This window comes from Pagrus pagrus (genome assembly GCF_965226575.1).
Source record: "Pagrus pagrus genome assembly, chromosome: 21".
NCBI classification, from domain to species: Eukaryota; Metazoa; Chordata; class Actinopteri; order Spariformes; family Sparidae; genus Pagrus; species Pagrus pagrus.
In genome coordinates this window covers 1,935,748-1,998,456 of record NC_140208.1, presented here as the reverse complement: position 1 = coordinate 1,998,456, position 62,709 = coordinate 1,935,748, and the positions used below count along the sequence as shown (strand labels likewise).

General features: G+C 41.9%; 2 protein-coding genes across 2 annotated transcripts; one reads left to right on the top strand and one right to left on the bottom strand.

Moving 5' to 3' along the window:
• Positions 1–2,872: 2,872 nt before the first annotated feature.
• On the top strand, positions 2,873–40,575 carry LOC311250165 (neoverrucotoxin subunit alpha-like; the record flags this gene model as incomplete). The annotated part of the gene is made up of 6 exons (XM_084341740.1): positions 2,873–2,892; positions 3,009–3,135; positions 6,382–6,492; positions 37,974–38,073; positions 38,437–39,897; positions 40,019–40,575. The coding sequence occupies 6 exons, from the start codon at positions 2,873–2,875 to the stop codon at positions 40,573–40,575; spliced, it is 2,376 nt and encodes a 791-aa protein (XP_084197866.1).
• An 11,292-nt stretch (positions 40,576–51,867) lies between these two features.
• On the bottom strand, positions 51,868–59,070 carry LOC311250722 (stonustoxin subunit beta-like). The gene is made up of 4 exons (XM_084342696.1): positions 59,016–59,070; positions 58,696–58,798; positions 54,086–55,516; positions 51,868–53,964 (listed from the first exon to the last, which is right to left on the bottom strand). Exons 2-4 carry the CDS (start codon positions 58,787–58,789, stop codon positions 53,405–53,407), a joined length of 2,085 nt encoding a protein of 694 aa, XP_084198822.1. The 5' UTR covers positions 58,790–58,798; positions 59,016–59,070; the 3' UTR covers positions 51,868–53,404.
• Positions 59,071–62,709: the final 3,639 nt, after the last annotated feature.

Genomic DNA, 62,709 nt, shown 5'->3' with positions numbered 1-62,709 from the left:
GGTTAATAATACAGAAAGTATGAAGAATCAATACAAATGAAAATGGAGATCTGTCTTCGGTTTTGCTGAGGACGGTGGGAGTGTGTTTTGGGAGGATTCATGAGTTTAGTGTTTCTAAAATCCTCTCGACCGCCGTGCTGCTCTCATACTGTCACTGGTCTCTTGATCCACAGTCGTGCTGTGTTGGATCTCACTTTGTTTCTAATCTAAAGCCACATAATGAAGTTACAGTTCGGCCTCGAACACCATCTCCTCTACAGGTTGTAATGTTGTTGTGATATCTGCCTCATATTGAAGATTCCTGTTTCTAAGGTTAATTAAAAGCGTTGCGGCTCCCTGAGGGAAAACCCTGATGATGACTGACAGTAACTGGCAGCCTCGCATCCTCTGGACAGACTCTAATGGGATTTAGCAGCGTGTCCTGACTGCCGTGTGCCAGCACTCTGCCGGGCCGGGCCTTTACAAACGCCACAGCGTGGCACCGAGTCGGCACAGAGATGGCTGCGTGACACACAGGAGCATAATAGACTCCTTATGGCCCGGAGGACCCTCGCTGTCTGAGGTTGCCGCGCTGTTTCTTTTTACTGTCCAATCTGGAGCACGTGGGGAGGTTTGGCTTCACGGCTCGGATGACAGTTGTTGGCACACTCCGCTTTATCAAACCCAATGAAACGGCTCATTGCAGCCAGCGGACGGACACGGGTCGCAGATCAAACCCTCACGTCGCCATGACAGGCCCATACAGACGAGTCCTACAGAAGTGTTTACTCTGACCGTATCGGACCTTCTATTCTTCTGAGTTGTAAGTGTTGTAGACCTTTTTATTTATGTAGAGCAGATGTGTTTGGTTTCTTTCAGCCCGTTTGACAGAGTTTCATCACACTTTACATCACTGCTGACCACGTGCAAGTCTTCCTGCTTAAGATCTCCGTTCTTCTTTCCAGGTTTGTTGCGTACAAACATGAGTTTGACTGCTTGAACACAGCGTTGTGTGGCTGGTGTTCACATTTCTGTACTTTGGTGATGTGCATAAAGTTGTTGAGGCATTTTTCTGTATTTTGTTGTTGTCAGTAAATCTCATGAAAAGGCCAAATCAACCATGTGTTTGTCTCTCAGTACTTTGTCTCCTGTTACTGGCTCTCGATCCCACAACAGAAAACAGGTTTATATTGATCTGTGATTGGTTGAGGAACAAATAAAATTCAGATTTGAGAAGAGGCTCGTCGTTAGAAGAGGTTTGGCTTCAGTTGTTAACACGCTCTGCTTTGTTAAACCCAATGAAATGGCTCGTTGCATCCAGCGGACGGACACAGGCCACAGATCAAACCCCTTTAGTTTGTCAGTGAGGCAACACAGCGATGAGTTTTCAGCTCTCATCCGAGGTGGTTTTGCAAATTTAAGTCAACTTAATACTCATTTACATCCCAGGGGCCAAATCCAGAAACATCCTCAGTCTGAAATCCTATCGTTACTCAGTTTGAGATGAGACGCCGTCCATTTACGTACCTCGGGAGACATCGGGAGACAGGTTAGCCATTGTTAGTCGTGTTGTTAGATGTCCACAGATTGTTGAGTTGGACAGTACTGTGTATGAGTCTGATTCAATGAGTCACATAAAACTGTTGATAAGCGGAGCAGCCATCTGGGGTTTTGAGGTTTGGGTTTGGTGTATCCAACTGTCTAAGTTGGAAATCTGACTTCCAGTTGAAACTGCCCACTGGAAACTACAAAAATCTGACTTCCCAGTTCAAAAAGAAATGACGATTAGCTGGTTGGAGAAGCTAACACCGATGTTAACCTGTTGGAGAGGCTAACGCTGTTGTTAGCCTGTTTAAGAAGCTATCATCCAGCGAACACATCTGTCTTTTCTAGTGACAAGTGAAGTTAAGCTAGGACAAGGATTTCCTCTGTAATGGGACCTCATGCTATTTAATTCCATTCAGCCTCCAGTCCACTTAAAATCTCTGCCTTTAAGTGTAACAGACTCCCACCTGATGATCCGATAACTGTGACCAAAAAAAGGTAGTTAATTGCGCCTGAACGGAGCGGTGTGATACAATGCAGTGAGTCAGCAGGATCATTATCGTCGGTGAGTTTCAAACAACAACCTGCAGTAACAACATTAAACCTTAACAGCTTCACATCAGAGTCTCAGCGAGGCAGGTGAGCTGTCAGTGAGTCTGACTGCAGCGTCTCTGTGTGAAATTTCAGTTTTCACACAGTTTTCTTATTTCAGCGTGTTGCATCAGAGACCACCGAGCTGATAAATGCTTAAAATGTTTTTTTTTTCTGTTTTCTTTAAAGAAAATGAATCTGGTGTCGATCTGAGGATCATCAGCCAATATTTCATGTTTTATTACAAACGACTGTTTCATAAGGAAACAGAGTCCTCTGACAAAAGTTATCACTGCGTATAACAATCACCAAACAGTGACTCTTCATATTAAGGAACAAGACTTTCCACCCGGGCTGCATCAGTGATGAAATAACACTTCATTCATGATTCAGTGGCCCTGCGAGCAGTCATGAGCTCTGACAGCGGTCACACCTGAGCAAATCAAGTTTTCATCTTCCTCTCGTTTGATCTGATCGGTGGAATTAAGGAGATGAGAGGGGGAGATGTTTTTCTTTCTTTGGCCCTGCAAGCAAGAAAGTCAGCAAGACTTCTACCAACTTTGATCAGTTTTATGACTCGTGTGCTTACGGTCCGGTCAGGTTAATACACAACATCCACTTGGTTCGGGCACGTTTTGTCGCTGCAAAATAGCTGAAAAATGTCCCAAAGTCTCGTTCAAGATATCCAGTGGTTTCATGCTCACTAACGTTTAAAAGGCGGTCTCCAACAGCGACCCAATCGAATCAAATGTTAAGTATGTTCCTGCAAAACCACAGGTAAGTTAATACTGAACGTTTCATTATGATGCAACTGTTTGTTGCAACGTTCGAAGTGAGAAATGAAGAAAAATCAGGCTAAATGAATAAAACCACTTTCTCACCCGTCTGAACAGCCAATCAGAGCGCTCCCTCTGCAGAATCAGCCACTCGGAGAAACCGGAAAACAGACTGCAGGTGACAGTCGTCCAACACACGGCCCAGCGCCGGCTGACTGTCGGCTCGGTGCGCCCCGACTCCACAGTGACAAAAACTCTTTGATGCATCGAGAACAACACAACACACACACACACACACACACACACACACACACACATACACACACAGCAAACATACAGATCAATGGCCACACACTCAAACGGCCACACACCAGAATGAACACAGAAACACACACACACACACACACACACAAAGCCCCCGACACACTCATTTGTCTCATTTCACACCAGTGATCCTTCCTTCCTCCCTCATTGTGTCTCCTTTAGACACAAACACACACACACACTAATTTGTTTCACTATACATCACAGGACCCTCCTGCTCTCGCTCCCTGCAGGTCCAATTACTGTCATTGATTAGGCCAGCTGTGTGTGTGTGTGTGTGTGTGTGTGTGTGTGTGTGTGTGTGTGTGTGTGTGTGTGTGTGTGTGTGTGTGTGTGTGTGTGTGTGTGTGGCCATGAGGAGTTTAATCAGGCGTATTGCCGCACTAATGAAAGATCAGCCTCCTCTATCGGCCCCTCAGGACGTTCACCGTGTGTGTGTGTGTGTGTGTGTGTGTGTGTGTTATACTGAGTAAATGTGTGTTTGAGTGTTTTTTTATTGATGGTATGTTTCTCCAGTGTTTCTCCTGTACACACACACACACACACACACACACACACACACACTCACTGTTCTGTATTCAGACCATTTACTTAAAGGTTCAGTTTTAATTAGTGTATAATCACCTGGAAATAAGAGTCGTTGTGTTTTCATTACCTTAGAATAAGATGTTTATATCCACACAGGGAGCGGGTCCCTATTCACGGAGGTCTCCATGTTGCACCGCCATGTTTCTACAGTAGCCCAGAATGGACAAACCTGGGAGATCGGAACAGGCGCCGGCCTAAAACAAGAATAAACACTGAAGCTGTGATGACAGAGAAATGTTTGCAGACTGATGCTGGAGTGTCCTGCTGTCTGCTGGACAGGTCAGAACCAACAGAGACAGCAAAGTAATGACAGTGTGACAGATAACCTGAGAGGTCTGCTCACCACAGAGTTAATACATCCTGTCAGCATTTCTCACAGTTGCAACCTTTAGTTTTATAGACTAAATAACTAAATACCTCTTCACCTCATCACTTGAATAAGTAGAAATGTTCGACGCTGTTGTGAATGAGCCCATATTTAGAAAATGAGTTTCTTGTCCATGAGGGCCACCGTAGCTTCTGGAGCTTCTCTGACGTCTTCGGAAAGGGACGGGTGAGCGAGGGAGTCAATCTACGACCTCACTGCTGTACTCCATATATTACAGACTGTATGTGACGTAACAGAGCAGCTGAGAGGAGCTGAACATATACATGAGTCCATGTTGCTGCACTTTGTGTTGAAGCTGTTTCAGGAACAGCTCAGACTGTGTCGGCTCCGCTGAGGCGTCACATCACAGGCTGTAAATGTCGTTTATTAGTTTGACCTCTAGTGTCGGAAATTAATCTTTACTCCAGCTGCAGTGTGTGTGTGTGTGTGTGTGTGTGTGTGTGTGTGTACATATTATTGATGGTGGAGTAGAAAACAGTGCTGACTGACTCAAAATTAATACATTTTCTCAATAATAGTTTTTAATCTTTTTCTTTCTTTCTTACATTTTGTCTTTCAGTTTTTCTTTGTTTTGCTATTTCTTTTATTCATGCTTTCTTTCTTTCTTACACCTAACAATTTATCTGTCTGTCTGTCTTTTTTTCTGTCTATCTGTATTGATTTTTTTATGCTGTGTGTGTGTGTGTGTGTGTGTGTGTGTGTGTGTGTGTGTGTGTGTGTGTGTGTGTGTGTGTGTGTGTGTGTGTGTGTGTGTGTGAGAGTTCACTCCAGCAGGCCGATCACGTGTCAATGCACAAGCTCACGGCGATCAATAACATTATTAAACAATGTCTGCCCGCGGGCTGGAGAGACTGCAGGCTGTCTGAGTGTGTTTGTGTTTCCATGACGACCGAGCAGGACCCTCTGCACATCATGACCATGAGGTGTGTTTGAAAGCTCGTTAGTGGACTCCAGATTGAGATTGTCGAAGCTTGTCTATTGATTCTGACGCCTGCCGCCCAATCAGAAACGAGCCTCTTACTGTCCCGACGTGTCAGAGCTCACATCTCACCTGTACAACATCATCATGTTGCATCGTGTCGCACTCGGCTGCACATCCTACCTGCTGCATGTGATGTAGTTTTCTTTGCTCTCAGACCTCCTCCCTGCTGCCCTGAACTCTGCGTCGCTCCTGGTTTTCTCAGCTGTCTGCGGCTTTGACAGACGATCCGTTCGGGCATGTTTTTCTCACCGTGATAACTTGACCCTGCGACCTCTACCTGTTTCTCCCCCGCCTGACGCTGCTCCTGTAACCCCCACCAACTGATGATTAATTATAGATGCACGAGGAGGGAGGGAGAGGAGATGTCAGAGACGTCAGGTCGGATTATACATACTGCCTAGGAGGCGAGAGAGGAGGACAAACCAGAGGATGAGCTAAATTATATCTTACTACACTCACTTTTCTATTCATGTCTCTGGTTATGTGTTTCTGCTCTGAGTTCAGGCTTCGTAGTTTGTGTTTGCTGTGAACCTACAGCAGGAAAAAGGAGGGAGGATGGAGAGTCAGACAAATAAAACAAGATATGCATTCAGTGACAGAATTATGAGATACATGTACCATATCTTCTTTAATTTAAGTGGAGAGGGATGCAAGTACTACAACTTGCAATATTAGGAAGTCCTTTACATATCCAGATGAAAATATTCATTACTCTGACTTGTTTTTTAACAGGTGTCTACTGAAGTGAGCATGCTAACCAGCTAGCCTTGTCCTGTCCTGTCTTGTGACCACTTTGTACCTTTACAGGTGACAGTCTGAAACCCTGTGATATCTGGGAAATGTGTGCGAGCAGCGAGTGTGCTCCACGTCACAAGCTCTCTCAGTTTTCTGTGATAAATGATCAAATAAACACACAAAATGTCAAGAAAGGAAATATTTTTAGCCTTGTTTTCCTTTTTTAAACAGAAAACCTGAACTAAGACGCGCTCAAATGCCTTGTTAACTCATCGTAAAACACACTTCAGTTAAACTGGACAGAAACTGAATCACAGTCACCAGAACAGTGTTGGTTTGACTCCACAGTCACTTCTGGTTCGGTCCAAATAAAACCTCAGTTCACAGAGTAACATGAAAATGTTCCAGCTCTACACGCCTGTCCTGGTGAGAGCCGCTGTAAATCACCTCTGTAGTGTGTCCCCTGTCTTCAGACTGAGCTCCGTCGCTCTCAGAGTCCGTGTTCGGTCCAGTCTGCTGTCCAGACGTCTTCACTCTGTCGAGCTCGGCCCTGTTCCCAGGTAGACTCGTCACTGCAGCTGAAGGTAGAAACAGAAAAGAGTATAGTGAGCAGCAGCTAGCAGTCATGCTGCCCCCTGTAGTTTCATTACTCACCAAAGAGCTACATTCTGGAAAAAATAACTAATAATGATGTTTTGGAAATTGACATTTTCAAAAGCAGAAAAAAAGGAATCTGAGGACGATTTAAGAAAAATGACATCTTGGAGTATATCAAGATATTTTTTGGAAAGTGTAGAAAGGTGAAAAAAAAATCTAAAAGTGGGGACATTTTTGAAAAATAACAACAATTATGGAAATTGTCTGTATTTTTAAAAAGTGAAAACTTATTTTGGAAAATGATGATGTTTTTTTTGAAGTGAGGACATTTTGGATCATTTAGTCCAGTCCCTGCTGTGGATGTTTGGGGGTTAAACAATAGTTTTAGGCTTTTAGATTTTAAAATGCGGTTTAGATTAAGGTCAGGTTAAGAGTTGGACTTATTGACAAAGTAGTCAGTGTTTCATTCGGGTCCTCATGAGTCTGAGACACTGTGTTTAGTGCCGGAGCGTCAGTGATCCGATGGAGGGAGCTGTGGCTCTGAGAAACTGAAGACTGCAGAGAGAGAGGAGAGTCCTGAGGGCTGCTGAGACAAACATGTTGAGAGGATTCAGACAAGAAAAGAAGAGAAGCAGAAGATACTGCTGCTGCTTCATGCTGCTGTAATCAACATCCTCTGCCTTCTGTGTGCATCCATTTTGTAGTCAGACTCATTTATAGCTATATTGCTGTCCATTTCACCAAGTTGTACTGTCAGGTTTAGATTCATTTTGGGGTTTTTTTCTATAGAAATCAGCATGTAGAGACAGTTCTTCTATGATCTGCACATAGGTAATATATAATCGACACTCATTTATCATTTTTATTCCCCGTTTTTCGTCAAATCTACATGAACTTAATCTGTGTGAGTCAGGACCATTTTTAAAACATATTCACAAACTATCACTGCATGGGGAATTTAAACATTTCTTGCAGGAAACATTTTGCAGTTAGCAAAAAGGCGAGGACCCAAATGCAGACACAAAAAACACGCTGTATTTCCAAACAGGTATCCAAAAAATCAAAATGCAGGCATTAAACTGCTGCCGACAGAAAGGCAACAGAAAGAGAAACACAGGAATGAGACTAGGATGAAAACGACAAACTGACAAAGAGTAAGGGAAAAACACCAATGAATAATTGGTTAGGTGGAAAACAAGGTGGAAAAAGACAGAAAGGGAGAGTAAAGCGTGACACATGAGGAGAGAAATTACAAAACAAACAGAAAGTAACTGAACCAAAATGGTCAAAGACAAATCTGCTTGAATGCACCAGCAGGAGGAGTTTTCTGAAGACTTTTTAGCAGATGACCTTGTGATGGTGACGTCTCTCCTGAGCTGACTTTTATTAAAGTGAACTGTAATCACCAGCTGCTCGGAGGAAAGAAATCAATCTGAAAACTAAATAAAACATGAAAACTCTCTTCTCCTCCACCTCACAGCCGTTATAAATGATGGTTCTGAGCTGTAAGTTACTGTTGGATCCCTCAGTGTGGTACAGGAGCATCCATCCTCTTTAATTTACAGTGGGTCGATATGTGAAGACGAGATGCTGCGTTCAGGGTGCGCACAGAGATGTGTTCACAAAATGAGTTTGGGTTTTTAAGCACAGGAGGTGGAGCGGGTCGTCCACTAATCGTTGGGTCGGCGGTTCGATCCCTCGCTCCAGCTGCAGGTGGAAGTGTCCTTGGGCAAGATACTGAACACTGAATGTCTCCTGAAGGCTGCTTCCTCGGTGTGAGAGTGAACGTGTGAATGCTGAGCACAGAAACATCGTGAGGCACTTTGGATGGCTGAATGGCTCCGGATCAGGAGGCGGACACCTCGCCTGGCAGCCCCTGCCATCAGTGTGTGAATGTGTGTGTGTGCACGTGGTGCTGAGTGGTCGGTAGGCGAGAGGAGCGCTATAGAAATGCAAGTCCATTTACCACCAGGCTGCTTTTATCACATTAGAAGATATTTTGTTGGGTGGCGGGATGGGCTTTTGTTAACGACGACCAGCCATGTCTCTCTGAGGCCTGTTTCACTTGGTTGCCTAGCAACAGTAGCTGAATCAGGTTGCTGTTTGCAGAAATGTCCCGCAGAGTAACAGCAGTTCAGCACTGAAATGAAGAAGATGTTACACAATAACATTAAAGGTCCAGTTTGTACGAAAGTTGACTTTAGATTTTCACATGCTGGCGCTCCGGGATCGGACGCCATCACAAAGCATCAGTGTTTGACGAGTCGAGACCTCTAAGAAATGTGTTTTTAGACTGAAATGCAAAGTGATTTCTGCCACTAGGGGTCCCTCAATCACAACAATAAGACATCTGAAGACATGAAGAATCTCATGGGATCATGGGAGTTGTTGTCTTCTGTCTAAACAACCACCAGTTGTTGAAGATCTGTCCGTACCTTCTTCCTTCCTCAGTCTCTGACACATCGTCTCATGTTTTCACATAAACTTAAGCGACAGGCGACCAAATGAAACTCAGCGTTGCCTTGAGTACAATTTGGGATTTTCAGTGTTTGAATGTTTCTGGAAACATTTGGGATAATGTAACACATCAACCAAATGTATAACAGAGGTCTGGTTGTTTTTAGCATGATATATGTCCTCTCTTTAAGAGTGATGTATTTTTCTGCAAAAGCAAAGACATTTCAAAGAGACTGAGCTTTATTTCATCTTAAAAACGTCCAAAAATTCAAGGCTGCTCTGGTTTCCAGACCAGGGAAATTAAAGTAAAATGTATAAAATCTGGTTTAAGATCTCGTTTCGACAGTTTCTTGATCTCCACTGTGGTTTCATATCGATGTTTTGTAGCCAGACAAAGCCCTGAGTCTGACTGAACTGTCTGTGAAAGCTGCCTCAGAGGTCCTGATGAGGTTCAGGCTCGGTCCGTCTCAGCTGTCTGGTGAAGTGAAGACATGAAACACCACAGCAGAGGAGAGACTGAATATGAGACAGTGTGAGTAACTGAGAAACACACGTTAAAGAGACAGTTTAATATTTACTGTACCAATTAAATCTGTTCCTCACACACACACACACACACACACACACACACACACACACACACACACAGAGACAGACAGACAGACACACACACACACACACACCTCGAAGTCTCCAGTGTGGATTTAACAAACCGCAGTCATTGGTCAGTAGAGGGCGCTGTTTCCTGTGACGTGAGACACTTTTAACTCTTTGTGAGCTGCTGAGCTGAGTGACATCAGTTATTCTGATATTTGGTGAGTTATGATTCACGGATCCAAATTCATTATTTATTGAGTTTAAATTGTGTTTTTCATTCACTCTTAAGTCTGTAGAGACATGTAATGTCCTTTAAGTACAGAAATGTATTTGCATTTGTTCTCTGCATTTATTTAAAAAAGAAATATTTGTGTGCATGTGAAACACATGAACCTTCCTCATCTTATGTATTTTTCAGCATTTGTACACGGAGCGAGTCGTTATATATAAATCGCAAAATGTTTCATGAAACCTTCTGTGAGGAACCATTAACACTGAGATCCACCTGATTCTGTATCTTTGACCTTGAGTATAATCTTGGACACGGCCCAGATGATTTGAATTTAAATGTGTGTTTCAGGTTTTCAAACTAGATAATTATCCGTCGAAGCCTCCACTTGAATGCAAAAAAGGGTTATTATTATTACAAAAATGAATGACTCTTTATTCTGATTTTGCTAAAACTGTATCTAAAAATGGCTAATCACTGAAAATCAGCAGCCAACACCCTCAGTAGATCTCTGAGTGTGTGTGCAGCCTTGAAAAGGCACCCAGAGGCTCGTGTGGCTCATTCGCTCTGTGTTGTGTGTCTGATAAACAAATGACACAGCTCACACCGTGCCGACCAAGAGGTTTCTGGAGTTAACCTGCAGGTCGCACAACGACACTTCCTCTTCCTCTCTTTCCTTGTTCGGCTGCAAATGGTGGAGAAACACCACCAGTGCTGTGGGTTTGCCACATCTCTTCATGTGTGAATGCGTGCACGCAGCGTGCGCTCGGTTCTCACTACCCTGCCTTCCTGCTGAAGGTTAGTCAAAGACAGCGTGGCGGCTGAGAGCAGCGCTGCTGATGAGCCCGAAGCCGTGTGTGTGCGTCACCTGCTGCCAGACTCCTGCTGTGAACGAAATGCTGATTGTCTGGCAAAACTAAGTGTGTGTGCGTGTGTGTGTGTGTGCATTTGAAGAAAAGTGAAACAGGCAAAATATAGAGCTCGAATACTGAGTTTGTTTTGTGGTACAAGAGTCTCACAGATGTAAAGGACGTGGATCACTCTCTCCTCCTTCAGACCTCAAAGGTGGCTGTAATCATCCGCTCACACAGGTGTGTTCACGAGACCACCTGTGCTTTTCCTGCTTTCACAAGTCAAAATGAGAAAAGGGTGTGTTATGTCACCTGATTAGACCTCACGTACACACTGAGTACATCTCAACTCCCTTATTTGATACAAGGAACCTAAAAAGGAAGGAAGAGTCATTACGCCACTGAATCTCGCTTTGACTTTGGACTGTGGTAACGGCTGTACTGAAGTGTATGGGAGATGCATGGAGAAACACTAAAACCCAACATATCTTCTCCATAGTACAACTTCTGGCCACGCTGGCCAATCAGAAGCCAGCGAAAAAGGGAGACGAGCCAAAAAAACCCTGGTTTTCCTGTCGACACGTGAACACTGAAAACATCGTGTTGGATATCTATGACATGAAAGGTTTTGACGTTACGTGAACACGGAGGGTCAGAACACACAGACGAAGCTTTGTTTTGAGAAATACCTGTGTGTGTGTGTGTGTGTGTACAGGGTGAATACATGTAATGTGTTTGTCAGAGCTGAAGGAGGCTCACAAAGCATTTCAATGAATGTAAACACCACTTCTGCTTCTTCACAGTGAACCTCCACAAACATCACGACTGTGTAAACGGCTGTTAGAGACGCTGCAACGCGTTGAGTCTCTTTAATATTTGTCGAGGTTACAGGAGGTAACACCTGCACCGCTCACACATACACACACACCTGTGTGTGTGTGTGTGTGTGTGTGTGTGAGCACCTGTGGCTGTCTGCATCTGTGCACTTTATTTTATGTTTTTAACATTTTATGTTTGTGTGATTTATGCGTAATAGGCTTTTTGTTGACCTGTGTGTGTGTGTGTGTGTGTGTGTGTGTGTCTCGGCGAACAGGTAGACGAGCGAGAGAGATGTAATGATTGGCTGCCGCCCAACAACAGCAGGCTGCTGAGTGACCAATCAGGCTTTGGCTTGTCACGGCTGCGACCTCCTCACGAACATCTTGTCTTCAGACTGAACATGTCGTCTTTGAGTTTTTCATCTTAGAGCTGCAACAACAAACTTTATCTTTCAGTTCGCTGTGAACAGGAGCGGTGCGAGCAGAGACGTTATCTGGTGCAGCTGTACACCTGTGTTTCTTTGAGTCCCTGTGTATATCGGTCTGTCTTTCAAGTTTGTCTGTCTTCATCATGTCTCCTGCCGTCCTCCTGCTCTACATTTCCTCCCCACAGCTCTTCATCTTTTTCTGTGTTACTGTTCACTTTCCTGGATTTTTCATTGAACCATGATAAATTGAAACCTTGAGCATTTGTAGAAGAATAACGTGTGGAAACGGCATTTAAATCTTATTTTGGATCAAAGTCACAAAAGTGTTTTTTATCAGATTTCACTGGTTTGCTCTGAACATGCAGTTCATACGTCCAGGTGACCATTTATAAAGAAGTCCTGGCTCTTCCCCCGGTCGTGTGGATGAGGTTCTGGTCTTGTTTGCTTGAACTAACTGGATGTGGGTGTTTCCACGATGGCTTCAGAGCGGCAGCACTTGCCTGAAAGGACTCTTTATGGTTTAGTGGGCAGACAACAGAGCTGATTGTAATGGCTTGGGTTTTTGGTTCAGAGTGTTATTTCCTGTCTTCTCTTGTCCTGATTACCTTCACCTGTCTCTGATTAGCCTCCTGTGTAGTTGAGCTGATGTCTTTCACCTCTCTCTCTCTGTCAGTTCAGTTCCTGGTGTCTCTGCGTTGCTTGATGTTGGACTCCTGCCTGCGTCGCCTCGAGCTTCTGGTTCGTACTTCTTTTGCTTTTCTTTTTGTCTGTTTTGTTTCTTACAATTTAGAGTTTTAGGACAACAGCTTTGGGTTGTTGTTTTCCGCCTGCCTGCCTTTGTGTGTCTTGTGTTTGGCTCTTCATCATTTTAAAAACTCTAACACTGATATAATTTATTCATACAGCGATACTGGATAAACTTCCACCTTGCCTCTGTAGCCGTCTCTGTCTCGGCTCTGAGAGTTACCTGCTGCACTCCATCAAGTGTTTGCTTTTTAATGTCGCCTGGGTTTCTGAGAGATTTGGAAAAACTGCATTTTAATACTGTGCACCTTTGAGCATGGAGTAATGTGCAGAGATCCAGACACATTTAGATCCTTTTCTTGAGAGGTCTCTGACATTTTAAAATGTTGTGATTGAAGGAAAATACATGAACATCTTTACTGTATTCCTGCTGAACTGTGAGACATCAGTGAGTATTTAACATGACTTTAGGACTCTAGGTGATATTAACCCAGCTAAAGGAGAAATCTTAACTTCTTGCAGCAGATAACGAAGCATTGTGCAGTGAAGCCCTTGAGGTCACGTCTGCTGATGATGTAGCAGTTTGAGACAGCGGTCTCCGGTTCGTCTCCGTCTCGGCCTTGACTTCGTACCGTACAGGAGTTTTGATTGACAGCCGTTGCTCTGTCCCGGCTGGTTACATGTCTGTCAGGAGAGAAGGAAAGTGGAAGGAAACAGAGCTGGTGTGTTTCTTCAGCAGTCGAAGTCAAAGTTTGGGTGAATTCAGAATGACATGTTTTGACATCCTGTCAAAGCTTTCTCAAAGTCTACATTATTCATAGACGACAGATTTCTTACAGTCTCTCCTGCTGCTTTGTCATTTACATCTTCGATTTCAAAGATTGTATCTGTCACAGAGAGGTGACGCAGCTGCCGACGCTCCCTGACCTCCACATCTGGCTGTTAACATGTGGCGTGAGGTCACCGTGATGAGTTTTCTGTTCCTCAGCAGCAGTTTTTTGAGTTAGAAAGAGAAATCTGTTGTGCTGAATGTACATTTTTATAAATGCCTACTAATTGTTTAGTTTAACCTTTCATCACTTTGGGTTCTGAGGAACTGTGATGAGCATCTTTTCACAATTTTTTGCATTTCATTGCTCGCATTGATTATTGTTATTATTATATTGGTGGATATTGAATCACGTGCCTCGTCGTCAGTAGACGGTCACAGGAGACATCAATGGGGCGATAATGCTGCTGGCTGTGATGGTTAGCAGTTGTTTGCTAACACATTAGCCACATGCTAAAAGATCACTGCACAGAGTTTGTTTTGTTTTTTCTTCCTGCATCTGCCCCCTGGTGGTCAAAAAACACTTAATGCAGCTTTAATAATGTCATGATTCTCTCAATTAAAATACTGTCAGCAACATTATGAGTTTGTGTGATTTAAATGTATAAATCAGCGCTGAGAGCCGCAGCTTTAAACAGGTTTTACATATACTGAGGTCCCAAAAATGAGCCTGCCAGGGGGTTTATTTTCACTCAGCCTATTCATCTTTTATTTCTTTTCTTCTTAAAGCTGAGCTCTGATTGAGTTTTTCATATTCATCTGTGTCAGTGGAGAAGGTAATCACACCGTCATTTGTTATTTATATGTAAATGTTGTCGGCCTCCACTTGGATGATCTCACAATGAAAATAAAATGGTGGTACCCTTTTTTAAACACGAGTTTAAACGTTTCCACAAGCTGTTGATTTAGTCAGAGAACAACAAGACCATCCACTTGATGGTGATCAGCTGAGCATGTTGATAGTCTTGTCCTGGTGCAGCACCAAATGAAACTCATTTTTAGGTCCTGACCTCGATGGTTGGGTCAAGGCAATCCAGTTAACCTGCTCACATAAACCAGAGAAGAAGTGCTTTAATACCCAAAACCAACATAACCAGCAGAATAAATGTTCCTGCAAAAACCAAAAAGTTAAAGCTGAATGTTTCTTTGTTTGGTCAGGTTGAATTTTCTATTTCTCTCCCGTCACAGCGCTGTGATTATGACCTGGTTAGATTTAGGCACAAACACCAGTTGGTTAGGAAAACGTCTTGGTTTGGCTTAAAATACACAAACACCAGCTCTCCTCAAAAATATCCAGCAGTGTTATAAATGCCAAAATGCAGATCCCAAACTGCGGTCGCCCGTTGGGCAGCCGGGCTGTCTGCATCTCCTCCATCATCCCCTCCACCTCCTCACGGAAAAAGACAATGTGAACGTGATGTGGCACATTTTGTATAAATGTCAATATGGTACGTAGCCTGTGATGCACCAAACTTGTGGTGACTATGCTGCCCAGAACAAGTCTCATTATTTTAGTGTATTAGTTTTGTCTTTAAACCAGACATGGTTCAGCTCCTCCTCCTCTTCCTCTTCCTCTTCCTCTCAGATAAGCATGCAGCCCCCTGCTGAAGCTCTGCAGGCAGCCAGCACTAACAACACAGCCTCACCATCCTGATGAGTAATATATCATAGAAAGCATATTAATAGAGCTGCAGATATAAAAAGCATGATAGCAATCAGGATGTTTATTTTAATATGAGAGGAATTCTTCATAGTTCTTATTTGCAAAAGGAACCCGATGGCCCGATCAGCTGCCAGAGACTGATGAGCTTTAACAACGCTGTGACACCGTGTGGGAGGACGAGACGAGCCAATTAACTGCTGCACCTTCAATACACACAGACACACACACACACACACACACACACACACACAAACATGCAAACACACACACACACACACACACACACAAACACACACACCTGCAGTAGAGGGGAAGAAGTCCACTTTTACAATACAGTGAGACGGGTGTTTAAGTCGTCAGTAATGGCTTTATTCATATGATAGTGGAGGGTTGCCAGGTGGGGGGTTGCCAGGTTGTGAGCCCAGTTTGGTTCTTTAAAGGGAGATGCTCATGTACATTAAAACCTGACATACTTCCTGTAAACGTGGACTGAGCTAACTTTTTACTCTCCACCTCGAAATGAAGACCGACAGACTTCTGTTTTCTTTTAAATTTTTTATCAGACTCTGTACGATATGTGACAATAGTGTATAAAAAAGTGAGCAAGCTAACGTGTGTGTATGTGTGTGTGTCTGTGTGTGTGTGTGTGTGTGTGTGTGTGTGTGTTTGTGTGTGTGTGTGTTCTCTCCTGTGGCAGTAAACAGCACAGCAGTCAGCAGTGTGTTAGTCAGGCAGTGTTGTCTAATAACCTGGCTGACAGACTGAGACAGCGGCTCAAACCAGCTGCTGTTCCACTTTTAATACTCAGCAGGGACACACACACACACACACACACACACACACACACACACACACACACACACACACACACACAGTACTGTTGCAGTGCCACCATGTAATATTAATCCATTATCGGTAAAAGTCCGGCAAAGTTTTACTTCAGTGAGGGAAGAGGAAGATCATCACAAAATACATTTAAATCTCAACAATGGAATATTTTCTTATCATTGATGAATAAACATCTCAGCAGCATTTTAATGTTGCAGCTGGTTGAGGTCAGGATGAGTTAGTGGAGATGTGTAACCTCTCACACGATTCACAGATATTGAAGTGTTGTCGTGTGTGTGTGTGTGCATGGTTACAGACTAATATATCATTCTTTATTCAAAATTGCAATCCTGCTAGTAATCCCCCTTTTTTCACTGAATGTATCTGTAATCTAATTACATCTTTTTTTCCTGTAATTCTACAGGAATACAGTAGTTTTCTGTTGCTCCGCAGCCCGGTCTCAAATCATAAAAGTGCTTTCTATGTCTTTGTGGAAAACCTCAGTGTGATACTGGGTTATACAAACACACAAACTATTCTTATTCTCACAAACAGACGACACAGACAGGAACGTCACGTTAACTGTTAAAACATATTCAGCTCAGCGAATGTTCAGCTTTTCATTCCAATTAAAGATTTCTCCAGGTGACGTCTCGTTCCTTTTACTCTGCGGTTGAAGACGAACTAATTAGTACTTTTCTGTCACACTGAAGTAATAACAAGTTTGTGTTGATGAAGGTTTTTAATTGGAAGTGTGAAGAAAATGACGCCGTGTGCTCTGAAGCTGTCCAGGTGCCTTCAGCACCACGGACAGCGTCTCCACTCTCACGCAGAGAAACAGCTGCGAGTCAGAGCTCAGCACCGAGGACAGAGACCCGACACCAGCACAGCTTCACGTCCAATAAATAAAAAAGAAGCATAAGAAATAAATAATCAGATGTGGGTTTTAACTTGGACATGTGTCCCAAAACTGCAATACCTCTCCACAACCAGCAGGAGAATCACTTTCAAGATGGTTTTCTGCAGAAATAAATACGTTTTCAACTTCATCCCTGCTGACGTTTCCTCGGGGTGTTACTGTTGTTACAAAGATAGTGTGAGCAGCGTGACTACTGCTGTCAAAGCAAAAAACAACTAAGAATGTTTGAGCTATAAACCCTGATCTCAACGCCGTGACAAAGGCAGAGTAAAACAGCTGTTTGTTTTAATAAGTTTCTTACTGATCCAGCAGGAAGAAAGGTGGTTTTGAAGCGTCTAAAGTCCCGGTGCTGAGAGGAAACACATATCAACAGGGACAGAGTTTGACACAACACCAGAGCGCTCTCCATCCGTCCATTCACTCTTGTTTCACCCACTCTCCCTCTTCACCTTCTTTGCCTCCTCCATCAGTGGGTTTCTTCCTCTTTCCACGGTTTTCCAGTTGTTCCACCGTTACCCGGGGATGGTGACCGGGGAAAACAATGCCTCTTCCTTCGAAATCCGGCCTGGTGGCAAACGACTAGCATAGTGAAAGTGAGGTTTAAATGAACCAGTCTATATGTGGGTGGTCCAGTTTTCTTCAGCCATTACACTGACCAACCGGTTCTTACTTCAGGATGGTAAGCTGAAGCAAAAAGTCCCCTGTTGCAAGTTCAAGATCAAAATTGATCCCGAGTGTTTTATAAATGAGGCCCAGTTCGATCTGATTTAAAGTGCTAGAAAAGATGAATCAACCTTTTTGTCTCAGATCGATCAGTGAAACCGTTTTTCGAGGTCGGCACTGAAACTTAACGCTTAATGTTTCAGTCAATGTGAGCGAGAAGACTTTAAAGTGTTGTCAGCTCAGCAGCCGCCATGATTTCAACCACATCAGTGGATTCATCCTCATGAGCGAAACCTCTCGATTTATTTAACCTCTAAGATGAGGTGCAGTTAACTTTGCGGCCTCCAGGGGCCACTGTTGGGACATTAGACTACAACTGTCCACGTGTTTTCTCGTGTTTGTGTCAGTCAGTGTTTGCAGAGATTCAAATTGATTCTTGGAGATCATCTGATATGTTTGAGGTTTATCTCCTGCTCGACAGTTCATTCTGAGTGTTTGTGGGTGTATGTTGTTACTTAAGGGCCAGGTAAGCCTGTCTACACACCTGCAGCCACACTGTCTTGTGTTGAGATGCAGAGGGAGTCCGCAGAGATTTCTGTTTTCTCTCAGTGTCCCTCAGCACGAAGCCTCGGGGGAGAGAAGAGAAGAGGACGGGGACGCTTCATCAATAATTTAACATGCATTGCTGAAATCTGTCCCCCATGGAGTTTCGTGCGGGGAAAAGTAGGTTCCCGCCTGTCCATGGATTTGAAGAAGGAGAGCTGGTCAGAGTGACGGACTGACAGAAAGACGGACAAATAAGAAGACAGAAGTGGAGGACGAGGTGAGCTGAGGGATTTCTTCAACTTTCTGCACAACATTGGATGTTTGCAGCGCTGCACACAGAGAGGAAAGTTTGAGAGTGTTGGAAGAGGAATGAGGCGAGAAAACACACGAGGCTCTGTAGTTTCAGGCTTCAACAAGAGTGTTAGTGAGGTCCAGTTGTTCTGATATGAGGATGATGTTGCACATTTTTGGACACAGACAGGGAATACAGTACAGAGATGGTTTGGCTCTTAACACCCGGGGCTAAGTTAGCTGCACGGCAGCTACATTAGCAGCAGTTAGCTGTTACAAAGCTATCTATATCTGTCCATCAGGAAACTCTTCTAATCACCTCAGGACTGTAATGGCCTCATCATTGTCATGGTGCATTTTTTTTTTGCTTCCTGTGCTACCTGAGACTGACTGATGCCCAGTTCTCAGCTGACTTACCAGGTAGTCCGACTTCCTCGCTCACTTTCCTCCACGCCAGCTCCTTTTTGTTCCGTCTCTGTACGAGTAGATGTGTCACTCAAGCAACGCGCCTATTGAAGGCAGTTAGCAGGAAGAGCAGCAGGACGTCATCAGAAAATACTTTCTCCTAGAATATGACCCAGTTTCACCCAAACCACTCAAGTCATACAGTTGTGTTTTTGTACGGTGCTGCTTGAGGTTCTGTCCTCAGAAACTCTGAACAAGTCTAAAATACTGTAGAGTCAAGTTAAAAGACACTTACGACAACATAATGCAACATACACAACATTAAGACCAGTAACATTAACAGGATTACGCAAAAACGCCACAACAAAGCCGATTACATTTCAACCTGAGGTCCTCAGGCAGGCTGTTCCACAGTCTGGGTTAGCATCTATAGCAAAGGCCGGTTACCCTGGGTCACCAACCTGGACCTTGGGACCACCAGAACCACGTCAGAGGACCTCAGGTTGGCACATATGGGAGCAGCAGCTCAGTGATGCAGAGAGGAGCCAGACCAGGTAGAGCTTTAAAAATGAGCAACAAAATCCTCAAATCCATTTTAAATTTAACCGGGAGCCAGTGGAGGGCAGCTAAACCCGGAGTGATGTGATCGTATCTCCTCAAACCAGAAACAAGTCCAGCCGCTGCACTCTGAACCAGCTGCAGGCGGCGTAGTGAGGTTTGACTGATGCCAGAGTGAAGGGTGGTGCAGCAGTCGAGCTGCGATGAAAATTAGGATGAGTCATCAACATTTCCAGGAAATTACATTACAAACTGTCAAATAAAACTTTTTTTTACCAAATCTGTGCCTGATTCTTGTGTAGAGGTGAGATATGGAGCAAGACGTATGTGATAAAAACCCTCGAGCATCGATTCTGACCTCGTGGGAACAGAGCAGAGATGTAAGAAAGTGCTGAGATTTGATCTTTTCATGAGAAATGTTGAAAACAACAAAAATCTAGAACATTTCCAGCCTCATCTTTTAAATCTGCGCAATGTTTCCTCTGTAGCATACGTGCAGATGTGCATCCTCTGTTGCTGAGACATTTTCCAACACACACACACACACACACACACACACACACACACACACACACACACACTATATATGTATAAGAGCACACTCATACCCGCGAGCACTTTGTGTTGTTTCACTGTATCCAGGCTGCCGTCGGCGATAATAATCCTGGAGGGGAGACGTGATGAAGGCAACACACGCGCGCACACACACACACACACACACACACACACATGCACACGCACACACACACACCCTCCTCCTGTGAGATTGGTGTAAAGATAAATTAATCATTGAAAAGCCAAACTTGCTTGAGGCATGGCCTGCCGCCTTGAAATGAATTTTTTACTAGCGAGCAGATCTCTGTCTTCATCGCTCTCTCTCTTCCTCTTTCTGTCTCTCTGACACATTCTCACCTTTCCGTCATTCAATAACTACATTTATTTATGTTTTTGCTCCTCTGCCTCCCCTTCGCTCAGGTATCCACAGGCTGCAAGTTCACCCACACCTGCAAACACACACAGAAACACATCCTTTCTTTGTAGGCCACACATACACAGACACACACACACAGACACACACACACACACACACACACACACACACACACACACACACACACACACTTGCAGTATGAAGGAGAGGAGCAGAAGCATCTTACTGAGTTTGTTCAGCATGTGGTGTCGCTGTGACACCACCTGAGTCTCCTGCAGTCTCAGGTGTAGCAGATTGTTTGGGGGTTAAAGGTTAGAGACAGATTTTTTTTGCTTGCGTACCTTCATTTTCATAATACAAGTCCGTGTGTGTGTCTGTTTGTGTGTCTGTTTGTGTGTGTGGTTGTGCTGTGAGAATGTGTTTAGTATTCTGACTCTCTCTCGGCTGTTCTGTACTATTGACGAGCTATCAGTGTCCTGCTCAGCCAATCAGAGACGTTTGCTGACTGCTGAACACAAACCAACACCGCCTGAAGTTCAGTTTACACGTCTGTTTGTCTTTGTCACATCCAGCACGGACTCTCCAACATCACGAGCTTTAAAAACCTTTTACTTCAAGCTGCTCTGCTAATATTCACACATGTTCGTGTGCCGATGTTGTTCCCAGCTTTTGTTGCAGCATTTTGGTTGAAGACAGACAAATAATTTGATTTGACTGCTTCAATAACCACAATCAAATCTATTCAAGAAGAATTCCTGCTGTTGGAGAGCAGTGTGGGCAAAGAAACTCGAAAATAAATAAGAATTTAGAGAGAAAACTGCAGATAAAGAAACAAATGGAGATACAATCGGCAAATTATGAGTTTTCCTTTGTGAACTGTGCTGTTGAATTAAAAAAAAGCTGATTGAAAATGACAAAACTATTCTTCTGATAATGATTGTTCTGAAAAAGACTAAAGCCCCCCTAGAGGCTGCAATTATCATTACACGACACAAAAATATGAAAGTGCTGGAACAGAACAAACAGAACTGTGATGATTGAGCCTGGAGAGCCCGGTCAGAAATCAAATATGCTGTCAGAAGAAAAAGAAAACATAAAAACTAAGTTCTGTGAGTTCTTATCTTAAATGTGTTACTTTGACTTTATTTGAGCTGCGTTCCCACAAAGCTTTAACATTTAAACACACAAAGTTCTCAACCAAAGTCGTAAAGACGGGATCATAAACTCATCGTCCTCCGGTTCAAGACAAGGACTAATCGAGCGGTGTTACAGTTCACGGCCTAAAATGACAACAGAAATAAACGAATGTCTCAACTTCACGTAACTCCTCAATGCAAATCAACAGCCAGCTGTCCACTGGGAGGTCACCGCTGTTGTCAGCATGACGTCACAGTGACTTGGTCGATATTGAAACACAGACACGGATGATCTCGACCTGTGCATGAGTGTAATCAGGCTTCTTATTAAGAGAGTCTCAGGGGGAGCGGGCTTGTAAAGGTGAGGTACAGGTATCACTTATATAATGTGGGTTCTGGTATATTAGCCCGTATGCGAGGGTACGAGTTCTAGTCCAGAACTGAGACTGTCGGTGACCTCTGTGTTTTCATTAGGAGTGCAGGATGACGGGTTTTCAACATGTACGGGGGGCAGAGATGTTGTTGTCTTGCAGGTTTGATCAAAGATTGAAAATGCAGCACAACATCATCTGCAGCGTCGCTGTCACCGCTGACTGACTGCTCCTCCACATGAAACAAGTGTGAGACGTGAGCTGAGAGTCGGCGGGTCTGGACTGTAGCTCCGCTGTCGGTCTGAGCCTCGTGTTTGTTTCCATTACACTGTGAGGGTTTTATTAATGTGTGCTGGGGGTCCGCTGTGGATCCTGTGGTTTTTTGCTGAGTGTTTTTTAACGAGCTCGGGGTTTTCAACGCTGGCAGATTTTTTTCTTCGTTATAAAGCAACTGTTTAAGATGTTTTTGTTCCTTTTTAGCTTAAATTGCAAATGCAGTGGCAATTACTGACACACATTAACATATCTGCTGTCAGACAGTGTTGGTGGTTTTTTAAATTTGTACAATATCTGTAAATTCTGCCACATTTTGTAGCTTTTTGCACACTCATCTCTGGAAGTAATGAGAAATATATGCAATCCAACAACACAGAAGTGTACACGCAGCAAAAGCCTCCATTCTAATCCTGCAGCGGTTTGCTGAATCCTAAAATAATTTAGTTTTTTTAAATGAATACGGTAACATTTGTGGACCGTTTGCTTGTTCAAGGATTTTTGTTTTGGAAATAATGAATAGAGTTTGAATTAAAATGAGACGTACAAACGTACTTATGAATGGGAATGATGGACAGGACAGAAAAATAAGACCTTGGTTGTAATAAAAGTGGAGTTATCCTTGAAGATGAACGGCACAGTAACTGCTTTGTTTGTGTGTGTGTGTGTGTGTGTGTGTGTCAGTGTGTGTGTGTTGTATTTGCTTAATGTTTTAGCTGATAGATGATTGGCTGTCTGAGGGCGGCGGTGGTGCAGAGGTAAGGTTTTCTGTTCAGTGGTGTCATTATTATTTCAATGTAATGCACGCAAGTTTGTGTGTGTGTTTTTAATAGTGTGTCCTTCAGTGTGTGTGTGTGTGTGTGTGTCCCTGTGTAGTTCAGGTGTGTGTGTGTGTGTGTGTGTGTGTGTGTGTTTCAGCCCTGCAGCTATACTCACCTGTCAGTCAGCACAGCGCAGCTCCACTCATGTTGCTCGCTCTGATCCTCCTCGATGCCGCAGACGACTCAGAACTCAGTCGACTCACATCTATTCATTTTTTTTTTGGCCGGCAGCTTCCACACAAAGCACCTTCACCGAAGAAACAACACACATCAATGCACAGTTTGTTTATGTAAGCTTCATTATCACACTGTTGTTTTTCTTTTACAACTTCTGATGAAAGTAAAGTGAGAGCAGCTCCTCTCAGCGCTGCACGAAGGTTTCTGATCATTGCGCCAGTTTTAAACCCAGAAAATGTCTTAAGTCGTTTCACATATCACAGTGTATACTGGATATTTTCAACCGGACACTGGGACAGTTTCCTGCTCCTGTCTTTGTGGCTATAAAACCGGATACTTTTGATTCTTCAGCTCGGTGAAAAAGTCTTCAAACCATTGTTGAGACCGCTGTTTGAGATGATGTCTCAACGTTTGCAGAAACATACTTGATGTGGTGACTGGCCAGGTGTTTGGAGGCGTGAGAGGAAGTCCAACACTGTGAATGCCTTCGATGACAGGCTGTATTAAGTGTGCAGCGCTACCTTCCTCCCCCCCGTTTGCCTTTGAGACGTGTCAGATGACACCAGGGACGGTTCACAGATTCTCCACATCAATCTGTTCGCAGGACTGAATATATGAAAACAGCTATTGAACCTTCTGTCTCCAGAGGGAAATGTGCTAAATCCCCTGAGCTCGAGTAAGTCGTCAGAGTCGTTGGGTCTGAAGACTGCAAGAAAAATGAATAAATAAACAACCTGTTGAGATGGAGAGAAGAGCTGACCAGACTTCTGCAGCCGGCTCCTCACATCCTGCAGGCTGCAGAAGAGGAATGATTGCAAGAGAGAAGAAGATATCTGAGATCCTGCTGCATCAATTTTGACCATCATGAGTCCGACAGTGTTACAGGAGAGCGACACGGCTTCACTGACATGACTTGAAAAGGGAAGCTGAGCTTGTGGTGACGAACTGTGGAGCTTTATCGTATTATTCCTCTCACTGCTTTTGTTTTACAGCTCGCAGCTTCACCGTTAATCACCCTCGCTGCTTTGAACTGCAGCAGGCTTTCAACAAAGAAACTTCTCATCTGCTTAACATTAAATGGCTAACACGCAAAGTTAGCTACTAGCTGGTTAGCATAGCTGACATTTAGCAGCCGAGGTGACGGTGCTACTCCCAGGAACTGGTGGAGACGATACCAGAGCTAAACAGAGAGTGAATAATTAACAAACACACAAATTCATGCTAATGTTTCGGCTGGATGTGCAAAACATGTAACGTTTGCTGACAAGTTGACATTTCAGCTTCAAACATGATATTTCAGTGTTGCGTTCACAGTTTGCTTCAGCTGCCTCCAAGGCAAAAAAAAAAATCAGTTATTGCAGGTTAAAGGTCGAAGAAGTGGGCTTGAACATGACAGCATCAATCCCCTGACCGGAACCACGGCACAGACTGTACCACGTTACCAGCACTGAGATGCCCTTGAGCCAGACCCAAAGTCAAACACTCAGTGGTTCTGACTGTGGTTTAACTGGACCGCTTCCCCGAGTGTGAACACAAAAACAAGGATAATGTTCGCAGGGGCACCAAAAAGTACCGCAGAATAACAGAAAACAACTGCCTCATAAAGATACAGTGATCTCCCAAATGTGAAATACAGTTTTCTTTTACATGAGATCATGTTTATATTTTGCTTTTTAATTTTTACACATTATAAAACAGTGAAAATACATTTAAATATAATTGAGCATTGCTTTAACACAAATTATCAGACTTAAAAGTGCAAGTTTGATCAATACTTCATGTACTTCAGGTATTTTTATGTGGAAAAAAGTAACTTTTTCTGTGAGAAGATGGAAATGTTTCTTCATTAAAGGGGAAGTCTGATGTTTCCTCTCAGTGATGCATCTTATTTTATGAAATCTTAACTGTAACTGTTTGAGTGAACTCTCCTTCATTCTTCAACAACAAACATGGATTGAATCAGCAAAATCTTCATTTTCTAAACTTTAGAGCTCCAACAAGGAACCTTGTTGTTGATTTAAAAATAAAATATATATATATTAGTTTGAATTTTATGATTTATCCAACCCAGGTTAGTCAGACTCCGACCCAGTTACAGACGTTAAGAAAAACTATAGTAACTAGAAATAACTAATCTTTTGCTGGTGGTGTTGTTACCTTGTGTACTGCAGGTCACACAGAGGTGTGAGACTGAGACTGTTGAAAACTACCTGCAGCACATTAACATTTATTTATGTTAAAATGATTCTTTATAATTCATTAACAGTTCTCTGCATTCGAAGACGTCCTCAGTGATCACTTAGGTCTTCCTCTCTGCTAACAAAGCTCACCTCACCTGTGTGTGTGTGTGTGTGTGTGTGTGTGTGTGTGTGTGTCCTCTCCATCCCCACCTGTGCCTGAGGCCTACAGTGGGTCCAGGTTCCTGGTTAACTTCTCCTAATGAATAGTGAACGCTGTTGTCAGGCCCGATCAGGCGGCGCAGCAGGGAGACCGGTGGGTGAGGAGCGGGGAGTTTGGATCGGATGAGCAGGATGATGAAAAAGTACTTTGGTTCTCATTGATCCACTTCTTCAACTCTGAGCCTCAGAGTCCAAACAGGAAACATTAACACACACTGACGCAATCAGGTAACACTCCTAAAACTAGAGCAGAGCTGGAACTGGGCCACGACCCGGTACCAGCCATCAGTACCATAGCTGCCAGGCGGCAAAGTTGTTATGTTGCTTTTCTGATGGCTTAATTTTTTTATTTATTTATTTTTTTGCTGTTGTATTTGTTAGTTTTGGACTCCATTTACAGGCCAAAGTCAAATTTCACACTGAAAGAAAGACGACGAGCACGACTTCACGAAGAGAAACTGATTCTGAAACGCAAGGACGTGGAATTTAAACGACAGCAGAACCAGACGGTACAGGTCGGGTTCTGCTGCGGCTGCAATTCATTAAAACTGATTAAATAAAAACACCTCATTCAGTCCTGATGTGTGTTTTCATAGAGACGGAGCAGTGACCTGACTCTAAAGTCTTTTCAGTCCTTTTCTCCGTCTTTCACAAACATCACAACCTCCAGGACACACACACACGCATGCACGCACACACACACACAGACACCATCACACATGTACACAGACTTGTGCTGTCAGGCGCTGAATATTCACCACACACACTTCCAGGCAAATGCATTAATTCAGTATGACTTACAGACAAACACACACACACACACACACACACACACACACACACACACACACACACTGGGTCTAATCCTTCGTCACCGGGGCAACCAGACAGCACAAAGCCAAATAACTGGCCTGGCACATAAACAAACCCGACCAATAGGAGGCGACCTCGCTTCCAGGGGTGCCGGAGAGGGACTCCAACTGCACCCTTCCTCCCTCTATCAAAGTATTTCTCGCTCTTTTTAGCTTCTTCCTCTTCCTCCTTTCTTCCTCTTCTCCTCAGTCTGTTTGTGTTTTGTTGCTGCTGTCCACTTCGGGGACGGCTCAGTCACACTCGCTTTACAAAACAGCCGCAGCTTAAAAGACAGAAGCTCACAGCCGAGGGGCGGCTTCACTTTCAACAGAGCATCTTTTCCTTTTTAAAGTCTGGTTTGTATTTGAGTGGAGGGATGTGAGTGAGAGAGGAAGGGACGGGGAGAGAGACACGGTTTTTAAAGAAAACAGGAATTTTTGGTGATATAAGATGTAAGTGGAGAAATCTGGTAATGTCTGAACTCTTCAGGCATCATATTTACCAAAGGAATGAGACATCTTTGACTCTCACAGACTGAGGACAGCAAATCAGCTCAGCTTTGAACCCAGCTTGACTCTGGAGCTCAGAGTCTCTCTGTGGAGAATTATAAATGTCACCCCGGCTGAGACGAGACTTTTTAATGCCACTCTGACTTTGTTTCGTCTTCATTAACAATCAAGTGGGAGAGGGGTTGTATCATGTGGTCAGTGTCCATCAGCTCTGTTTACGCTACTTTGTTCATTTTTCTTCTTCTTTTGCTGCTTCAAGTCTTCACCACAGTCATGATGTAAGCATATTGAAACATGATCGATGTGAGAGCAGATACTTTGTGGTCACACTTCATCTCTCCCTGCAGTTTAAGGACCACACAGAGGCTTTTTGAGGTACGTACTACCCGTAGCATGCTAACATGCTCACAGTTACAACACTAACATGCTGAAGCTAAAAAGGTATAATGTTCATCGTGTTCACTTTTTAGTTTAGCATGTTAGCATGCTAACTGAAAGCCCGATTATGTAGAAATTGGATTTTTGTGCGATATGGCGCCCCCAACAGTGTCCGAGTGCAACACCACTCTCCTAAATACAAATCCCAGGTCGGTAACAGTTTGTCAGACGTGATGTAGCTGCTGACTGCAAACAAAACTCGTTACGTCTTATTGTTATATGTTAAACATGAATGTAACGCTGTGATCCTCCCCGCTCACTGACGTTACATAGAGCAGAAACAAGTGAAACGTCTTCAGGAACTGAAACAAGTCTAGTTGCCTACGATACAGCGCCACTAGATGTACCATGACCTGGATGACTGAGAGCCTTCATCAACATTGAAATAAAATAATTAGCAATAAGCACAAAGCCTCGGCTGATAGGAATGTATTCATCTTGCAGGTATTTGGTCATAAACCAAACTTTTGAACTGATGAAAGTTCATCCTGAAGGGAACGTGAGTGCGAATTACATTTCATGCCAATCTATTTAATAGTTATCGCGACACGTGACTCTATTCCACAAATGTTTACTTCACGGTGGCGCTAGAGGAGAGGTCAGGTGATGACCGCAGTGTGGATTCATCCTCTGGGGACCACGAGAGCCTGCACGGCTCATGAAGAAGCGTGTGTTTACTGCTGAACTGCTCTCCTCCCGGTGTGTTGTTGCACTGGGTTGGCCCTCATTGCACCAGCTCACTTTCTCCTCTCTGCCTGCCAGATTTCTTGGACGCTGAGAACCCACTTAAGTATGCTGTTTATATATATATATAGTATGTGTGTGTGTGTGTGTGTGTGTGTGTGTGTACTCCTGTGGGAAAGACAGTACACTGTAAATGATGTTTGGTCTGAACCACGGTTTGAAAACTACAAAGCTCCTGCTGTCTCTCCTCTCCCCCCTGCTCTCTCTTCAACCCTCCCCTGAGTTCTTCGGTGTTTGGGATTAAGAGATCCGACTGTGATCCGTGTCTTCAGAACCCTTTTGACTGTGTTTGCCCTGTTATCCCGCTGCGTTTCAAACGCAAGAACATCAAGCCATCATTGAAATTTCTTTGTTTTCTACTTAAATTTTGTGGCAAAACACGTCCAGATCCCATCGTTCATTCTGCTTGTTGTGCTGCAGAGAACAGTGATGATGGGCTTTGCCTCGACATTACACGCTGCTTAACTGATCAGAATGGATTCTGGATAAATGTAGTGGAGTAAAAAGTACAATGTTTGCCCAAAAAAAGTAGCAGAAAATGGAAAAACACAAGTACAACTGGCTAATTGCTAACATCTGCATGCTAACATGCTGACAGTAACAATGTAAAGGGCTACATGCTGATATTAAGTATCATGCTTACCATGTAGCATGCTAATGTTTTCACTAGTTATAAAGGCATCTGATCACCAAAGTTATTAATTTCATGCATGTTCACTCAAACCCTAAAAGTGTGACCCTCCTTGTAGCGCTAGCAGAAAAATCAGGGGCTCATCAAAATAAGATAAGGATTCATCCTGTGGGGATTATGAATGTCAGCACCAAATTTCGTGGCAATCCATCGAATAGTTGTTAAAATATTTCAGGTATTTCAGGACCAAAGTGGGAGACGGACTGACTGCTGTTGGCAGTATAATGGCTACAAACAAGTTTATAGTTTTGTTGTATTATCTGTCTCCACCTGAACCAGGATTGGATTCGTCCACCTGCAAAGTGTCGTTCTGAAAACATCCTGTTACTGTCGATGTTTGTAATCGAACTACTTAATGTACTACTGTAATGTGTTAACATGTCAACTGCTTTTAAGGGAAGACGGCTCAATTACTGTCTGTGCTCATGAAACCAAACCAACGAAACAGCTTATGATCGATGCTTTGTTGAAAAGTAAATAATGATATTTCCTGGTCTGATCACAGCTCTGCACGCCTGTACAGGAGATCATGTGAGCAGACAGCGATGCACATTCACAACCTGTTAAACTATCAGTGACGATGCATTAGCTGCGTCTGATGAGTTGTTGCCAGCAGGATTGAGTTGCTATTAATCACCTCCAGTTTTCCCGCAGGCACCCTCAACATTTCATCCAGTGCAATTACACTTTATAAAACGCTGATCAACACGCCTCCATAAACACGCCTGTATCTTCATGTATCACCGTTCATCCTGCAAATGAATAGCAACAGCTCCTTTCATCAGTTTGACAGCCCTCCAGTCTCATCTCCCCCCGCTGTGAAAATACTTTTATATTGATGTGAAACCTCAACAGTTTTTAATGACAATACCTTTTTAAAACTTATATTTTAATAGGTGCATGTCGCACACTTTCTTCTTGTCCTCATGCCGTCTTTTTTGATAGATGGACAGATCAATTCAGAATACTGTGGAGGAAACAAGGTAATGACAATACTGATTGAGTCCTTGAGTCCTGCTACATCTGACTCAGATGATGAAGTGTTGAGGATGATGGTGATTCCAAGGAACCTACAACTGTTGACCTGCTCCACCTCAGCTCCACAGATGTAGACAGGGAGTGTCTCAGCTGATGTTGAGCAGTAGATTGTTCTGTGCACCTCTCTGCAAGACTGTTGATTTCCTCCCGACGTGAACTCTCATCATGTTTATAATGTGGCTGATGATGGCGGTGAAACGGGCTTTCTGTAAGAACTCGAAACTGAATGAAAATGTAAAAAAATGATCAGCCCTCACCTCGTTTGATCCACTCTCGATTCACTTTCATAACACCGTGAACATCGTAGCTCTGTGGGCAGAGCACGGTGATGAACATGAACCAGAACTATTGTGTGCTAATGTTAATATTCATGAAGCCCGTAGCCTCATCTGCCTGCAGACATTTCACCGTGCTGTGGTACCAAGCTGATGGTTTGACCCATCACAGGCCTCCAGGGTCCTTTTATAATGAATATGATCGTGAAGAATATATAAAACACGTGACTACGCTATATTTCCTGTCCAACGTGAATGCAGCAGAACTTTGTGCTTCTTCTGAAGACCTTCATCAGGTGCCATTTTCATCCTGTTGTTCAGACACGGGCCCTTCTTTTTAAAGCAATGTCTCAACATCTCAGTATGTATTCAGGCCGCTGTGACTAATGCTGCACGTCCGCGAGGAGAGCTGTTGTTACAATGCAGACCTCCGTACACGCCAATACTGTCTGTGTTTGTGAGGAGCCACTGAGGCAGAAAATGGGCAGAATATAGAAAGAGAGGAGGCGACTAAACAGAAGCTCTGTGGGGTGAATGGGAATGAGGCAGAGATGGAGGGAGGGAGGAAGTCAGTGAGGAGTAGAAAGAGGAGAGCAGAGCTAGAGGGAGGCAGAGAGTCAGAAACAGAGAGGAGCTCACGGCCCGATGAGAAGTATCCTGTGGTTCCACCCGGTTCAAATCCTCACGGGTTCTTACACAGAGAGAAATGGAACCCATCAACAAACGTTCTTGTTCTGTATTAACCACAGATTTGTAGTTTAGGGATGAAGCCAACAGAAATCTCATTTCTTCCTTAACTGACACATAAATCAATCACATTTACACGAGCAGGTAACAATATTAGTGAAAGCAATTAGGTTCCCATGAAGCCTAAATCAATGTTTACGTGTTTTTATTACACGTCTTCTTCTGTATCTCTATATTTGGTTGAGCTTCAGGGATTACTGTAAAAAACAACAACTTTATGCCATGTACGAAAAAACTATTTCATTGCTTTATCCCCCGATTTGACTGAAACTGGATCAAGTTGATGGAGAAAGTATTTTCTGATGTCCTCGACTCTGGACCGATAGCTTTACCTGTTGCTAAAGTAACTGCTAGCTACTGCTAACCAACAGCCTGTCGGTGAACACCTCCAGACCGGAGCTGTACGCTTCCTCCGAGAAAGTCAGAGGCCAGTTGCAATACTAAGGTGATTTATGGAGTTTTCCTATGTACAGATACCGGTAGCTTTGTTGCTAGCCTGCTACGTAGTCGAATTTGGTGCAATTTGGACACACGTCATGTTCAGTGTTAATACATTTCTGTGCAGCAGAAGTGAGGCCTCATCACTCTGGGCTCACTTGTGATCTCTCTCACAGGATCTCGTGGGGAAGCAGACGTAAACAGAATGGAGATTAGCGTGGTGCAATGGCAAAAAACAAAAGCAAATGAGTCTGGATGAGTGGGCAGACGTGGTCAACACAGGTTTTCTATTCATTGGCCAGAACTGGAGGTGAGATTTTAAGTTTCTGTCATAAGTAGCATGCTAGCTAACGTCAGCTGCTCGAGGATTTCTCTCTTTTTGGTTGTTGTGGTCTGAGCTGAGCTTCTGCACAACCAGAGCTTCACACTTTAAACTACCTTCTGTTTGTAGTCATTTTCTCCACATAATCCTTCTCCTCCAGGGAAGCTCTCTGATATCTGCATTTTAAGACACAGCGCTCATGTTGTGTAATTGCATGAGACGAGTCTGAGTAAAAAAAAGAGAAACAAACGAGGTAGAAGAGGAGAGGAAGGTGTGTCGGAGAGGACGGTGTTAGCAGGAGAGGAAGAGCGAGGCGGTAAGTCGCTGCAGTGTTATCAATACCTGCCTGCCTCGCTGCCCGCTGCACGGAGCTGCTGTAATTTCTAAGATGATTCTCACTTTTATGTTTGTGCAAAGAGACTCTGAGGGTGATTCAGCGTGTGTGTGTGTGAGGGTGTGTGTGAGGGTGTGTGTTAATCTCTGAGGCTCTGCAGACAGTGTGTGTTTGCAGAATAACTCTTCCCTGAAATGTTTCACCCAGCATCCGTAAATCACCAGTTAGGAAGGAAAATGGAGCTCAGGACAGTAATTTGATCCGGTCCACGTTGCGTTAAAGGACAAAAGGAAGTGATCATTGCGGTTTGGGCTCTGCCGTTTGTATGCTTGAAAACACACAGCTGTTATTTCTCACTTGATTAAACCCTCTGGATCTCTGGTCGAACACAAACACTTTAAAAGAATTTGAATCAGGGTTTTGTTAAAAGTACCCAAACGTTGTCATGGTCCTGTCGGTTTACTTTATTGTACATGTTTTCTCTGGTTTTCTGGGGTCTTTTGCTCTTTTCCAGTCTTCTATTTTCTTGTGCTCCTCACCTGACTGCTTTCCCTCCACACCTGCGCTGCATCTCCTTCATTAGCTCTTTCCTCTTCCCAGTGTTTTCCATTGATTACTGTCACCTGTGTTTCTCCACCTGCTCCCCATTCCCTCGTTCATTCAGTTTGTATTTAAGTCCAGTCTTTTGTTCAGTCGTTTTCGGGTCGTCGGTTGTGTTTCCCTGATCCTCAGATGTTTCTGTAGTTTTACTCGTGTCACCTTGACGGTGGACCAACATGCACGAGACAGAAGGCAGGAATGTCAATGGAAGAAGTGATTAAGGATCCACGGCAGGATCAGGGAAACAACGACAACTATAAAATATCTGATATTAAATGTAATTAAAAGTCAAAAGTACAAGTAGAAGTAAAACATACAAATATTTATATCTACGTATCAGCTCGAGTGATTCAGACTCGTCCGTGTCCAGGTAACTGTGGACTGTCCTGCATGTGTTGGCCTGAAACTGATAACATTGCTGACGTTTGTATCCATCCAATCAACATGGACCGCGTCTCCATCGTTTAGGACCACACTCGTCTATATTCTCCGGCCATGTTGCACATGTTTGCTTCAGTAAACTTGATAATGAATTATATTGACCTGCTGTCTGCTCCTCATCGACTGAAGTCTGCAGCTGCAGATTCAGACCCGACCCTTACCTGAGGCTCTGAGCTCCACTGAACTTTAAAAAACTCCTTCCAGCCCCTCGTTTGGACAAGTTGTCCTCTGCCTCAGTGACTGAACAGAACAGAACAGAACCTTTTCATGGATTGTTGTGGCACAGAAATAGATTCTGTCTTTGCAGGGAAGGCTCTTAATTCATTAATATTTATTTAACCTTAAATTCACGCTGTGACAGAAACAATCACGACTCGGCTTCAGACCGTCCAGTTTCTACAGAGCTAAATGATCAGAAAACTCTGGAGAGACACCAGGATTGAAAAAAGGGGCTCATGGATCTCTTTCTTGCTCTAGTCGCATGCATTAAGTTTTGAGAGCGTTGCGGTGCTGTGATGTCCGATATGTGTTTGCAGCTAAACGAGCCGACCGCAGCAGAGTGGCTGTGCTGTGGCTGCGCGTGGCGCTCAGAGACGACATCATCCAGGTCAGAGGTAGTAGGGGAAGATTTAACTTGCGTTGGAAACAACAGCGTTAGCTCTGCTCTCGTACACAGACCGGGAATCTTCTCTAGCGGCTGTTTTCGGAAATTACATCATCAACAATCCCTTTCAGTTTCCTTCAAAATAAGACAATATTCAAAATGAAAGAAATAACAACATGAACACTTACAGCATTATATTTGATATCACCCACTACAGAAGCATTGACATAAGTGCTGCTCCATTGCTGCAGGTGGCAGGGATGAATCAAGTCTCAAGTCTTTGAGGTACAAACCAAGTCAAGTCAACTTAAACCTGGCGGAAACCCTGATATGCAATGCTAACCCTACTTTTAACTTTACTTGCTAGCTTTAAGAAGCTATTCCCGCAAGACTTAGCTAGGCTAGCTCCTCAGCCTAGGCTTAAACATGTTGTTAGAGTTTATATTTTTATACAAGCTCACTGTGAAATCTTTTATACTATTTGAGATAACATTATCATGCTCGCACACAGAGATTAATGCTTGCACAATTGAGGCATTGACCCGCAGATCATGCTGCTCTGTATGCAATAACAGGATGTCATAAATCATAGGTCGGCAATAGGCGGCCCGCGGGCCAGATGTGGCCCGCAAGCAAAAACATCTGGCCCGTGAGATTGTTTGAACTAGAGAATGAAAACAAAAATATAAAATATACTTTTTAAAAATCGGACTGCCAGTCTCAAAAATGCTCTTTTTTTGGAAACTTCATTTTCCAGAACAGAAAAATTTCCTCAATCTAAATGCTTATTTGTTTTATCTGGATGCGAGGGTGCATTTTTATCTGCATTTCAAGAGCGCCTATCATTTTCATTATCACCCCTCCTCCCCTATTAATTCATTAAATTAGCCATTGTTTTGTTTGTGGCCCGCCATGTACAGTAATGGCTTGGAAAATATCTGGCCCGAGGCCAAACTTAATTGCTGACCCCTGTCATGAATGCTGACATATAATAACATCCACACATAGGCTTTCTGTTTATCAGAAAGACTTGTTTCGGTCAGTTAAAACCAGATGTACATTGAAGAACCGATCCCTAACTGGGACATTCCACAACACACTTTTAAAAAAGTCATGACAGTTGAACATAAATAAGGAAGTGTGGAGAAAAGCGTGATAGAATAGGACTTCCTCCTCTTTAGGGCGATGTCTCCTGTGACTGGTGGATTCGTGTGCCAAGAGGCTGGGACTAGCCTGTGCACCAACGAAGGGAGGTTTTTTTTGATTCTCTAATGCTTAAATAAATACTTAAACTGGGAAATAGACCTGTCTTTGGATTCTCTTGAAGCAAATAAACGAATGCGCCGACAATGTGATAGGCATCTCTACCTAATAATAGCACTTCCAGGCTACATACACTAGTATTTAGTAATGCATAATTGGTAACTTCAGAGACAGCTTGCTATATTAGCTACCGACCTCACACAGCCGTGGGATGCAGGGTTGCACCTCAGTCAGCATTAAGCCCACACTGACATGTGACCATTTCAGAGAGAGTGTGTCTAAAACTGAATATTAAATGGATGGAATGGACTTATTTTAACAACGGGAATGTGTTCTTAAAACTTAAGTTACCATTTCTAGTATCTAGTATCTAGTTGCTATCAATTTATTCCATCATTTACTAAATACAATGAATCTAACTGACCTAGCCTAAAGTGTAAATTGAAAATAAAATCTAGAAAGTTTTTTAGCCCATTGGCCGTTTGCAAAAAATATTAAATAAATAAATAAATAAAAAACAGAAAATATGGGCTAATGTGCTAGTGTGTTTTTCAACTCAAGAGAGCAGTTGTGTTTTACCAAGCAGGAGGGCACTTTAGTGTGGTTTTCCACCCAAGAGGGCAATTATGTGGGTTTTTTTCACCCAAGAGGGCAGTTTAGTGTGTTTTGCCAACCAGGAGGGCACTTTGGCACTCTCCCGCTCAACTAGCTGCTAGCATTAGCTGTTAGCCTGCACACTGTCTGCCGCTAAAAGGAGTGGTGCCTCAAATTGTCAAGACTGCTCTGGACTATAACAGAACTTGCAAGCATCAGTGAGTAGCTTTCCAGCTGTCACATGAGTGTTTTGTGTATGCGCGCACTGATCTGAGTTCATGTGTACCTATAATGGGAGCGAAAGTAGTTCCGGCTCTAGTTGTAAGTTACCGCTGGTGTGTGACACGAGAGCGAGAAATAAAGAGCGTCAACGAGAAGCAACATTGCCCGTTATTCTTTGGAGATAACTTACACACCAGCCATATCTGTGTTTCCAACTGAGCTGTGCACTTTAACTGTAGTTTAAAAGGCATTTTAAAGAAAGCATTTTTAAAAATTAAAATAGAATAAAAAATCCCAGATGCTTAGCCCGGCGGGGGGTCAACTTAAACCTGGCGGAAACCCTGATATGCAATGCTAACCCCACTTTTAACTTTACTTGCTAGCTTTAAGAAGCTATTCCCGCAAGACTTAGCTAGGCTAGCTCCTCAGCCTAGACTTAAATATGTTGTTAGAGTTTATGTTTTTATACAAGCTCACTGTGAAATCTTTTATACTATTTGAGATAACATTATCACGCTCGCACACAGAGATTAATGCTTGCACAGTTGAGGCATTGACCTGCAATGCAATAACAGGATGTCATAAATGCTGACATATAATAACACCCACACATAGGCTTTCTGTTTATCACAAAGACTTGTTTCGGTCATTTAAAACCAGATGTACATTGAAGAACCGATCCCTAACTGGGACATTCCACAACACACTTTTAAAAAGGTCATGACAGTTGAACATAAAATAAGGAAGTGCCACCAGTGTCTGGAGAAAGCGTGAAAGAATAGGACTTCCTCCTCTTTAGGGCGATGTCTCCTGTGACTGGTGGATTCGTGTGCCAAGAGGTCGGGACTAGCCTGTGCACCTAAGCCAGCATGTAACCAGATTTATGAAGGGGTATGTGCATAAAGAATACAGCTAAAACACATACTGGGGTTAATGGGGTTAACGTCTCAATCCTGAAGTCAGTTATGTATTGAGATGTAATGATCAACGTTACCACTAGTTGGCACCAGTTGCTTAGCTGAAGTGTATGTAACAAGGAAGTGCAGTTGCCAGTAAACTTCGATGCTGAGCTACACGGTGTGAGTACGCCTCATCAATACAAGTTACATGAATAAATAATAGGTCAAGGTGTGTCATGGGAGGAGTCGGTGGAAAAGAGCATCTCACAGTATATAAGTAGCCCACCAGAACCAGAAATCATCAGACAAGCAACTCCAGTTGGAAGTCAAGAAGACTCAGACACGACTCAGCTGATCTGCACAACTTCACCAGGTGAGAACAAACTGGGCTGATGGGGGACAGAAACAGATGTGTGTTTAGACTTGGAGCGGATTCAACGTTTTATTAGACAAATAAAGAAATATATTCATGTAAAATATTTGCTGAATGAACAAGTAAGCCAAAATATATAAGAATGTGTTGCAGACAGCGTTTCACAAAGTTTATTCAGATCCTTTTAATGAACAAGTCTTAAAATTGAGTGTTTTTTAAGGGAGTCTGGTGACTTTCTCCACTTTCTTTTCCCCCAGAGAAGTAGCCTACTAGTTAATGTTTACTGGATTTGTATAGTTTGACATGTTTGCTGTCATGTGTTCATTCATTTGGTGTAAATGCTGAAACCAGTAAAAACAGTGTGTTCAAAGAGCTGCTGGGTGGTAAGACTCACCTCAGACACAGAAGCAGTCAGGATGCACTTTAAACACGAAAACCACACAGCTTTTACAGCAATGCTGCGAGAAACAGACACTTTTCACAAGGGAGGAACAATCTTAATGTGGTGCATTTAATGCCGAATTCACAAAAAGGGACCAACAATTTAAAATTTGCCATAGCTGTTTCACAACGTTTGTTAAGTTCCTCCTCATGATGCAACAACTCTTAAAATCACTGGATGGTTACTAGTGACTTCACTTGTATACGTGGTTAATGTCTATGACTTTCACACATACTCAGCAGCCCACTGCTTGCAACAAACGTGTCAAGTAGATCACAACAACAGTTAATTATTTTAAATCAGAAAAGGTGTGACAGTGCACACACCACGTTTCTTTTAAACCATTTATATCATTAATGTAAAAAATACTCATTACGTTGAAAAATTCATTATTTGTGATTAGAATAATGTTGATGGTCATGTATTAATGACCCACACATATGTGTAATGTTACTGTTTTAATGGGAGCTCAGCTCCTATTTGCTCCTGAGTAACTTGAACCCTGGGTCGCCTGGTTTTACATCAAGATAAGAGATAAGACTTTATTGATCCTCAGCGCGGAAATTCCTATAACACATAAGCAATAAGCCCTATAACAGTGATTATTGTTGGAATATAGAGCTATTTAACACTGATTTGAATAAAAACCATATCACAGCAGCTTTAAGCGTAAATGAAGTCCTGAAGGTTGTGGTGTCTCTTGAACAGATTGAAGAAATGACCTTAGACGTCATGGACATCGCTGCCCTGGGTCGACCTTTCACCCTAGGAATGCTCTATGATGCCTGCAAAGATGAACTGATCCCAGGTAAGTCTTGACATTGACATATAAACTAATATTATATTTAAAACAGTACTGTATATAGTATATCTGTGAATAGGTTCAGGAAATGTCCAAGCTGCTCTGGTCCCTGGCCCACAAATCTAGTTCTGCAGATGAACTCATTCATGTTTGTTTGGACCCCAACAAATGTCACATCATCCTGATTTTAATAGTTTGTTCAGTGAAAATTTTAATTCTGACCCAAAAACGATCGTTCTCTCTAACCTCTCTAATCATGTCATAATTGAAATATGATTCTTTGACCACATCATGAAGCCCGATCCAAGATCCAAGTCCACAGTGATTTCCTGCTTTATGACACAACTGATGTTTTCCCAATTTCTTTAGGTTTGACATTGTGGGATAAAAATACTCTAAAAGAGAAGACAAGTGAAACGTCTCAAAAAACCAGTAACTTTAAAGTTTCTACATCTGACTCTATTGAATCCAAGTCCTCTCTGTTGGATATTGAAGCTTCTCTGAAGGCCAGTTTCATGAGTGGACTGATTGAAGTTGGAGGATCTGCCAAGTATCTGAATGACACTAAGAAATTCAAGAATCAGAGCAGAGTGACGTGTCAGTACAAAGCTACCACACACTTCAATCAGTTATCAGTGATTCAACATGAAACCCTTAACGCCCAACAGATAGATGTCATCAAGGAGGGCACAGCAACACATGTAGTCACAGGAATCCTTTATGGGGCAGATGCTTTCTTTGTGTTTGACAGTGAGAAGTTAGAAGCCAGCAGCGTTCAGGACATCCAGGGCCACATGGAGGCTGTGATCAAGAAGATCCCCTCATTTTATCTTGAGGCTAAAGTTGACATCAAACTGACTGATGAAGAAAAAAACCTGACCAACAAATTCTCCTGCAAATTCTACGGAGACTTCATTCTTGAAAGAAACCCTACAACATTTGAAGAGGCAGTGAAGACCTACGCAGAACTTCCAAAGCTGCTGAGAGAAAATGGAACAGATACTGTTCCTCTGAAGGTCTGGCTGACGCCTCTGAAGGTCTTTGACACTGCTGCAGCTGAGCTGAAGAGAGAGATCAGTGTTGGATTAGTGGGGAAGATGCAGGACGCTCTCGAAGATTTAAGAAAAATACAAATGAGATGCAATGATTCTCTGGACGACACAGTGGTGGAGGATTTTCCACAGATCCAAGACGACTTAAACAAGTTCCAAAGCTATTGTGATCGTTACGTATCTAACCTCAAGACGACCATGGCGAAGAAACTTCCCTCCATCCGTGAAGATAAAGAAGACGAGAGCTCAGTAGAGAAACTCTTTGAAGACAGAAAGGAGTCGCCATTCAGTCGTGAAAAACTAGACAAGTGGCTGGAGCATAAAGAGAGAGAAATCAACGTCATCAGGTCCTGTGTGGAAATGATGGAGGGAACAAAGATCGCCCCAAATCAGTCAGAGCTGGACAGAGAGGTTCTTGCTGCAGGTGTCGATGATGCTCTGTGCTTCGTCTTCACCTCCCTGCAGAGTGCTGACCCCGGCCTGGATGAGATGGAGAAATACCTGGATTCACTTCAAGGAAGTACCAATGAAGACCCATGGTACTACTCAAATGAAGTTTTAACCAAAATGAGAGAAAAAGCCAAAAGTGTCCACCATCTTGCCAAAGCACTGAAGAACAGCCGTCGATTCCGTTTCGTCATCGCCGCCATTGATAATAAGAAATACACAGGAGCAACCATCTACCACTACAAGGACGGCAAACTGCTCACTGAGGATTTTTCAAAGCCTGCCCTCCCTCCTGTGAGGGAAATCACAGACAAAAGAGATTTGATCTGGTGTAAGTCATTTACTGTTCTTCTCTGAGTCATAAATACGCTGTATAAATTACTCTCCTTCAGAAACCTGTTGTTATCCATCAGAATGATTCATCACACATTTTGTTTTGGTCTCTCCATCAGACGCCTGTGATCTCACCCTGGACCCAAACACAGCAAACAGCTACCTCCATCTGTCAGAAGACAACAAGAAGGCGACATGTGATCGCTGGCTGAATTATCCTGATCACCCAGAGAGGTTTGACAGTCTTACTCAGGTGTTGTGCAAAGAGGGGTTGACTGGGCGCCATTACTGGGAGGTAGAGTTAAGTCCCGGTTTGAAGGATTCTGTTGCTATACTTGCTGCGTACAAGAGAGTTGCGCGAAAAGGAAGTAGTTGTGACGCTGAGCTTGGATGTAATTCAATATCATGGGCTTTCGGCAAAAGACCATATATGACGCTTATATTCACACTCCAGGCATTTCATAATGGTCCGGTGTGGGCTGATACTCTTCCCCCCGAAAGTGGGAAAATTGGGGTGTTTCTGGACCATGAAGGTGGCACTCTGTCCTTCTACAGAGTCTCCGTGAACACCCTGAGACACCTTTACACCTTTGACTCCAGCTTCACTGAGCCTGTGTACCCAGGCCTGTGGGCTTATGAATATTACAATTATGCGCACATCTGTCCAATTGAATAAGAGCAATGACAGACGTGTTAGATTCTCGGTCTGTTAAAGGTCTTATTGATAAGATTCAGACACTAAACGAGTCAATCCACCTCCCCCTTCACCGCACAACACTGCTGTTGTTCCAATCATCTGCCCCATAGATTTATATAATAACCAGAGACCAGATGCAAAGATGGCGCCTGTTCAAACCAATGAGAATTGCTCGCCTTGTACATACGACAGAAAAGTTTACCTCCTGGTTATGCAGACCACTGAATATGTGCAGATATATTGGGTGCACATATTTTTTAAATTATGACTTTCTACAATTCCTGACACTTAAAGCGACAGAGCTTATACTGAAACACAGCTGGTTAGTCATCGCAGTTTGTTAAGATAGAAGCTCATAGCTCATGTAAAATGTTTTTAATCCTGTCGATTACGTTAGAACATAAGATGGTTTAAGTGATGATTGTTTGATTAACATTTGTTTCTTTGTCTTTGTGCATTATTTTTTTAAAGAAGTGTCTTTTCAGAGTAAAAGAGGAATCTGACCTGACCTAAAGTTCAATGAATGTCTTATTAAGCACTCTAATTAATTACTTTTCTGATGAAAAGGAAACTACTGTTCAGCACAACACTGATGGTTATAGAGCTGAAATATGTAATTTTCTATGTATTAGTCCATGTTGACTTTATGCACGATCTTCTCATGCTGGTTTGGTTTAGACTTTCATTGATTGGTATATCAGATACTTGTTGATTATAACTTTATTTTCTAATTCCTGATACTTATAGAGCTTACATCAATATATGATTGTTATGTCAACACAAGTGTGTTAAGAGGTTTTGTTGAATTAATTTTTGTCATGTTGGGATACAAGGTAGCTAAAGTGCATATTGTTTCATTTAGCATGTTTCTTTTCTTCTTCATGATGCATTTAAAAGATAATCATCTTTATAGACAACAAATTTAATTGGAATCATGTGAAGTCAGATGGAAAAATATGTCCTGTGACCGACTGTCCTCTGCCCTGACACCTGGACAGCAGGAAGTCTAACGGACGTGTTGATGATGCCGCTGCCTTCACCAGCCGATAGATGAGTTTGTGGTTTGACTTGTTGATCTACGGCTGCTGCACCAACTGACACCGTCCTGTGGCCTGTCCACCCAAAATGAACAGGGCTGCTGAGACTCTCCTGATGTGTTCATATGCTAGATCCTGTTTTACAAACGATGTTGTCTGTTGAGAGGAATGAGCTGTGCTACGGTTGTTGTTGAGGTGTGAAGGTATAAAAGGTGCGAGCACGGTGATGTTGATGATTTTTGGATGTTCGTCCTTTTTGTTTCTTGACCTTTGATTTGTGCTGACCTTAGAAAGGAATCTTTTGTCATTTGAACTCATTTCTGTACATTTTCTGTGAACTGTTTGTGATTTAAACCGTAAAAATATAAAAGCTCAAATAAAACTGGAGTGTATTATGTACATTCCAACCAAAGCTGTTGACTCGGCTTCTTTTTGAGGTCGCCTGATCTGGTCGTCCAGAAGTAAAGAGATCCTCGACTGTGATAGGCTGACACATTCATTTAATACAAAAAGATGTCTTACATTTAAGGAAAGAAATTGCTCAAGCTAATATGATTCATCTTCTATTTGATAATGTTAAATCTGACTGGTTATTTCATTGGATATTTCTGCTGTTGTGATTGTGAAGGTGACACTTTATTAGAGATTATTTCATAGTTTATGCATTTGAGTAGAAGTTAATCCGACCTTTTAATTAATTGTTCAGGTTTTTCAGGGATCTTGAAGTTGCCTCATTGAAAAAAACAGACCTCACAGTTTATAGAGTGAGAGTTCCTCCAGTTTGACCTTTTAAAATGAGTCATTCTGAGAGTACGGTAAATCCCTCACCACCCATACTGCAGACTCTGTTGTTCACCGGACATACTAACATAAAAAAGTCCTGAAATATGTGTCACAACAACAGCTGGTGATTATAGAGGCCAGGCTGGTTTTGTCTCTCTAAGCAAGTCATTGGTTGCAGATTGTGACAAAGAGAATTTTCATCTTCAGAGAAGTCCTAAAAAAGTCCTTGGTTTTTTCCAACCCATTCTAGAGCCATAAATATGGCGTCCAGCTCAACAGTATATACACTTCTATCATTTGATGTCTGTCTGCAGATCCCACTTCCATGACTGGGAACCACAACTGCAGACCCTGTTTCTCCTGTTATTGGATTCTTTGATCCATCTGTAAGAAACCTGCACATAATCTTTGTACTTAACTTCCTTATGTTCATAAAACTCACTCACTGGATTTGCACTTCTATTTCTTGCTTTGATGTGAAGTATTTTCATATCTACCACCGAATGTTCTTGTATCCACGCGGGGTTTACAGATCATATAACGGCTGGACAAAACTCTTTTTCATGCACTCTCAAGTCTCCTGCCGCTGCATCTCCTATCCATCCAAAACTTAATTTTTGTTTTCTTTCCCTTTCCCAGCTGGCCTGTAACACTCTTTTAGTTGGATCATTATCTCCGTGCACCCTCAGATTCATCCAGGAGTTTACAATGAGCTGTTTCTGACGGAGACACAACGGCATTTCTCCTGCTTCAACTTGAAGTGCACATACTGGCGATGTGCTCACTGCCCCAAAACACACTCACACATTTTTATTCTTTACATGCTAATGTCTCAAATAATGAAGCCTTTTCTCACCTTTGGTACAGTCAACTTTAGGATACATAGTAGATAAAATATCACATGATAGTAGACTCGGGTCCTCATTTTATTGAAATGCGTTTTCTGCTCATGAAGAGAGTGAACATGTTCAACAGGTGTTTAAGTTTCACAGGAATCTGACATTCAACTCCATAAAAATCAACAAAGTGGTGTTACACAGTGAAGCTCTTCTCTGAACAGTCATTCAACAAGAAGTGATTGATTGAACCCGAGATCAGAGTAAAGGTTCAAACTTGAGAGAAACAAAATTATCCTGTTTGTTTTCTAATTATAATGTTGTTAATAACTGAATACTGAAACATTAAAGAAACATAACAAATGCTGAATTAAACAATATGCACTTAAGCAACCTTATATCCCAACATAATCAACATAAACATAATATAATAACCTCTTTGAGCCTTTCCAGTCTGGTTTCCGTCCCAATCACAGCACAGAAACAGCTCTCACTCAAATTACAAATGACCTTCTTTTAGCAGCGGACTCTGGCCTACTCACCATCCTCATACTCCTAGACCTCAGTGCCGCCTTTGACACAATATCTCACAGCATCCTCTTAGATCGTTTGGCCGGCACTGGGGTCTCTGGCATTCCTCTTCAGTGGTTCCATTCTTACCTGTCTGACCGTTCACAGTTTATCCAAGGAGAAAATACCAGATCATCACCCACACCACTCCCTCACGGTGTTCCACAAGGTTCTGTCCTCGGTCCCCTACTCTTGGCAATATCTTCCGTCATTTTGGTATCCACTTTCACTGTTATGCTGACGACACCCAAATCTACATCACCACCAAACCAGACACTACATCACCACCTACTGCCCTTATGGACTGCCTGCAAACCATCATAAACTGGATGTCAAACAACAAGCTCAAACTCAATGGCAATAAAAGTGAAATTCTTCTCATCGGATCCAAATCATCACTCTCCAAATCCCACCCCCTCAGTATTCTCATTGACGGCTGTTTGGTCCCCACTTCAACCAAAGTTAAAAGTCTTGGCGTTATTTTGGACAGTACCCTCTCATTCACATCCCACATCAATAACATCTCACGCACAGCCTTTTTCTATCTCCGCAATATCTCCAGACTCCGCCCCTCCCTCACCCAGCACTCCACCGAAATCCTCATAAATGCCCTGGTCACTTCCCGCCTGGATTATTGCAACTCCCTCCTCACCGGTCTACCACAGAAACTCATCCACCGTCTACAAAGCATCCAGAACACCGCCGCCGGAATCATCACCCATACAAAGTCCTCGGATCATATTACACCAGTCCTTATGCAACTCCACTGGCTCCCTGTCCATCAGCGTATACATTACAAGCTCCTTCTGCTAACATTCAAAGCTCTCCATAACCAGGCCCCCCTATATCTCTCTAATATGCTACACCCTTATATCCCACCCCGTTCACTCCATTCCTCATCTGCCGCCCTGCTTTCCACCCCTTCGTTTTCACTCTGCTCACCGGGCTTTTAGCTGTTCTGCACCCAGACTCTGGAACTCACTCCCACTACACATCCGCACTCTGGACTCCAACGACACCTTCAAATCCCACCTCAAAACACACCTTTTTAAGTTGTCCTACTCCCTATAATACTCTGTCCCCCAACCGTTTTTTATCCACCTTATCTGTTTATCTAGCCACATTGTATTTTCTTTGTATGTATTTATATTATGTGCTATTGTACTTCATATCTGTTTTTGTTTGTTTGTTTGTTTTCTGTTTCTTATATGTAAGGTGACCTTGGGTGTTAGAAAGGCGCCAACAAATAAAATGTATTATTATTATAATCAATTCATCTTTTTTTTAACATGTGCTGCGAGTTTCTATTTAAACATAATAATGTTGACATTATGTATTGATTTAAGCTCTCGTTTATACGTATCAGGAATTACATTAGAAAGTAACGAGCAATTACAGTTTAAACTGACAGTGAAGCAAGTGCAGAAGGCTGTGCAGAGAATCAACATGTACCAGTACAGACAACATTACATACGCAGTAACTTTACTGACATCAGGTATCCTGGTCCCTCTGGGTTTTAATGCATTTCATGAATTTGTGAAGCATGCTCGAGCTAAAGTGTTCTCTCAATGTGAACCCATATCCCTGTTAACAGACAAGGAATTTACCACATCATTGTCATTGCTTTTAGCTGACTGGACGCAAAGCCAGATAACTGCCACTTTGTCCAACCAAGAAGCATGGGTACACAGGCTCAGTGAATTTGGTTTCAAAGCGGTAGAGGGCAATCTTTTCTCTTCCTGAGACTTTGGAGAAGGACAGTGCCACTATGCCAGTCAAGAACCCCAACTCTCTTGCAGCCATCAGAGGGAAAAGTACCTTCCCACACTTTGCCATTGTGCCATGCACTAATTACGGGCTCTGACATAGAAGGTTAAGCATATTGGCCAAAAACCCATGACATGGAGTTATTTCCAAACTCACTACACTGACTGTCTGATTTTCTGTCAATTCCACAATATGCCACACCTACATAAACAGATTCATTAGGACTATCACTCCATTCTACCTCCCAGTAATGGATCCCTTGCAGAGCATCTTTGGCAAACACTTGAGGGTGTTTATCAAACCTCTCTGGGCGTGGAGCATATCTCTGCCATGCTCCATGTGTTGCCTTTTTGTTTCCCTCAGACAGCGTGAGCTGGTAGTTTACAGTTTCTGGGTCCAGGGTGACGTCACCACCAACTGATTGGCAGATCAAAACAAAATGTGTTATTATTCTGAATTAATTATCAGAATATCAGAATTATCATTCTGATGGTTGAAGGAGAGTTATTTAACGCTATTTTTTTTTTTACCATTACTGGTCCTGTTTTTTGGCTCGATAATGCTCTATGTGCATATAATAACAGAGAAAATGAGCTTTCCTGTCATAGCAGTTGCATTTCTATCCATCTGTAAAGAGATGCATCTCCTTGTGTTGAACAGTCGGGGCGTAGGCCACGTCTGTAATGACACACATCCAGAGCAAACAAGCACAGCAATGACTATATTTGTCATTATGAAGGATAGAGAACAATTTATTTAACACTTTCTACATGTAGCACCAAACCCACGTAGCAGTATAGTCATTAATACCATTTTTACACAGATCTTAGCATGAATACACAGGTTTTTTTAAACACAGGTGATAATGGGCAATTAACTCACATTCACATCAGCAGTTCGCCTTTCTTCTCTTGTGTCCCATTCTTCATCATCATCATCATCATCATCATCATCATCATCACCAACATACCTGGAAAAACAGGGAACGACAGAAAGTATCTCATCAGATAAAATCCAGGCGACGTTAAACTTGTTTTAAAAACTCTTATTTACATATATATATTACAGCATTTTGCTCGTTTAGCACAGATCTTCCAAAAGGTGATAAAACTCACTTCTGATATTGAACACAAGCTTCACTTGCTTCCACGCCAGACATTCATTTATTCAAGTTTCACGTCCAAATTTTTGATTTGCTTTGATGGGGGAAAGAAGATGAATGAAGTTATTCACTGGAAGAAATCATCTTTCCTTTTGTCGGTTGAACAGGAAGAGAAATTAATAAATGTAACTGTAAATGTGACGCACTCCCCTCCCCGCCCACTTCCAACCATCTAACACACTGTCGTGATCGTTGAATTCAGTTAAAGTCATCATTTATTTAGTCAATCAGATAAAGAAAGACCAGAAACACTGGAAGTCAGTCACATTTAGGTCTGCTGAGGGAGACTCACTCCACATACAGTATCTGTGGTGTTTTTTGTAGACTCCTGACATTACCAGTATAATTAACAGTATATCTCATGGTTCAACAACAGCTTACAACTATTTGAGAACAGCACTCTTAAACACAGAGTTTGTCAAATGTTAGAGTTTATATTTATACAAGCTAATTGTGAAACCTTTAATACTATTTGTGGTGATGGGGGTGTCTTTTCTTTCTTTCTTTTTTTTTTTTTTAGGGGGGAGATAGGCTTTTAAAAGATTTGTCGGAATGGCAACACGTTTAAAAACGAAAAAATACTGCCATTCCGACAATTGGCGGTTGCGGTTGGCGGTTCATTCCTGTCAACCATCCATTATAATTGTATACATTGTGATCTCGTTGATCTGCTCTGTACACGCGACATCTATTGCACATCTGTCCGTCCTGGGAGAGGGATCCCTCCTCTGTGGCTCTTCCTGAGGTTTCTTCCGCATTTTTTTTTCCCTGTTAAAAGGGCTTTTTTTTGGGGCAAGTTTTTCCTCACTCGAATCGAGGGTCGAAGGACAGAGGGTGTCGTCTCTGTACAGATTGTAAAGCCCTCTGAGGCAAACTGTGATTTGTGAATTTGGGCTAAACAAATAAAATTTGAATTTGAATTTGATTTACATAGAAACGATAAGATTATACAGTACATCCTTTTACGAATGTAAAAACACACAGACAGAGACAGTCAAAGACAGTCTCCTGAACGTTCCTCAACGTGTAACCCAGCTGTAGTGTAAGCCAGCCGAGTTTTCTGTTAACATTGCTTTGTGTAGTGCCCCTTTAAGGTTAAGTCAGGGTCATATTACCGCAGCGTGACGATAGCCACAATAGCATTGTTTGTTACTGAGGGCAGTGGCGGATTTAAGAAATTTGGGGCCCAAGGCAAAGGCAGGCATGGGGCCCTCTGAAATGAGAAGACAACACACAAAACAACAGGTCAATTATACAGACACATACGTTTTAACAGAATACACATGTATTATCTGTTTTACCTGTTGTCCCTCTCTTCCTGTCCCTTTTTCACGTTGTCTCTCTCCCTCATTCTGAAAACAAACACACAAAACACAGTATCAGGCTCTGACCCAGTGGTGAAGTGTAAGTATATTTACTCAAGTGCTGACGTAGACATTTTAGGATTTCATGCAACTTCAATTTTGTCTGCTCCGCTGTATCTCAGAGGCAAATACTGCACTTTCTACTCCACTACTGTGCATCATTTACATTGCTGGTTACATATTACAAACCCTTCCTGCCCAGTGAAAACCATGTACCCTCAAAATGATGATTTAATGCTAATATTTGTGATAAACTGAAAGAGTCTTCCTTTGTGGGGCGACTTCTTCAGCCAAAACTCTTTAAAAAATCGTCTTGGGCCCGCTGGAAAATACATCATGACAAGACTTCAGTGAAGTTAATTTTAAGTTGGATATTCGACATTCGCAGCCACTCACACATTTCAAGTGCACCCGTATTACAGACTTTACAGTAAGCACACGGAGAAGACGGCTACAGCGTGTACCGACTTCCTGTTTTCAAAATAAGAATGTGGGATATTTAAAGCAGAGATACTGTGTTTAAAGCTATTGAGAAGCTATTGAGCTAAGATGCTAATATTTACATATAGCCTAAAAATTTATAAAAAATATGAAAAGATGTAAAATGTAAAAACAAGAGGTGTATCTCATGCAGCCAGTGTAGTTACATAATCCCACACTGATTTTGAGTCGATTGGTCACATTACCTGGAAGCTATTGAGCTAAAATGCTAATATTTACATATAAAAATGAATAAAAATAATAAAAATTACAAAAAATTTTTTAGAGATGTAAAACGTAAAAACAAGAGGCGTATCTCATGCAGCCAGTGTAGTTACATGATCCCACAATGATTTTGAGTCAATTGGTCACATAACCTGGAAGCTATTGAGCTAAAATGCTAATATTTACATGTAAAAATTAATAAAAAATATATAAAAAATATTTAGAGATGTAAAACGTAAAAACAAGAGGCGTATCTCATGCAGCCAGTGTAGTTACGTGATCCCACACTGATTTCGAGTCAATTGATCACATGACCTGGGAGCTATTGAGCTAACATGCTAATATGTACATACAAAAAATAATAAAAATCAATAAAAATGAATAAAAATCATGAAAAGATGTAAAATGTAAAAACAAGAGGCGTATCTCATGCAGCCAGTGTAGTTACATGATCCCACACTGATTTTGAGTCAATTGATCACATGACCTGGGAGCTATTGAGCTAACATGCTAATATTTACATATAAAAATCAATAAAAAATAATAGAAATTAATAAAAAATATTTAGAGATGTAAAACGTAAAAACAAGAGGCGTATCTCATGCAGCCAGTGTAGTTACATGATCCCAACATGATTTTGAGTCAATTGGTCACATAACCTGGAAGCTATTGAGCTAAAATGCTAATATTTACATATAAAAATTAATAAAAAATAATAAAAAATATTTAGAGATGTAAAATGTAAAAAGAAAAGAGGTGTATCTCATGCAGCCAGTGTAGTTACATGATCCCACACTGATTTTGAGTCAATTGATCACATGACCTGGGAGCTATTGAGCTAACATGCTAATATGTACGTACAAAAAAATAATAAAAATTAATAAAAAATATGAAAAGATGTAAAATGTAAAAACAAGAGGCGTATCTCATGCAGCCAGTGTAGTTACGTGATCCCACAATGATTTTGAGTCAATTGGTCACATAACCTGCAGCTGCTGCTGCTACTGCCGCTGCCACTGCTACTACTGCTGCTGCTGCTGCTGCTGCTGCTACTACTGCTGCCACTGCTGCTGCTGCTGCTGCCGCTGCTACTGCTGCTGCTGCTGCTGCTGCTGCTGCCGCTGCTACTGCTGCTGCTGCTGCTGCCGCAGCTACTGCCGCTGTCGCAGCCGCAGTGAAGACAGTCGTCACTTTCTGTAACTTGGAGATCAGCTTTCTGTTTTCCTCCTTCTTTTTCCCCTTTTCAGCACGGCTGGGGCAGCTTCTTTTCATCTGCCTCTTTTCTTTACTTTTCTCTTCTATACTCTCCTCTTCTTCTCTCGCCACTTCGCGCCGTTTGTTTTTGTTTTGCTGCTGTCTTCCTGGATCCGTTCTGCACATGCGCAGTAAGATGGACTGATCCAATCAAACCAAAGTTTTTATTGTTTACAGAAGATGTATTGATCTGTTGTGATCAAAGCAAGGTTATTATTGTTTACAGAACATATGTGTTGATCATTTGTGATCAAGTTGTCATGGATTACAAAAGTAAGCCAAAGACATTGGATTTCTTGAGTTCACTTGCAGATCTTTGTATGAAGAGATTTTATTCTGACTGTTTACTTACTTGTGAAGTTATTAAAAGATATGTCTCCGGAAAAGATGCATTTTCTTGCATAGTCTTTTTAAAGTCCTAATACTTATGATGATATGATGCTGATGTGCCAAAAGATTAAGTATCTCCTTGTTCGTGAAACCTATCCTAAAGTACAACTCCACAAAATCCTCCACGGCCCTCATTTTACCAACTGTCTTCCTCTTAAACAACAGGTTAGAATATTATGACTTTATTCTCATAAATTACGACTTTATTCTCATAAATTACTACTTAATTCTCATAAATTACGACTTAATTCTCATAAATTACGACTTTATTCTCATAAATTACGACTTTATTCTGTGATTTTTTTTTTTCCTCAATGTGGCCCATATACTCCGTCGTAATAAAAAAATAGTAATAATAATAAAAAATAAAGTGTGTATATGTATGTATATATATATGTATATATGTATATGTGTATAAGTGTGTATGTATGTATGTATGTATATACAGTATATGTGTATGTATACATATATGTATATATGGGGATTTCACTGGTTGAAATCCAGATGCACTTGATAAATAGGAAAGCACTTTGAAATGGGTATTTAAAGTGGGTGACAGGGGGTAGAAGTTAATAAGTTTTACACTTCTTCCTACTCCTTTTTGGACATGTTATTTAATTTAATTTCAGCATTATTATTATTATTTGGGTATTAGAATATGTGTATCATGACTACCATAATGTCTAAACATTGGGATGATGAATGGGAATGGAGGAATAATGCTTTTCTTTTTTTTAATTTTCTTTTACATGATCGAAATAAAAAAAAAAACTTAAAAAAAAACTAAACTTCTCTGATGATGTTTCAGGTCATATTTATGCAGAAATATAGAAAATTCTCTGTCACAATCTGCAACCAATGACTTGCTTAGAGAGTCAAAACCAGCCTGGCCTCTATAATCACCAGCTGTTGTTGTGACACATATTTCAGGACTTTTTTATGTTAGTATGTCCGGTTAACAACAGAGTCTGCAGTATGGGTGGTGAGGGATTTACCGTACTCTCAGAATGACTCATTTTAAAAGGTCAAACTGGAGGAACACTCACTCTATAAACTGTGAGGTCTGTTTTTTTCAATGAGGCAACTTCAAGATCCCTGAAAAACCTGAACAATTAATTAAAAGGTCGGATTAACTTCTACTCAAATGCATAAACTATGAAATAATCTCTAATAAAGTGTCACCTTCACAATCACAACAGCAGAAATATCCAATGTAATAACCAGTCAGATTTAACATTATCAAATAGAAGATGAATCATATTAGCTTGAGCAATTTCTTTCCTTAAATGTAAGACATCTTTTTGTATTAAATGAATGTGTCAGCCTATCACAGAGAGTCGAGGATCTCTTTACTCCTGGACGACCAGATCAGGCGACCTCAAAAAGAAGCCGAGACAACAGCTTTGGTTGGAATGTACATAATACACTCCAGTTTTATTGGAGCTTTTATATATTTTTTTGGTTTAAATCACAAACAGTTCAAAGAAAAAGTACAGAAATGAGTTCAAATGACAAAAGATTCCTTTCTAAGGTCAGCACAAATCAAAGGTCAAGAAACAAAAAGGACGAACGTCCAAAAATCATCAACATCACCGTGCTCGCACCTTTTATACCTTCACACCTCAACAACAACCGTAGCACAGCTCATTCCTCTCAACAGACAACATCGTATGTAAAACAGGATCTAGCATATGAACACATCAGGAGAGTCTCAGCAGCCCTGTTCATTTTGGGTGGACAGGCCACAGGACGGTGTCAGTTGGTGCAGCAGCCGTAGATCAACAAGTCAAACCACAACTCATCTATCGGCTGGTGAAGGCAGCGGCATCATCAACACGTCCGTTAGACTTCCTGCTGTCCAGGTGTCAGGGCAGAGGACAGTCGGTCACAGGACATTTCCATCTGACTTCAAATGATTCATTTAAAAGACTCAATAAGAACAATGAGAAAGTTACACAGGAGGCAGGCCAGTGGCCATTAAAATCATTAATTGAACCTAAGATCAGAGTTAAGGTACAGATTTGAGAAAAACAAAGATTCCCCTCGTAGTCTATAAAGATGATTATCTTTAAAATGCATCATGAAGAAGAAAAGAAACATGCTAAATGAAAAAAATTATGCACTTTAGCTACCTTGTGTCCCAACTTAACATAAAAATAAATTCAACAAAAAAAGTATCAGGAATTAGAAAATGAAGTTATAATCAACAAGTATCTGATATACCAATCAATGAAAGTCCAAACCAAACCAGCATGAGAAGATCGTGCATAAACTCAACATGGACTAATACATAGAAAATGACATATTTCAGCTCTATAACCATCAGTGTTGCGCTTAAAGTCTGAACAGTAGTTTCTTTTTCATCAGAACAGTAGTTAATTAGTGCCTAATAAGACATTCATTGAACTTTAGGTCAGGTCAGATTCCTCTTTTACTCTGAAAAGACAATTCTTTAAAAAATAATGCACAAAGACAAAGAAACAAATGTTAATCAAACAATCATCACTTAAACCATCTTATGTTCTAACATAATCGACAGGATTAAACACATTTTACATGAGCTATGAGCTTCTATCTTAACAAACTACGATGACTAACCAGCTGTGTTTCAGTATAAGCTCTGTCTCTTTAAGTGTCAGGAATTATAGAAAGTCATAATTAAAAAATATTTGCACCCAATATATCTGCACATATTCAGTGGTCTGCATAACCAGGATGTAAACTTTTTTGTCGTATCTACAAGGCGAGCAATTCTCATTGGTTTGAATGGGCGCCATCTTTGCATCTGGTCTCTGGTTATTATATAAATCTATGGGGCAGATGATTGGAACAACAGCAGTGTTGTGCGGTGAAGGGGGAGGTGGATGACTCGTTTAGTGTCTGAATCTTATCAATAAGACCTTTAACAGGCCGAGAATCTAGCACGTCTGTCATCGCTCTTATTCAATTGGACAGATGTGCGCATAATTGCCATTTCTAGAAGCCCACAGGCCTGGGTACACAGGCTCAGTGAAGCTGGAGTCAAAGGTGTAAAGGTGTCTCAGGGTGTTCAAGGAGACTCTGTAGAAGGACAGAGTGCCACCTTCATGGTCCAGAAACACCCCAACTTTGTTGACACCTTCGTTGGGAAGAGTATCACTCCACACGTGACCATTATGCCATGCCTTGAGTGTGGATACACCTGTTTTATATGTGCTTTTGCCAAAAGACCATGATATTAAATTACATCCAATCTCAGCGTCATGACCTTTTCCTTTACGCCCAACTCCCTTGTACGCAGCAAGTACATAAACAGAATCATTCAAACCGTTACTCAACTCTACCTCCCAGTAATGGCGCCCAGTCAACTCCTCTTTGCACAACACCTGAGTAAGACTGTCAAACCTCTCTGGGTGATCAGGATAATCCAGCCAGCTATCACATGTCGCCTTCTTGTTGTCTTCTGATAGATGGAGGTAGCCATTTGCTGTGTTTGGGTCCAGGGTGAGATCACAGGCGTCTGATGGAGAGACCAAAACAAAATGTGTGATGAATCATTCTGATGGATAACAACAGGTTTCTTAAGGAGAGTAATTTATACAGCGTATTTATGACTCAGAGAAGAACAGTAAATGACTTACACCAGATCAAATCTCTCTTGTCTGTGATTTCCCTCACAGGAGGGAGGGCAAACTTTGAAAAGTCCTCAGTGACCAGTTTGGCATCCTTGTATTGGTAGATGGTTGCTCCTGCGTATTTCTTATTATCAATGGTGGCGACAAGGAAACGGATTCGGCGGCTGTTCTTCAGTGCTTTGGCAAGATGGTGGATGCATTCGGCTTTTTCTCTCATTCTGGCAAGAGCATCATCATCTTTATGGATACACTCTTTTTCAAGTGAATCCAGATATTTCTCCATCTCATCCAGGCCGGGGTCAGCATCCTGCAGGGAGGTGAAGACGTAGCACAGAGCATCATCGACACCTGCAGCAAGAACCTCTCTGGTCACCACTGACTCATTTGGGACGATCTTTGTTCCCTCCATCATTTCCACACAGGACCTGATGACGTTGATCTCTCTCTCTTTATGATCCAGCCACTTCTCTAGTTTTTCACGACTGAATGGTGACTCCTTTCTATCATCAAGGAGTTTCTCTACTGAGCTCTCGTCTTCTTCACCTTCACGGATGAGGGGAAATGTATCCCTCATGGTCTGCTGGAGCTTAGATGCATAACGATCACACCGTGTTTTAAAATCGTTTAACTCGTCCTGGATCTGTGGAAAACTCTCCATCACTGTGTCGTCCAGAGAATCGTTGCATCTCATTTTCATTTCCCTTAAATCTTCGAGAGCATCCTGCAGCTTCCACACTAATCCGACACTGACCTCTCTCTTTAGCTCAGCTGCAGTAGGGTCATAATTCTTCAGAGGCGTCAGCCAGACCGTCACTGGAACACTCTTCTCTCCACTTAGTCCCAGCAGCTTTGGAAGTTCTGCATAGGTCTTCACTGCATCTTCAAATGTTGTAGGGTTTCTGTCAGGAATGAAGTCTCCGAAGAATTTGCAGGAGAATTTGTTGGTCAGGTCTTTTTCTTCAGCAGTCAGCTTGATGTCAACTTTACCCTCAAGATTAAATGAGGGGATCTTCTTGATCACAGCCTCCATGTGGCCCTGGATGTCCTGAACGCTGCTGGCTTCTAACTTCTCACTGTCAAACACAAAGAAAGCATCTGCCCCATAAAGGATTTTTGTGACTACATGTGTTGCCGTGGTCTCCTTGATGACATCTTTCTGTTGGTTGATCAGGGCTTCAAGATGAGTCACTGACAACTCTTTGAAGTGTGTGGTAGCTTTGTACTGCAACGTCACTCTGCTCTGATTCTTGAATTCCTTCGTATCATTCAGATACTCGGCAGATCCTCCAACTTCAGCCAGTCCAGTCAGGAAACTGGCCTTCAGAGAAGCTTCAATATCCAGCAGAGAGGACTTGGATTCAATGGAGTCAGATGCAGTGATTTCAAATGTACTGAAAGGCTTAGGGTCATTAGTTATCAGCCCTTCGAGAGTTAAGCCTACAGAAAAAAGAAAACATGAGTAATCTGTCAGAGCATGGACATAATTTAAATATAGTCACAAAATTACAAAAAGGATCTTTGCAGCTTAATTATGAAGGTATTGTTGGACCAAAACAACAGAGCACCTGTGACAGTAGAATTGATAGTTTTCAGATAGCCACTGGTCCATCAGTGAAGTTTAAGTGACGAACACAAATGCTTTCAACACAATCACACACTCGTCTCAAAACACACGAAGGCAAGGACAACATTTGCAAATAAGTAGGGCTGCCCCCAAATAGTAGACCAAGCACTGGTCGACCAAAAAATCAGAAAAAGCAGATCCTGAGGCAGGCGACAACTTTCATCACCAATCAACCCACCCTTCCTGCCATCCCCTATAAAACTAACATGTCCTGACTCGGCAGACTGTGAAGAGTATCAACGAAGAGTGGATAGAGCAATTATTATTATTATTATTATTATTATTAGTATACTTTTTGTTTTATTATTATCCACATCTCACTTAGTAAAGCTGTTATTACCGTTGTGGCTGCAGTACCCCGTCCCTGCCTCACCCCCCTCTCTCTGCACTCAGGCGTCACTGCGTGACATCACCGCTCTCTCTCTCCTTCTCAAATCAGATTAAATGCCTGATACACAATCGAAAATCTTCAGTGAGAAATAAAAGGACAGGATAGATGACATTAAATATTACACGAAATGAAAATAGTGTTGCTCAGCCCCACTCTCATGCAAACCAGGCTTCCAGCCAGAGAGCAGGAGAGCATGAGTGGCAGGGCAGCACACACATTAAAAATTACACCAAAACCATGTCTTCACTTCACTAATCTCCCTCCCTGGTGTCTTCAGCACCAAAATAAAGGAATAACGAAAAATATCTGTTTTCACTAATTAAGAACCAGCCCCCATGAAACAACAACAATAAATGTTGGTTGGTCATTGTTGTTGTTGTTTCATATCAATGGTCAGCATTTGCTCATTGTTTCTGTCGTGAGGGAAAAGAGAGAAAAGGAGAAAAAACAGAAACAAAAACTTGATTCCTCCATTTCCATTCATCATCCCAATGTTAAGACATTATGGTAGTCATGATACACACATTCTAATACCCAAATAATAATAATGCTGAAATTAAATTAAATAACATGTCCAAAAAGGAGTGGGAAGAAGTGTAAAACTTATTAACTTCTACCCCGTCACCCACTTTAAATACCCATTTCAAAGTGCTTTCCTATTTATAAAGTGCATCTGGATTTCAACCAGTGAAATAAAATATTTCACTGGTTATAAAATATTGATAAAATACATATATATATATATATATATATATATTGAACCATTCAATATATATATATATATATATATATATATATATATATTGAACCATTCAATACGCCCTGTTAGGTTCAATACACAAAGGCAAACAATACAGTACAATACTACAATAATGTTGGCCGTTTAACTTGATTGGATACTGCATATGTTTTTTATGGAAGGCAATTAAGATAAGTGTTAAATTTTTATAATAAGGTTTGTGGTTTGACTATATCTGCTTTTAATTATTTTTACATGCAATATTGCCTTTGCTAGTGTGAGTAGTTTTATAGTAAGATATCAAAACTGTACCGTTACCGTGGCCCAAAAACCGTGATGCATACCGAACCGTGGGAAAACTGTACCGTTGCATCCCTAATACATACATACACACATATACATATATACACATATATACATACACACATACACATACACACACACACACACACACACACACACACACACACACTTTTTATTATTATTTTAAAAAAAATGTTTTTCTCAGTGCAAAATTTAAACTCGAAGAATACATCCACGCACACATACGTACGCACATTCAACACACGTATGTACAAGCATAAATACACACACATATACATATACGCCTACATACACACATGACACAACAAACAGCCGGTGATATTTAAACACCTTCCTCACTCCTACATTGTATAAAAATATTTTCCTTGTATTTCTTTTTGAACTGTTTTATGGTTGTGCATTCTTTTAACTCCACATTCATACTGTTCCACAGACTTACACCAGCAACAGAAACACAAAAACTTCTCATTGTGGTGCGCACCCTCAAAGTTTTTAAATTATATTTTCCCCTTAAATTATAACCCCCTTCCCTTTCCGTGAATAGTTTTTGAAGTTTTTCCGATAATAGATGATGTTTTGCCTTAAATATTACTTGTGCTGTTTGAAATGCCACTTGGTCTATGAATTTTAGTAATTTTGACTGTAGGAATAATGAATTAGTATGATCCCGATATCCAGCTTCATGAATGAATCGTGTTGCTCTCTTTTGAAGTGTGAACAATGAGTGTAACCTGCTTTTGTAGTTATTGCCCCAGATTTCAGCACAGTAGGTGAGATATGGCAGGACTGTGTGAAGTGCTTTATGATCCAAAACCTGTCTTGCTCTGTTTAAAACTGCAGTGGTCTTTCTTCATCTTTTTTCATCTATTGTCACCCCAAGAAATTTAATTTCATTTACCCTTTCAATCCCAACACCATCTAATAAAACGTTTTTCTGTATATCATTCTTCCGGTTACCAAAATGCATTATTTTTGTTTTGTTCAAGTTTAATGATAGTTTATTTTCATTAAACCATAGATTTAGTTTATCCAATTCTGTGGTGACATTAAGCATTAATTGCTGCAAATCATTTCGAGAGCAAAACACATTTGTATTGTCTGCAAATAGTGCAGATTTTAATATTTTAGACACATTGCATAAATCACTAATGTAAAGTATAAATAATTTGGGTCCCAACACTGACCCCTGGGGGACACCACAAGTAATTTGTAAGGATCTGGAACAAAAATCACCCAGTTTTACAAATTGCTTCCTGTCATCCAAATAGCTTTTCATCCACTGTAAACTTAAACCCCTGATTCCATACCGTTCTAATTTATTGAATAATATTTTATGGTTAATTGTATCAAATGATTTCTTTAAGTTGACAAATATTCCTAGTACATGCTGTTTTTGATCTATAGATCTATTGATATTTCCTCTACTGAATCCATTAGTGCCAATGCCGTTGATCTGTTTGCCCTGAATCCATACTGACTGTCAGTGAGAAGTTTGTAGAATGAAATATATTCTTAATATGAGTTTAGTCAAGACTTACGTGAGATCAGTTTATCTTCCAGGGCATCGTAGAGAGTTCCCAGGGTGAAACTTCGACCCAGGGCAGCAACTTCAAGGGGTTCAGAGCAGTCCATTTCTTCAACCTGTAGAGAAATGTCAGGTTAGTGAGCACATCGCTTTCTGTACTGCATTTACACCGTTTATAACATGAGGAGTCAGCCGACAAGTCTACCCTGTAAATGCAGTACTTCCCTGCAAACACTAGTTTGATGCTGATACTGTAACACAGACTGGAGAACTGAAAAAGTCTAAACACAGTTTAAAGAAGTTTTTGTCTCCGTCCGCCCAGTTTGTCCTCACCTGGTGAAAGGTGTGTAGATCAGCTGAGTTGTGAGAGTCTTCTTGACTTCCAGCTGGAGCTTCCAGTGTGATCAGTGATGCTGAGAGATTCCTTATATCCTGTCAGAGACTGACTCCTCCCATGACTCGCCTCCCACCATGACTGAACTTTCTGAAGTTCATGATGACGATCCTCAGCCTGCAGAGGAGGAAGAGCTGAGGTCTTAATATCCCAACCACTGAGTTATGGCCTTTCCAGTGAATCATGTTGCTGTCACACCGCTTGCTTTTGTGCAAACATACAATTTACTGTCATTTTTAATCTAGTTAAACTTTTAACATTCAGTTATTTGCTTTATATCGTGTCATAGCTGTAAAATTGGTTTTCATGTAATGACAACCACCTCAATTATTTTTAAACGTCCTGGCATGAGCAGACTAGCGGTTGAAGTTGTCGACTAGTTGGCAGAACGCTTAGAGCCTTGTGTTTACCAGCTCTACAATCAATTCAATAACAGAAATGTGAATATATTTTAAATCTGTATTTGTATCAGAATACACACAGTGACAGAGGATTGATTGTCTGATAACAGCCATGAATTCTGGAGAATACCCAGTCCTGTAAGAGAATATGAAAACCTTATTAAAGAGGATTTGCATGAATCTGTCTTGGCTTCTTCTCAATCAACAACAATTTCAACACAGAAAAACAAACCATCCCAGTTCCACGGAATTGGCATGGACTGTATAGTGATGTATGCCAGCAGGTGTGTCTTCATTTATGTGGTAAAACACAGAGATATTATATTTCCCAGCAGTGTTAGATTAAATCAAAACATTGATTACTTGTTTTTCACTTCAGTAATTAGAGCAGATTGCCAAGTTGGGCCTGTCACGCTATGAGATAGACAATGTTAATATCTGGAGGTGTGTCATGGGAAGAGTCAGTAGAAGACAGGATCTGGCAGTATCTAATATGTCTGACCTTCAAGAAACAAAGATTACTGATTGAATGTTTTTCCCACCACCGTTCTGATACTTGCTGAATGAAACTGCTAAAACAACTAACAGGTCATGCTCCTGATGATACCACAGTAACACAGCAAACAGATTTTGCAGATATGCATCCATGTATTTAGAGCTAGGGTTGGTAAGTTATTCTAGAAGCATGTTTTGTTATATTTTTAGATAATCTCTAAACATCCCGGCAGCAATCAATAAATCAAATGCTCTGACAATGAAAAGAAGAAAATCAGTAACTAGGGTTGGATGATGTCTTCCGAATTGGCACATGACGATGTCTACAGTGAAACGTCGTGATGGACTTTGACATTGTTGTTTATGAATCTGAGGCAGCGTGTCCCCTCAGTGTTGTCTTAAGGCAGCAGTTGTGTATTAGCTCACCACCGTAGCTGCTGCTGTTTCCCACCGTTGCTCTGACATGAATCTCTAACTGTGTCACCCTGCAGAGGAAACTATCTCCCGTTACCAGCGACATACATCCCTGTGCCAGGTTTAAAAGTGCCCTCGTCTCCACACCACATGTCCATAACTTAACTACATCAGCTGGCCGGCTGGTAAATGCCCTAAATGTAAATATAAATGTAGCCAAGGAAGCTAAGCTTAAAAAACTAAAAACATTAATAATAATAATAATAATATAATTAAACTGCAAGCAGTGATGAACGGACCCTTGACCCACGTATGTCGGGCTGTGGCGCCATTGGAGGGTGCTCGCCTAGATGTGTGCTCGCCCGTTGCCTACCTAAATGGGATACTTGTCACCCAAAACACAACAGTAACATTATCAGTGACTTTCTGTGTCCAGTAGGTGGCGCTATGGATATGACACAGTATTGATGCATAGTTGTATTCAGGGCGAAACCCTCTACATGTGTGACAAATTTGGTGTAGATGTGAAATTGTATGTTGGAAAAAAGAAAATGGCCGCACGCAATCCAAGATTGCCAACTTCCTGTTGGGGCGAGATAATCAACAAAATGAATTCCTGTCTAAATGGATGAAACCCATCAGTCCTGCAAATTTCCTGACGATCGGAGAAAGTTGTTGTTCACATGACCCGGCGTTATGACACGGTATTGATGCATACACAGTGACGGAGGATTGATTGTCTGAGAACAGCCATGAAAATCTGGAGGATACCCAGTCCTGGGTAACCTTATAAAAGGAGGATTTGTATGAATCTGCCTTGGCCTCTGGAAAATTGCTCGGTAGGATGTATTTTTTACTGCTTGTTTTTGAGTTTAACATCTTTTGTTTAATCTTTTTAAAAAACTGCCTTGAATGAGTAACGTTCTTTCAGTTGGAATACACAGATTATAAATCAAAGGTTATCTGATTTTTAATCAATCAACAACTATTCAAACACAGAAAAACAAACCATCCCAGTCCTGGGAAACACCTTAGGAGTTAGATCACATCAAAACATCTTTTGTTTCATTTTTTTTCACTTCAGCAATTAGAGCAAATTGGAGAGCAAGTTGGGGCCTGTCACGCTATCAGATAGACTTTGTTAATATCTGGAGGTATGTCATGGTAAGACTCAGTAGAAGAGGAAATTATCTCCAGTTACCACCGACATACATCCCTGTGCCAGGTTTAAAAGTACCCTCGTCTCCACACCACGTCCATAACTTAGCCTCATATGCATAAAACAATGTTAGCCAACTAGCCACTAGACTGCCCTTGCACGGACCTGTCAGTCACTGTCGAGGACGTCACAGTATCGCCTTCATTGACTGCGAGGAACCTGTGCGTAATCCTCGACGACAGACTATCCTGCACCCCCAACATCACTGCTGTGGCCCGATCCTGCAGATTTGCCCTCTACAACATCCGCAGGATCTGGTCTTTCCTCACCAAGGACGCAACGCAACTCCTGGTCCAATTGCTGGTCATCTCCCGCCTGGACTACTGCAACTCGCTCTTGGCTGGACTCCCAGCCTCTCAGACTATACCGTTGCAGCGTATCCAGAACGCGCCTTATTTTCAATCTACCCAAATTCTCCCATGTGACCCCCCTTCCTCCGTGACCTCCACTGGCTTCCTTTTGCAGCCCGCATCCGATTCAAGACCATGGTGCTGGCCTTCAAGTCCGTCAACGGAACTGCACCCGTCTACCTCCAAACACTGGTCAGACCACACGCCCCAGTGCGAGCACTTGCTCCACTACATCAGCTGGTAAATGCCCTAAATGTAAATGTAGCCAAGGAAGCTAAGCTTAGAAAACTGTGTATAAAACATACTTCTTCCCATTTTCTCTCCCCACAAATCAGAAACAACAACAACTCCTGCCCTACTGCAACTCTGAGGGGACACACCGGCTGCCTGGTTGATTTTTGACAGAAGCCGCAACAAGTTGCAAAGAGCAGATCATGCCGGCAGAAAGTCACAGGAGACACAGGAACGGCATACAGCATCCGGTCAATTTTCAAAATAAAACACCATGTGCAGACTCGATTGTATAAAAACGCAAATGACCAGATCAACAAAATCTGAGCAAGTCAAGAAAAACGGGCAGGTAAAAGGCTCGGTTCTGAAACGTTCCCGCTGGGTTCTCTTTATACATTCATGGTATGATGTCGTGCGGAGGGCGGAACAAAACCTGTAGCAGACGTGACGTCATAGAGCAGCTTCCGGTGGATTCCCAGCCCGTCGCTCGTGTCGAGGAGCACAACAAGTTTGCTATTTATGT

Excerpts from the sequence above, each read along its gene's own strand:
- LOC311250722 (XM_084342696.1), bottom strand. The coding sequence starts at position 58,789 with ATGGACTGCTCTGAACCCCTTGAAGTTGCTGCCCTGGGTCGAAGTTTC. Across the intron at positions 55,517-58,695 it reads GGAAGATAAACTGATCTCAC|GCTTAACTCTCGAAGGGCTG; the intron begins GTAAGTCTTGAC and ends TTTTTTCTGTAG. Across the intron at positions 53,965-54,085 it reads CAAGAGAGATTTGATCTGGT|ACGCCTGTGATCTCACCCTG; the intron begins GTAAGTCATTTA and ends TCTCTCCATCAG.